The sequence below is a fragment of the Dromiciops gliroides genome, chromosome 2, assembly GCF_019393635.1.
Source record: "Dromiciops gliroides isolate mDroGli1 chromosome 2, mDroGli1.pri, whole genome shotgun sequence".
NCBI lineage: Eukaryota > Metazoa > Chordata > Mammalia > Microbiotheria > Microbiotheriidae > Dromiciops > Dromiciops gliroides.
Window position 1 is genome coordinate 561502523 of NC_057862.1, and position 64487 is coordinate 561567009.

At 39.4% G+C, this 64487-nt stretch overlaps 1 protein-coding gene across 1 annotated transcript; it reads right to left on the bottom strand.

Annotated features, from left to right (window-relative positions):
- Positions 1-35281: 35281 nt before the first annotated feature.
- Positions 35282-44116, bottom strand: BANF2 (BANF family member 2). Its single transcript, XM_043981379.1, has 2 exons — positions 43988-44116; positions 35282-35428 (listed from the first exon to the last, which is right to left on the bottom strand). Exons 1-2 carry the CDS (start codon positions 44114-44116, stop codon positions 35282-35284), a joined length of 276 nt encoding a protein of 91 aa, XP_043837314.1.
- Positions 44117-64487: the final 20371 nt, after the last annotated feature.

Here is a 64487-nt window from a genome sequence, read left to right on the forward strand (position 1 = left end):
GCTAGTAAGTGTCAAGTGTCTGAGGCTGGATTTGAACTCAGGTCCTCCTGAATCCAGTTATTTAAAAAATAACTTCCCAGACTTTTTTTTTTTATCATGGTTTTCACATAATCCAATATTTTTTAGTTTCTCCTTGATTTGTTTTTCCAGGTCAGTTGTTTTTGATATTATATTTCTGACATTTTCTTTATCAAAAATTTTTTCTCAATCATTATTAATTAGAGAAATGCAAATTAAAACAACTCTGAGGTACCACCTCACACCTATCAGATTGGCTACTATGACAAAAAAAGGGAAAATAATAAATGTTGGAGAAGGTATAGGAAAATTGGAACACTAAAGATGCATTGTTGATGGAGTTGTGAACTGATCTAACCATTCTGGAGAACAATTTGGAACTATGCCCAACAGTAGTAGTAGTAGGCCTCCACCAGTTGACGACCATGGATCAGTGCCTTGAAGAGGCACAAGCCACAGTGTGACTTCAAAGTCCAATATGGGAGCCGCAGCTCCTGAGTGACTTATAACTGGCAACTGCCACATCGTAGTATCCTCTCTAGGGCACTGGCCTGGGCAGATCAATATGGAAAACAAGCTGTTGCCCATGCAGCAGGTTTTCCCTCTCCACAACATTGGTGGATCCAAAGGAGAGGCAGAGCCAGTACAGTTTGGCACCAGTGCCGCCACAGGAGTTGCCAGAGGGATGTGATGTCCAACATCCAACTGCCTAAGGGACTCCAACTCCTGATTTTTCCTCGGGGTTAACTCCCTAAGCCTTTCCCATATATGGGTATAGCCACAAGGCAGCAGAGGTTTAAAATCAGGGTTTCCTTCCCCTAGGCGGCTTGCTTGCCAAGGCTAATGAGCCCCACCTGCTCAAAGCAACTGGTTTTAAGGTGCCAGAGACTTGACTTCACCCCTTCTCCTGTTAGTGGAAACAGTTCTGCCACGAGAAGGCCAGGAGTTGGGCTTCGGTTGTCAGAGGCTATTTGAGATGCAAGCTTTGGAGCATTTTATAGAGAGTGGGAGCTTATCCCCACTCCTACCCTGGCATGATAAACCTTTGGAACCACTATGCTCAGTGAGCTATAAAAATGTGCATACCCTCTGATCCAACAATACCACTACTACGTATGTTTCCCAAAGAGATCATAAAAAAGGGGAAAGGACCCATATATACAAAAATATAGTAGCTCTTTTTGTGGTGGCAAAGAATTGTAAATTTCTCGGTGGCCCCGCAAGTGCTGGAGCCTCCCGGGAGCAGCCGATGCACCCCGCCTGGCACCGGGACCCCGCAGGGTTCACGTCTCTGCCGTGTGAAGGAAGGTAATCATTTAAAATGGTGAGGTACTCTCTTGATCCAGAGGACCCCATGAAATCATGCAAGTTAAGGGGTTCAAATCTCCGGGTCCACTTCAAGAATACTGGTGAAACAGCCCAAGCTATCAAGGGCATGCTCATCTGAAAAGCTACCAAGTATTTGAGAGATGTCACATTGAAGAAACAACATGTTCCCTTCAGTCGATACAATGGTGGAGTTGGCAGGTGTGCCCAGGCTAAGCAGTGGGGTTGGACACAGGGTCGTTGGCCCAAAAAGAGTGCTGAGTTCTTGCTGCATATGCTTAAGAACGCAGAAAGTAATGCTGAACTGAAGCATTTGGATGTGGATTCTCTTGTCATTGAGCATATCCAGGTTAATAAGGCCCCCAAAATGCGATGGCGAACTTGCAGGGCTCATGGCCGAATCAACCCATACAGGAGTTTCCCTTGCCATATTGAGATGATACTGACTGAAAAGGAACAAATGATTGCTCAAAAGAAAAAGATATCGCAAAAGAAACTGAAGAAACAAAAGCTTATGGCACCGGAGTAAATGTGGCATTAATATGCAAAGAAAAGTGAAAAACCGTGTTTATCCTTTAAAAAAAAAAGAATTGTAAATTTGAGGGGATGCTCATCAATTGGGGAATGGCTGAACAAGTTGTGGTATATGAATGCGATGGAATACTTTTGTGCTATAAGAAATGATGAGCAGGATGATTTCAGAAAAACCTAGAAAGATTTACATAAACTGATGCTGAGTGAAGTGAGCAGAACCAGGAAAACATTATATATTTTAACAGCAATATTGTGCTATGATCGACTATGATAGACTTAGCACTTCTCAGCAATACAATGATCCAAGACAATTACAAAGGACTCATGAGGGAAAATGCTATCCACATTCAAGGAAAGAACTATAGAGTTTGAAGGAAGATTGAGGCATACTATTTTCACTTTTGTTTTTGTTTTTCTTGTATTTTTTCCCTTTTGTTCTGATTTTTCTTTCACAACATGACTAACATAGAAATATATTGAACATAATTGTACTGTATAGCTTATATCAGATTGCTTGCTGTCTTGGTTGGGGAAGGAGGATGGGAGAGAGGGAGGGAGAAAAATTTGGAACTCAAAATTTTTAAAAAATGAATGTTAAAAACTCTCTTTACATGTAACTGGGAAAAATAAAATACTATTAAGGGAAAAAAAATTTTAGTTCTGTTTTAACACTTCTTGTTCTCTTATTGGGTTGTTTTTTACTTGACTTATTCAACTTTTCAAGACATTCAGTTCTTGAGTAAGATTTTCCACTGCCTATTCTAAGGTATCAATTTTCCTTGCAATCTCTTCCTCCTTAGTTTTCCAATTCTTTATCTCTTATTTCATTTCCCCCCTAGATATTGCAATATATAGTCTCTTTGGCCAGGACATTTGTTTCTTTGAAATTTTACTTGGACGTGGGGTTGCTATTCTAATTGAAGATGTCTCTTATACCGAGGTATTTCTGCATGGTATTTAGCATTTTCCTTGATTTATTTATCTTATTCATGTGAGTTTCTAAGTTGAGCAGTCTATGCTTAGGTAGTTTCCCAACTGAATGGCAAAGGCAGACCCTTCTTGTCCGCCTTAGGGGATTCCAACGCTGCTCCTACACTGGACTCTGCCTGTTCTTGTCACGGGGTTCCTGAACCTCCTGTATTGTAGCACTGACTAGAGTTCTTCTCCATTGCTGCTGGGTGCAGGGGTTGTTCCTATGCTGGATTTACATTAGAGGCTTCAGGATCTGTTTTTAGGACTAGCTGGGTTCAGGGAACTTAGTGTTTCCCTGGAACTGTTCCTAATGCCCTGAGGCTGCTCTCTCAGGCTGGGCTTCTGTAGCCCTACTAGGCTGGACTTGGGTGCCCACTGGGTTCAGACAGAAAGCACTACAATTGACACTCTCTGAATGCTTAAAGTCACTATTGCCTGAGTGAACTAAATTGCCTTTAAGGTTACTTTTGGCTCTAAATCTATGACCCTGTCAAGAACAAATGATAACAGCAGTGTGGTCAGATGGAATTAGCACTGACTTGAGGCAGAAGACTTAGGTTCAAATCCTGCCTCTGATATTTACTACCTGTGTGATCTTGTTCAAATCACTGAACCTCCCTTGGCCTGTTTCCTTATCTGTAAAATGAAGGAGTAGCATTCAATGATCTCTGAAGTTCCTCTGAACTTCACATTTATAATACAAAAAGTAGAAAGGATCCCATAGAATCCTAAACCACTTTTCACCTGAGCTATTTGATCACCCCCATAAAGATAGACCATGCAGTTAGTTTTGCTCAGTTGATATGAAAAATTATCCATGCCAAAAGGTGGCAGTTATAGTTGATAAACCCCAGGGTTCATCCACTTAGTCTAGAGTGTGGTATGGTAAACTCCTCCATCCATTTCTCTCTCTCTCTCTCTCTCTCTCTCTCTCTCTCTCTCTCTCTCTCTCTGTCTCACACACACACATTCACTCACCTCTCTCTCACACACACTCTTACTCTCCCTCCTCCCGACTGAGTCAGCTAAACAAAGTAAGAACTTTATGTTTTTTCCACCTTGAACTGAGATACTGACTACTGTTTTAAGTGAGGCCTAAGTCAAAATGGTTTTGCTTTTACCATCCCCTCTTTACCAGAAGCAGCCTTGTTCCCTGAATGGACAATGAGAGCAAGGGAAGAATTTAAGAGAAATGGTCCCCAGGGATAGATAGCAAAGGTCTCATTTCTACCCCTGAAGAAGACCAAAGAAAGAAGGGCATCTTAGAGAGAAGACACATAAGGGTACAGAGAGAAAACTAAAGACGACAGGAGGTAAAGGGTAAGTGACAAATGACAAAACATGATCCCTTATCTGATCAGACTCCCAGGCTCAAGACCAAAAATGACTAGAAAAGTCAGCTGCCCTGCTTTTCAGTCTCCCTGGGGGTATTGCTGGAGGTTATGAGGTGCCTGCCTCACTCAGGCCCAGAGAATAACTTATGATTTCTAGATTATGATGGAAAGGAGCTAGGTCTCAGAGGGACTTTGCAGAAGTGAGAGGTCTTTCCAAACTTCTTGTTCAGTTCTTTCAGTTGTGTCTGACTTTGTGACTCCATTTGGAGTTTTCTTGGCAAAGATAGTGGAGTAGTTTGCCTTTCAGCTTATTTTACAGATGAGGAAACTGAGGCAAACAGGGTTAAGTGATTTATCCAGGGTCACACAGCTAGTATCTGAGGCTGTATTTAAACTCAGATCTTTTTGACTCCAGGCTTGGTGATTTATCCGCTCTGCCACCTTTCCAAAATTAGAAGTCAATATTGAAGGCCCCCAACTTCAAATCTTGAGTTCCTTTCAGTACCCTTGAACTGGTTATGTCCCATTCAACAGTCATTGGCAAAAACTGGCTCCCAAGCAAAGGATTTCAGGTAGTTTTTGGGGCCTGGACTATGTCCTCCTAGAGTCTGTAATCCTCTCAGAAACTAACCTTTGTTCTTTCCACCTGAAAATGGACTTATCTTCAAGAGTCAACTTCTTCCAGGATTTAAGATAGGGTAGAACAAACAGTACTTAAAGTAGCCAACTTTCCAGTTTGCTTTTGAGCTGGGCAAAGAAATGACTAGGGGCACAAACCCAGGGCCCAGGCAAGTCCTCCTGCAATCTCAAGGCAAGGTACAGGGGCAGGGGAGAGGAGAGGAGAGGAGAGAGGGTAACAAAATGTCTTCAGGGAGAGGAATCCCAACTGTTAATTAAAAGCAACTATAAACTCTAAAATGCAGAATTCCAGAAAATAAAAAAAAATTCTCTTAAATGAGCCATGTAAAGAAGTAGAATAAGACAATAGAATAGAGAAGAGAAGATCTCTTCAAGAAAATTGGAGATATCAAGAGAATGTTTCATGCAAAAATGGGCATGATAAAAGACAAAAAAAAGCATTAGGGATTTAACAGAAGTAAAAGAGATTAAGAAGAGGTGGCAAGAATATAGTGGAGACTTATACAAAAAAGATCTTAACATCACTGATAACTATGTGGTGTAGTTACTGGCCTAGAGCCATACATACTAAAGAGTGAAGTCAAGTGGGCTTTAGGAAGCATTACTAACAGTAAGATAGGTGGAAGTGACAGAATTCCATTTGAACCACTTAAAATCCTAAAATATGGTCTTGTGATAGTGCTGCACTGAATGTGCCAGCAAATTTGAAAGACACATTGAAAAATGTCCACCAGATTAGAAAATGTCATTTTATGTCCCAATGCCAAAGAATGTTCAAACTATTGAACATTTGTGCTCATTTTACACACCAGCAAGGTTACACTTAAGATTCTGCAAGCTGGGTTTCAGCAACATGTGAACTGAGAATTACCAGAAGAGCAGGCTGGTTTTCAAAGAGGCAGAGGAACTAGAGACCAAATTGCCAACATTCACTGAATTATTGAGAAAGCAAGAGTGTTCCTAGAAAAGTCATCTATTTCTGCTATATTGACTACACTAAAGCCTTTGACTGTGTGGATCACAATAAAAGCGACAAATCCTCAAAGAGATGGGAGGACCAGATCATGTTATTTGTCTCCTGAGGAACCTGTATGTGGCTCAAGAATCAGCATTTAGAAGCAAACATAGAACAATGGATTGGTTCAGGATTGGGAAAGGAGTACAATAAGGCTGTTATGTTGTCAACTGCCTTATTTAATTTATATGCATAGTACATAATGCGAAATGCCAGGATAGATGAGTCAAAAGCTAAAATCATGATTGCTGTGAGAAATATCAACAATCTCAGATAGGCAGACAACACCAGTGTGGTGGCAGAAAGTGAAGAAGAATTAAGAAACCTCTTGATGAGGGCAAAAGAAAAGAACCTAAAAGCTGGCCTGAAGCTTAACATTAAAAGAACTAAGATCATAGCATCTGATCCCATCACTTTCTGGCAAATAGAGGGAGAAGAAATAGAAATAGTGTCAGATTTTATATTCTTGGGTTTAAAGATCCCTGAAGCTGGTGACTGAAGCCATAAAATTTAAAAATATTTGCTCCTTGGAAGGAAAGCTATGGCAAATTTGTACAACATACAAAAAAGCAGAGATATAACCTTGGTGACAAAGGTCTGTATAGTCAAAGTTATGGTTTTTCCAGTATGGTGGTGAAAGCTAGACTATAAGGGAAGGTGAGTGTCATAGAATCAATGCATTAGGGGGCAGCTAGGTAGTGCAGTGTATAAAGCACTGGCCCTGGATTCAGAAGGACCTGAGTTCAAATCCAGCCTCAGACACTTGACACTTACCAGCTGTGTGACCCTGGGCAAGTCACTTAACCCTCATTGCCCCTGCAAAAAAGAAAAGAAAAAAAAAAAGAAACGTGGTACTGGAGAAGACTTTTGAGAGTCCCTTGGATAGTAAGGAGATCAAATCAGTCAAAGAAATTAATTCAAACTACTGAATTAATGGAAGGATAAATCCTGCAGCTGCAGCTTAAGTACTTTTGCCACATAATGAGAAGAAAGAACTTATTAGAAAAGACTCTGATTGGGCAGCTAGGCGGTACAGTAGGTAGAGCACCAGCCTTGGAGTCAAGAGGACCTGCATTCAAATCCAGCCCCAGACATTTACTAGCTGTGTGATCCTGGGCAAGTCATTTAATCTTGATTGCCTCCGAAAAAAAGAAAAAAGAAAGAAAAGACTGATGTTGGGAAAGATTGAAATCAAAAGAAGAAGGGGATGTCAGAGGAAAAGATATATAGCTAGTGTCATGGAAACAATGAACATGAACCTGGGCAGGCTCCAAGAGATAGTGGACAACAGAAGGGCCTGGTATCCTATGGTCCATTGGGTCATGAAGAGTTGGACACAACTGAATGACCAAACAAAAAATAAGCTCTAAGGCCATACCGACACTGACTTAAACTGTGATGCTTAGTTGGAGGGATGATATCAACTCTGGTTTATTTATTTATTTATTTATTTATTTTTGGGTGGGGCAATGATGGTTAAGTGACTTGCTCAGGGTCACACAGCTAGTAAGTGTCAAGTGTCTGAGGCCGGATTTGAACTCAGGTCCTCCTGAATCCAGGGTGGGTGCTTTAGCCACTGCACCACCTAGCTGCCCCTCAACCCTGGTTTATTTTTATATAAATCTTCCAAAGAGAAGTTAACAGCTTGTCTTCCTCTGTTCTTTTAAACATTTCTGGACCATCTCTTCATTATGTACCGTGCTGCCTTCACTCTGGCCATCATCCTGGTCTCCTCTCACTGAAATCTTGGTTAGACTCTGCCTCTGGGTCTCCCAGATTCAAAAAAGGATTACAGTATCACCTTATGTTACTGGGAGCCAGGCCTCCACACGAATTCCCAGTCATCCCCTTCCCATGCATCCTGTATTCTAGCCATCATCCTCGTCTCTCCCCTCTCTTCCCTCCTGGCATCTTGGATGCCGGTTACTTACTGCCTCCTTTGGTCTCCTGACTTTGATAGGTGATCTTTTTGCCTTATCTGTCCTGGAGCCTAGCTTCCATACCACTTCATAGACATCTCCACATCAGGCAATTGGGTTGACCATTCCCTCCTACTCTCTTCCACCTTCCCTATCTCTCCTTTAAGTATTGTCTTCTCCCATTGGGATAAAAGCTACTTTAGGGAAGGAACTATCCTACTTGCTTTAAAGAAATTAATTCATATCAATAATAATCATATAAAGAAATTAATTTCATATTCCTAGTATGTAGCTCTTTGGCTAGCACAGAAAAAATACACAATGTCTCAATCTATCTACCAGCATGGCATTTGGGCTCCTCATTTTTGCTTCATCATTGCCCCCATCACCTCCTTTTTTTCTAGTCACGTGTGCCCTTGATGATGATGATGCCTTTTCTGTTACTTTTCTTGCTCAAGCTGTCATTGTCAACGTGTCATGGCCTCCTTATACCCACCATGCATTTTTCTGTTACCTTCACTGTTAATGGCTCCTAATAATCTGATTCTCCTGACATGATCGTTTTCCATGATGGGAGAGGCACTTGGCCTATTGCAGTAGAAACCTCAATGGGCTTTAGGGGACAATGAGGGGACCAGTCTTCTTACACTTTCATCCTCTCCACATATTCTGTGTTCCAGTGACACTGGCCTCTTTGCTATTTCTCCCACATGAGGCTCCATTTCTCCATTTGGAATATTTTCACTGGCTATCCCCCATGTCCAGAATGTTTTCCCTCCTCATCTCCTCCTCCTAGTTCCTCTGGTTCCTTCAAGTCTCAAGTAAAGTCCCACCTTCTCAGTCAGTCAGTCAGTCAGTCAACAAACATCTAAGTGCCTACTATGTGCCAGGCACTCTGCTAAGTGTTGGGGATACAAAAAAAAGGTAAAAGAAGAGTCTCTGTTTTCAAGGAGCTCACAGTCCAATGGGGTAGTCAAAACAACTACATGCAAACAAGATTTTAGAGATGATAAACTGTAGATAGTCATCATAGGGAAGGCATTCATATTAAGGGGGTTTCTTCAAGAAGCCTTTCCCAGTTCTTAATCTTAGTGCCTTCCCTCTGAGACTGCTCCCAATTTATTCTATCTATATCTTGTTTGTACATAATTGACTGACTGACTCACTGAGTCCCAGTTATCAAACTTATTTGCTTTGTATTGTCTGGGATGTGTCACTTGACCCTACTGAGTCCATCTGAAAAATGGGAATATTTTTATTTACTCTTCATAGGGTTTTTTGTGAAGAGCAAATGCACATAAAGCATGTCAGTATATATATATATATATTCATATACATACATACATACATACACATACACATATTTGTCATTGAGTCATTTCAGTCATGTCTGACTTTTCATGACCCTACTTGGGGTTTTCTTGTCAAAGATCCTGGAATATTTTACAGATGAAGAAACAGAGGCAAACAGGATTAAATTACTTGCCCAGGGTCACACAGCTAGTAAGTGTCTGAGACTGGATTTGGACTCACGAAGATGAGTCTTCCTGATTCCAAGTCCAGTGTTGTGCCACATAGCTGCCCTCATATACATATATACATATTCATACATTTAATCCTCGCAACAACCCTGAGAGGTAGATACTACTATTATCCTCATCTTAAGCTGAGGCAAGATGAAGTTGTGACTTGCTCAGGTGTTAAAGCTAGTGTCTAAGGCCAGATTTGAACTCAAATCTTCCTAACTCCAGGCCCAATACTCTATTCAATGAGCTACCAGCTCTTATATTCCAGTTTACTTAACTTCCAGACTCTACTCTTCTTATCCTCAAAAGAAATAGAATCGGGGCAGCTAGGTGGCGCAGTGGATAAAGTACCGGCCCTGGATTCAGGAGTACCTGAGTTCAAATCTGGCCTCAGACACTTGACACTTACTAGCTGTGTGACCCTGGGCAAGTCACTTAACTCCCATTGCCCCACAAAAAAAAAAAAAAGAAAGAAAGAAATAGAATCACTATCCACATGCTGTCCTGATTATTTTAGGCTAAAGGAGGAAAAGTCTGCTGGAGGAGGTAGTACTTGAGCTAAATCTTGAAAGAAAGAAAGAAAGAAAGAGAGAGAGAGAGAGAGGGAGGGAGGGAGGGAGGAAGGAAGGAAGGAAGGAAGGAAGGAAGGAAGGAAGGAAGAAAGAAAGAAAGAAAGAAAGAAAGAAAGAAAGAAAGAAAGAAAGAAAGAAAGAAAGAAAGAAAGGCAAAGAAAGAAAGAAAGGCAAAGAAAGAAAGAAAGGCAAAGAAAGAAAGAAAGGCAAAGAAAGAAAGAAAGGCAAAGAAAGAAAGAGGGAGGGAGGAAGGAAGGAAGGAAAGAAGGAATTCTAAGATTTGATGGATGGGAGGGAAAGTATCCAAGACACAGGGAAGAGCTAATGCAAAAACACAGGCTGGAGATGGAACATCAGATGCAAGGAACAGAGTAATTCAGCATGGCTGGATTGTAGAGTTCATGGAAGAGAATAGATAGAATGGAAAAAAATAAACACTAGTAAAAGTAGTAAGATCCCAGATTGTGAAGAGCTTTAAATGCCAAACAGAGGACTTTATATTTGGTGCTGAATATAATAGGGAATCTATTTTATGTCTTCATTCAGATTTTGATTTTTAGGAAAGAAGGAATAGAGGAAGAGGTGGGATGACTAAATTTCTAGTGTTACTCTTGTTCTTTGTATTGAAAGAAAACTTACACTCATCAAGAACTTAGCTGATTATAGCAATGATAGCTCACATTTTAAAAATATTTATTTTCAATTATGTGTAATTTAAAAAAAATTTTAAATTTGCCTTTAAAAATTTTGAGTTCCAACTTCTCTCCCTCCCTCCCCCCCTCCCCCACTGAGAAGGCAAACAATTTGATATAGGTTATAGATGTGTAGTCATGAAAAACGTATTTCCACATTAGTCATGTTGTAAAATAAAACATAAACCAAAAAAGAAGAAAAAGAAAAAAAAAGTTGTTTTTTTTTTTAAGTATGCTTCAATCTGCATTCAGACTCCATCAGTTCTTCCTCTGGAAGTGGATAGCATTTTTCATCATGGGACTTTTTGCGATTGTCTTGAATTATTGTATTGAACAGAGTAGCTAAGTCTTTCACAGTTGATCATCTTTACAATATTGCTGTTACTGTGTACAATGTCCTCCTGGTTCTGCTCATTTCACCTTGCATCAGTTCATGTAAACCTTTCTGTTTTTCTGAAAGCATCCTGTTCATCATTTCTTTTAGCACAAAATTATTCTATTACAATCATATACCACAACTTGTTAGTCATTATCTAATTGATGGACTTCTCAAATTTCCAATTCTTTGCCACCACAAAAAGAACTGCTATAAATATTTGTGTACATGTAGGTCCTTTTCCTTTTATACTTTTTGTTTAATCTTTTTGGTATAAAGACCTAGTAGTGCTATTGCTGCATGAAAGGGTATACACAGTTTTATAGCCTTTGGGGCATAGTTCCAAATTGTTCTCCAGAGGGGTTGGATCAGTTCACAATTCCATAACAATGCATTAGTGTCCCACTTTTCTCACATTTGTCATTTCCTTTTTCTGTCATATTAGCCAATCCAATAGGTGTGAAGTAGTACTTCAGAGTTGTTTTGATTTGCATTTCTCTATTAACAGTGATTTAGCGTATTTTTTCATATGACCATAGATAGCATTGATTTCTTCATCTGAAAACTGCTTGTTCATATCTTTTGACCATGAATCAGTTGGGGCATGACTTGTATTCTTACAAATTTGACTGAGTCCTTGATATATTTGAGGAATAAAGCTTTTGTCAGAGAAACTTGCTGTCCCTCCCCACCCCCACCACCATTTTCTACTTTCCTTCTAATCTTAGCTGCATTGGTTTTGTTTGTGCAAAACCTTTTCAATTTCATGTAGTTAAAATGATTCACTTTCTATCCTTTAATGATCTCTGTCTTTTGTTTGGTCATAAATTCTTCTTTTATTTATAGATCTGGTGGGTAAACTATTTCATGCTCCCCCAATTTGCTGGTGGTATCACCCTTTATGTCTAGGTCACATTCTCATTTTGACTATATCTTGTTAAATCTTGTGTCAACCTGAAATATTAATGAAAGCCTTAATTATAACAAAATTAAGGTCTTTAATCAAGGCAGAGTTGTTGCAATTTGTGACACAGCCATAGTAAGTGCTAGGAGTACCCAAGGAATGGGTCTGGAAAAAGAGTTTACATAGGGTGCAAAAACAGCAAGAGTGAAGGGACTTCTTTTGGGAGAGTTGATTACCTCATAGGTTTCATCAGATAAGTTCTTCTATGTCATGGGAAAATAGGTGGTGGCGTCCTTATGCATTCCTCTTTAGCTTCCATTTGCTCAATCCTCATTTTTAAGCAATTATTTTCTTCAGAGAGCTTTTGTACCTCCTTTTCCATTTGGTAAATTTGGCTTTGCAAGCTGTTGACTTTTTTTTCATGATTTTCTTACATCACTCTCATTTCTCTTTCCATTTTCCCCTCTACTTCTCTTACTTTATCTCCAAAGTCCTTTTTGAGCACTTCTATGACTTGAGACTAATTCATATTTTTCTTGGAAACTAGATGGGGGTAAGGTCAGTTCTTAGTCAACTGTGTTTGTCAGGTTTGAATTTTGGTCTATACCTAGTTTCTGCCAAACTGCTTTCCAGTTTTCCCAACAGTTTTCACCAAATACTGAGTTCTTGTCCCAAAAGCTTGTGATGTGGAATGGAATTTGGGGTCAAATTGATCATGAGTCGTCCCAAAAGAATTACAAGACTCAGTGACTCAGTTTCCCAAATTTTATTGCAATACTGTGAGTGACCATAGGGAGAGAAGCAGAAAAGTGGAAAGGTATCTCTCGAATAGTGAAAGGAAAGACAGTTATATTTATAGTGTGGATAAATTGATTATCAATCTCATTATAATAATCTGTACTTTAGGGAGGTACAAGGGAGGGCCTGTCCTACTCATTATAATATTCTCTACCTTGGGGAGGTACAGGGGAGGGCCTGTCCTACTCATTATAATATTCTCTACCTTGGGGAGGTACAGGGGAGGGCTTATCCTAATTTGGAGTTCCTGGGGTCCTAAGCCAACCCCCAAGGCAGGTACCTTTTTCAGTGGAGGTGTGTTTTGGGGGGTTACAAGTCATAAGGTGAATCTGGGGACAAATTTGGCCTTTTCTGCTCTTGTCTCTTTCTGATTCCCATGCTTAGTTTCAAAACACCTTCGTTTTTCATTAAAATTTCTATAGGCTGTCATTTAGTCTAAGGTCATCATGGCCTCTCTCCCTCTGTTGCCTTTATGGGTACTGATTTCTGTGGGTACGAGAACTTAGCATCATGACTTGTAAGTTATCCATTAACTGGGGGCTGACTCCCTTTGAGAGCTAATATCTGAATTAGAGCTTGGGTTTTAGGTTTTTCTATTAACCCCTTTTTTGCCTCCTACATCATTTGGATCTTTGGGTTTATCCATCACCAATTTTTTCCTCATATCCAACGTCCCACAGTGTGGACAGGGGATGCTCTGTCCTCTGAAGGAGTAGGATTTCCTCCATATGCTCCACTCTCTAACCCTTTCCCCTACTTAGAGTTGGAGAGGTAAAATAAAGAATTGTGATCACACAACTAATTTCTGAGGTAGAGTTTTCTAAAGATATTGGAGTGGTGGTGGGTTGTTCTGTCTTGGAGGTTTTCAAGCACAGCTCTGGAAGCTGAAGATGATTCACTTGCCTGTGCAGATTCAACCAACCCTGGCAGGTAGGTGCTATTGTTTGGGGGGGACTTGTGACCTGGTTTGGGGAGCTAGTTCACCCAAAGAATTGGAGGTTCATCACAAATCTTGTAAAATAAAAATAGCTTTATTAGGAGAGGAATATGTGGCTGGGGTACAGATCACCTCGGTGGTCTTTTGTATCTTTACAAAACAAAAGGGAGGCAAAGGAATTACAAAGAACTGGGAGGGAAATGCAACAACAGGGAGGGGATTTTGGAATAATGGGACATCAGTAAGATCTGTATCTCCTATGTTATTTTGAAGACCTCTGCTATTGCTTATCAGCATACTGGGGTCATGTCCTGCCACACCTCATACCTGAGGTGGGAGGGAGAGCTGTTTTTCTTTGGCTTTAGTGGTTGGGATCTTTAGGTTTCTTGGGGTCCCACTGCATTCCCATAACACTATTTTATTATCCACATTTTACAGTTAGGGTACAGGGACCCTAGTGATGATCCCAGGGCAGAAAAGAGTGCTTCTGGTCACTCACAGATCAGAACACAAGATAGGAGAACAGTGACTACAATTCTCCCTCAGTCATGTCACCTTGGAAGAATGGAGGACTTGTAGACTCCCAGAACTAGCTGTGAAAAAGGACCTAGAAGGAATGGAAGTCTCTCTTAGAGAAGCATGGGGGGAAATGAGGTTAGAGATGTTTATTCTACCTCCTTTGAAGCCACACACAGCTATAGCTCCTCACCATATGTGGCCCCTCTCTCTACATGGTGCACCATACCCTTACATGTGGGTGCTCTGTTCATAGTAATATAATTTTTGGCTGCTTATATTTTGTATGATATTTGACGGTTTGGGGTCTCGATTTTTTTTTTCTAAAAACTTGGACAATTCACTTTTGTCCTGTGCTGCTTAACAGTATATGTTCTCTGCAACTCTGAGGTACCACCTGACACCTACCAGATTGGCTACTGTGAGATTTTAAATCTCACACTACTATGACAAAAAAGGAAAATAATAAATGCTGGAGAAGCTGTGGAAAAATTGGAACACTAATGCATTGTTGGTGGAGCTGTGAACTGATCCAACCATTCTGGAGAGCAATTTGGAACTATGCCCAATGGGCTATAAAAATGTGCATAGCCGGGGGCAGCTAGGTGGCAGTGGATAAAGCACTGGATTCAGGAGTACCTGAGTTCAAATCCAGCTTCAGACACTTGACACTTACTAGCCTCATTGCCCCGCAAAAAACCCAAAAAACCAAAACCAACCAAACAAAAAAATGTGCATAGCCTTTGATCCAACAATACCACTACTAGGTATGTTTCCCAAAGAGATCATAAAAAATGGGAAAGGACCCATATATACAAAAATATAGCAGCTCTTTTTGTGGTAGCAAAGAATTGTAAATTTGAAGGGATACCCATCAATTGGGGAATGGCTGAACAAGTTGTGGTATATGAGTGTGATGGAATACTTTTGTGCTATAAGAAATGATGAGCAGGATGATTTCAGGAAAAACCTAGAAAGATTTACATAAACTGATGTTGAGTGAAGTGAGCAGAACCAGGAGAACATTGTATACATTAACAGCAATATTGTGCTATGATCGACTATGATAGACTTAGCACTTCTCAGCAATACAATGATCCAAGACAATTACAAAGGACTCATTATGGAAAATGCTATCCAAATCCAGAAAAAAAAGAACTATGGAATCTAGATGCAGATTGAACCATACTATTTCTATCTTGTTTTTGTTTTTTGAGGCTTTTCCTTTTTGCTCTGATCCTTCTTTCACAGCATGACTAATGCAGAGATATGTTTAATGTGATTGTACATATATAACCTATATCAGATTGCTTGCTGTCTTGGGGAGGTGGGAGGAAGAAAAATTTGAAACTAGAAATCTTATAAAAAATAAATGTTGAAAACTATATTTGTAACTGGAAAATAATAAAATATTTTTATGGAAAACAAAACAAAAACAGTATATGTTCTCTGGACCAGCCCATTGTGTTTCAAATGATCTACTTAACTATACCTATAGACCCAAATACACTGGCTCTCATTGAATAGCCATTAATAGCCCACCCCAAGCCTCTATGGCTCATTGTTTAGGTTTTGATTATAACTAGCAACTGTTTTCTGTTCTGACAGGAAACTCTGAAGGTCTTCCTCTCCCAGATTGATATTTTATGATGTCAAATTAAGCCATCTTCTATCTCAATTCTTACCCAGCCCTGGGTCATTTAATGGGCTTTGCCTCAGACAAACTGTTGCCTGAGAAACTACCTTAATTTAGAAAGCCCAAGGTAGTCCACTGAATCCTGGGGCTATGTCCAGTCTTGAATTTTGTCTTGTCACTTGACAGGACATCACCTTTGGTCCTCTTCGATAAGAAGGATGAACAACAGGTTACCATGGTAATTTACTACTGAGTATTATGTACCTAGTCTATTCCACTGATTTACCACTCTTATTTTTTATCCAGTACCATATTGTTTTAATGATTACCACTTTGGAATATAGTATGAGAACTGATACGGCTAAGCCACCTTCCTTCACATTTTTTTCACTCATTCCTTTGATATTCTTGACCTTTTGTTCTTCCAGATGAATTTTTATTTTTTTTCTACCTCTATAAAATAATTTTTGGTAGTTTGATTGGTATGACACTGAATAAGAAAATTAATATAAGAAAAATAATTTAGGTAGAATTGTTGTTTTTATTATATTGGCTCAGTCTACCCATGAGCAATTAATATTTTTCCAATTGTTTAGATCTGACTTTGTGTGAAAAATGTTTTCTAATTGTGTTCATATAGTCCCCATGTTTCTCTTAGCAGGTAGACTCCCCAATATTTTATATTGTATATAGTTATTTTAAATGGAATTTTTCTATCTCTTGCTGGACTTTGTTGGTAGTATATAGAAATGCTGGTGAATTATGTGTATTTATTTTATATCCTGAAACTTTGCTGAAGTTGCTCATTGTTTCAAGTAGTTTTGTACTTGATTCTCTAGTATTCTCCAAGTATACTATCTGCAAAGAGCATCAATTTTGTTTCCTCATTGCCTATTCTAATTCCTTCAATTTCTCTTTCTTCTTTTATTGCTATAGCTAACATTTCTAGTACAATATTGAATATGTGATGTTTAAAATCTAATGTGTGTCCCCTAGTTTTTTTGGGGGGGAGGAAACTGGCTAAGATTACTGATAAATTCAGGAAGAGTTTAGGCTTTTAAAGTGTATTAGAAGTTAGTGAAGAGAGAGAGGGTGAGAACAGATCTCTTATAAAATGGAAAACCCTAGCCTTTTTCTCTGTCTGCCACCAAACTGAAGTCCCGAACAAAAAAGAGGAAGATCCAGCAAACGAGCTTAATCTTCTTACTTCCTATCTCCCTCCCTGAAAGGGGAGGTCCTTCAAGCTGATTTGTTGAGAGTAGTCTCCTGTTGATGTCTTAGTCCACAGTCTCTGAGAACAACACCCCACTCTGCACCAGCCAGGTGTGGTCTCGATTTTATCAAAGGTTCTCAGTCAGTTTCTCAGTCTGACCCAATTCAATCAATTCCAAATCAGTCTTCAGGTGGGGCCCCTGGGAATCTGCCAAATCCCATTATTTTATCACAAATAGTACAATATTTCTAGTACAATAGTGATAAAAATGGGCATCCTTGTTTCACCCCTGATTTTACTGGAAAGGCTTCTAGCTTATCCCTCATTGCAGATGATGCTTGCTGATGGTTTTAGGTAGATACTAATAATCATTTTAAGGAAAGGTCCATCTATGCCTATGCTTTTTAGTGTTTTTAGTAGGAATTACTGTGTTTTTCAAAGATTTTTCTGCATCTATTTAGGAACTCATATGATTTCTATTGGTTTTGTTATTGATATTGTTGCGGGATAAGGGACCCCAAACCCCAGGGAATCCTTGGACTTTCCCTGGGGGAGGGGCAGCTCTATCTACCACCTCAGGAATGGGTGTTGCTGAGCACAACCCTCATATTCTGATAACCAATACCAAGGTCTGCAACATGATATGCAGGATATGGATGGATGCTACATATCTTACTGACACCCCATTATTCAAAGATCCCCTCCCAGTTATCTTACCCTTACCTCCCTTTGTTTTGTAAACATACAAAAGACCAGGTCTCTCAAGTGGGACAGTTTTCCATAGTGATCTGGCCCTGGTCATGTATTCCTCTCTCCTAATAAATCTCTTTTTATTTTACGAGATTCATGATGAGTCTTCAATTCTTTGGGTAAACTAGCCCCTCAATCCAGGTCACAAGTCCCCCCAATGATATGGCCAATTATGCTGATAGTTTTCTTAATATTGAACCAGCCATACATTCCTGCTATAAATCTCACTTGGTCGTAGTGTATATATTTTTTGTGATATATTGCTATAGTCTTTTTGCTAGTATTTTATGTAAAATTTTTGCATCCATATTCATTAGGGAAATTGGTCCATAATTTTCTTTTTCTGTTTTTTGCTCTTCCTGATTTAGGTAACAGCACCATATTTGTATTGTAAAATAAATTTGGTAGGATTTCTTCCTTGCCTATTTTTCCATATAGTTTCTATAATATTGGCATTAATTGCTCTTTAAATGTTTGGTAGAATTCAATTGTGAATCCATCTGGTCATAAGGATTTTTTTATTAGGGAGTTCATTAATGGTTTGTTTAATTTCTTTTTCTAAGACAGTGTGATTTAAGTATTCGATTTCTTCCTCTGTTAATCTGGGCAATTTGTATTTTTAAACATTTATTGATTTCACTTAGGTTGTTAGATTTATTGTCATATAATTGGGTAAAATAGTTTCTAATTATTGCTTTAAATTCATTTTCATGGGTTGTGAATTTTTTGAAACTGATTTTCTTTCTTTTTAAAAATTGAATTAATGAGGGTGAAGCTAAGTAGCACAGTGGATAAAGCACCAACCCTGGATTCAGGAGGACCTGAGTTCAAATCTGGCCTCAGACACTAGACACTCATTAGCTGTGTGACCCTGGGCAAGTCATTTAACCCTAATTGTCCCACCAAAAAAATATTAAAAAATTAACCAGTGTTTTATCTATTTTATTATTTTTTCTCATAAAACCAGATCCTAGTTTTATTTACTAGTTTGATGGTTTTCTTACTTTCAATTTTATTAGTCTCCTTTATTTTCAGAATTTCTAATTCAGTGTTTAATTGGGGATTTTAATTTTGTTCTTTTTCTAGTGTTTTTAGTTATATGCTCAACTCATTGATCTGCTCTTTCTCTATTTTATTAATACAAATGTTTAGAGAGATACAAATTTTCCCCTGAGTACTGCTTTGGCCACATCCCATAAATTTTGGTATGTTGTATTACTGTTGTCATTCTTTTTTAATGTAATTATTGTTTCTATGAGTTGTTTTTTGATCCACTCATATTTTTAGATTAGATTATTTTGTTTCCAATGAATTTTTAATGTTTCCATGACCCTTTATTGCATGTAATTTTTATTGCATTATAAACTGAAAAGAATGCATTTAATATTTCTTCTTTTCTGCATTTGGTTGTGAGGTTTTATATCCTAATACATGGTCAATTTTTGTGTAGGTGCCATGCACTGCAGAGTGCTGTCATATCTAACTTTTCTAAAATTCTATTCATCCTCTTCTTTCTTGTTTATTTTTTGGTTAGATTTATCAAGTTCTGAGAGGGAAAAGTTGAGGTGCTCAACTAGTATAGTTTTACTGTCTATTTCCTCCTATAACTTATTTAACTTTTTTAAAAATTTGGATGCTATAGCATTTGGTACACATATGTTTATTATTGATATAACTTTATTGTCTATGGTATGTAGTTTCCTTGCTCGTTTCTTTTAATTAAATCTATTTTTGATTTTTCTTTGTCTGAGGTCATGATTGCTACCCCTGCTTTTTTTTTTTTTTTTTTTTTTTTTGCTTTAGCTGAAGCACAATATATTCTGCTCCAGCCCCTTACCTCCTTTACTCTATGTGTGTCTCTCTCTGCTTTGTGTGATTCTTGTAAATAACATATTGTGGGATTCTGGTTTTTAATCCATTCCGTTATTCACTTCCATTTTATGGGTGAGTTCATCCCATTCACATTTACAGTTATAATTATTAACTGTGTATTTCCTTCCATTCTGCTTTCCCCACATTTATCCTTGTCTTTCTCTTTCCTTTCACCCTGTTCCTCCTCAAAAGGATTTTGCTTCTTATCACCACCTCCCCCAAAGTTCCCCTCCCATTATCCCCTTCTCCTCCCACTTTCCTGTAGGGTAAGATAGATTTCTATACCCAAATTAGTGTGTATGTTATTTCCTCTTTGAACCAATTCTGATGACAGTAAGGTTCAAGTAAGGTTGCTTGCCATCCCCCACCCCCTTTTCCCCTTCACTGTAAAAATTCTTTTGTGTTTCTTTTAAGTGAGATAATTTACCCCATTCTACCTCTCTCTTCCTCCTTTCCCCAGTGTATCCCTCATTCTTCCCTCTTAATTTAATTTAGTTTTTTGGATATCATCCTATCATAGTCAACTCATGCCTGTTCTGTCTGTGTAGACTCCTTGTAACTGCTCTAAATATAATAAAGATGTAAGGAGTTACAAGTATTATCTTTCCATGTAGCAATGTTAACCATTTACCCTGGATTGAATCCCTTATCATTTCTTCTTCCTGTTTCTCTTTTTATGTTTTTCTTGAATCTTGTATTTGAAAGTCAAATTTTCTATTTAGCTCTGGTCTTTTCATCAGAAATGGTTGAAAGTCTTCTATTTCATTAAATATTAATTTCTTTTTCTCCTAAAGGATTATACTCAGTTTTGCTGGGTAGGTGATTCTTGGTTGTAATCTGATCACTTTTGCCCTCTGGAATATCATATCTCAAGACCTTCAGTCCTTTGATTTAGAAGCTGCTGAATCTTGTGTGATCCTAACTGTGGCTCCATGATATTTGAATTGTTTCTTTTTGGCTGCTTGCAATATTTTTCCTTTGACTTGGGAGCTCTGGAATTTGGCTATAGTATTCATGGGAGTTTTCATTTTGGGAATCTCTTTTAGGAGGTGGTCAATGGATTCTTTCAATTTTTATTTTACCCTCTGGTTCTAAGGTATCAGGGTAGTTTTTATTACTAATTTCTTGTCTAGGTTCTTCTTCTTTTTGATCATGGCTTTCAGGTAATCCAATAATTCTTAAATTATCTTTCCTTGGTCTGTTTTTCCAATGAAGTATTCCACATCTTCTTCTTTCTTTTCATTCTTTTGACTTTGTTTTATTGTTTCTTGATATCTCATGGAGTCATTTTTGTGCCTCCTTTATCATTTGGCCTATTGTGCTTTTCTTTTCTTTTCTTTTTTCTTTCTTTCTTTTTTTTTTGTGGGGCAATGAGGGTTAAGTGGCTTTCCTGGGGTCACACAGCTAGTAAGTGTCAAGTGTCAGGCTGTATTTGAACTCAGGTCCTCCTGAATCCAAAGCTGGTATTTTATCCACTGTGCCACCTAGTTTCCCCTATTGTATTTTTCAAGGTATTATTTTCTTCAGCATTTTTTATGCCTCCTTTCCCAAGCTATTAATTGTCTTTTGTGATTTTTCTCCCATCACTCATTTCTTTTCTTAATTTTTCCTCTACTTCTCTTATTTGATTTTAAAAATCCTTTTTGAGCTCTTCTGGGGGCTTGAGACCAATTCACATTTTTCTTTGAGGATTTGCATGTAGCTGCTTTGATATTGTTGCCCTCTTCTGAGTTTGTGTTTTAATCTTTCCCATCAACATAGTAACTTTCTACGGTCAGGTTCTTTTTTTTGTCATTGTTTGCTCATTTTCCCCAGCCTATTTCTTGACTTTTAATTTGACGTTAAAGTTGGGCTCTGCTTCAGGTATGAGGGTTGCACTGTTCCAAGCTTCAGGCTTTTTTGTGGTACTGCTTTCAGAACTAATTCTGGGAACCTATAAGTTGTCAGTTCTTCCAAGGTGGTATGATCTAAGAAGAGGTATGGTCACTGCTCTCCTGGCCTCTGGTCTGGTCTTGTGACCACAAGTGCTCTTTCCCCTCTGGAACTGTGACCAGGGTCCCTATTTCTGCTAGTGCTCCTCTTCACCCTGGGACTACAATCTGGAACCATGTATGGACAATGCAACAGAGTCCTGCTCTCAGTGCCAGCAAAGGGTCCCCTGTAACTCTTTTTCTGACCACCTATCCAACTACTTTAACAAGCTCTAGAAGTCTCTGTTGCCTATTCAGTTGTACCCAAGGTTGCTGGGAGTGGCCTGGGTTGGCATGGCCTGTGCTGGACTGTGTTCTACTCCCACCCCAGTGAAACAAACCTTTCTGCCAACCTTCTAAGTTAGCTTGGGCTGGAAAATTGTTTCATCCCATCTTTTTGTTGGTCTGCTGCTCTAGAATTCATTTTGAAGTGTTATTTCAAAGTTGTTTGAAGGGAAATTTGGGAGAGCCCAGGCAAGTTCCTGCCTTAAATTTGCCATGTTGGCTCTGCCTCAGTTGCTCATATTTATAGAGCATTTTAAAGTTTCTTCAAAGAAATTTCCTTTTTTTATTATGACCTTAACAAACAGGAATATTTCCATATACAAAGGTCAGGAAAAGAAGATTATATATATGAAACCATGGATTCATATTATGAGTACTTCAAGTATATATTAAATTTAACATGGTAGTATTAATACTGTCCTGCTTCTTTATGCCCCCTTATGAACTTTCTTCTCTTTCCTTCTGTATATTTTAAAAATATTTCATATACTTCATCTCATTTGATCCTCATAACAATTGAAGTATATGAGGAAACTGAGTCTCAGAAAGCTTAAGAAATTTGCTCAAGGTCAAGATTTTAACTCAGTCCTGTTTTTCTGACTTCAAGAATAGTATGTGGGCAGCTAGGTGGTACAGTGGATAAAGCACTGGCCCTGGATTCAGGAGGACCTGAGTTCAAATCCAGCCTCAGACACTTGACACTAGCTATGTGACCCTGGGTAAGTCACTTAACCCTTATTGCCCTGTCCCCCCCCCCCAAAAAAAAAAGAATAGTACTCTGTTCACCATGGTACACTGCTGTTTATTTATATCAAAATGAAAGATACAGCCATAATAAATGTATCCTTCTGTCTTTTTGTCCTGATTGGAAAGCATGCTGCAAAATACATTAAGTCCAATAAAGACTGATCAGTTCTGCCAAAGCTGTATATTGGCTTCATGGTCTCCTGAGCATTAGGGTATATACTGTGTTACCCTCATAAGTAAACCAAATGAGTCTGCAATCCTATATACACATGAAGACACCAATTAAAAGCCCCTGTCACCTTGAGACAATTTCTTTGGTGCAATTGCTTTGCATAGAGGCTACACCCAGTAAGAACACACATATACACAAATAGGTTTTTAGAAACATGTATAAAAAGTGCCACAGTCTGCTTTCTTATAAAAGTTTCTAGACTCAGAACATCTCAGGCTACCCAGCACTAGAAAACTCTTATCTTGTTTTCACACACCCAACAGTTTTATTCATTATCCATTCCAGTTATTTCTGGCTACATATCCATTTACCACTACCTTTGGCCTCCACTCCCAATGGAGAAAGTGGCCAAGTCTTACTAGATTTGTCACTTTCTGGTTTGAGTATTTCAAGAGACATACTCCTAGCTCCTGAAAACGATACAACACACTATTTGAGTTAAATGATTACAAGACTAAGAGGGAGGCTAATGTATAAACTGAGCACTGGTTACATTTCAGAAATTGTCCCTATTTTTCTCACAGTCCCCTAAGCCCTTATTTTTGAGGTAGCCTGAGAAAAACCACTCATTATAGATATCTCTTTAAAAAATTTTTTTTTCATTATAAATGTCTTTATCAAAATGGGCTACTAGAGAGACCCTAGATGCCATTTCTATGACCCTCTTTAATTATAGGTCTGGAAGAAAGCTGCTAGGCCAGTACCCTCAGACCTAGGATCTGAGACCCAGAGATATGAAGAGATTTTCCCAAGGTTACACATTCAATTAGTGGGAAAGACAAGACTGTCAACATGTTCAAAACGGAATTCATTATCTTTCCTTCAAAACCCCTCCCCTTTCCAAATTTCTTTATTATTGTCAGAGGTAGTGCCATCCTCCCAATCAGCTAGGCTCAAAACCTAGGTGTCAACCTTGACTCTTCATTCTCTCTCTCACCCTGCCCCCACTCCCAATAGCTAATCTCTTGCCAGTCTATTGATTTTGCCTTTGTAACATCGTTCAAATATACCTCTTTTTCTCCTCTGACATAGCCATCACCTGGTATGGGCCCTTATCACCTCATACCTAAACTACTTCAGTAGCCTACTGTTTGATCTGACCTAAAACTCTCCCCACTCTAGTCTATCTACCCCTCAGCTTTCAAAGTGATCTTTTTCAAGTGTAGGTCTGACCATGTTCCTTCCCCCACACTGAGTAAATTCCAGTGGCCTTCAATAAGGGGAAGAACGATAAAACTTGAAATGTTCTAGAAGTGATGGTAAGAGTTATCCAGTCTCTGGTAGCCTAAGGTGGTTTGTACCTGGATTTTTTTTCTTAAAGAGCAGACTTTGGCAGGCAAGCCAAAAACCTTATTCTGTGTTCATTACTGCAGGCCTTACATGTTAAACAACACTATTTAAAGTCTAACTTTGAAATCTGCTTCTGAACCTCTTCCCAGAAGTTAGAAGTTTAAATTCTCCCACTTTAGGGTGGTCTTTGGTGTGGTAGAGCAAAAAGCATATGAAACTAGGAGACCTAGGTTCTAATCAATCAATAACAGTTATTAAATACCAATAATGTGCCAGGACACTGTGCTAAGTCCTGGGGACACAAAGTAAAGTAAAAGAAAGTTCCTTCCCTTGAACAGCTCATAATCTAATGGGGGAGACAACAGTGGGAAACAAGAATTTACCAATAAGCTATAGATCAGGTAAATTGGAAGTTGTAGTTGTTGACTGTTTTTCAGTCAACTATGACCTCCAGAATCAAATCAAGTCACCTCCAGGGTCAAGTGCCACTTTATTATACAGGAGTCTTTCCTTGGTTCCCCCATTTGCTAGTGCCTTTCCTTACAAGATTCTTATATTTACTTTGTATTTTGAAGGTAACTATGTATGTATATGTTTTAAGATTAACATGTTGGCAGATAATTTATGAATAAATGGGAGATAGAAAGCAGTGTGAGGTACAAAACTGATCATTTTGATTACATTTAATTAAAAGGTTTTTGTATAAGTAAAAATAATGTAGCCAAGATCAGAGGGAAAGCAGAAAATTGGAGAAAAACTTTTATAGACAGATTTTCAGTTAAAGGTCTCATATCTCAAATAAATCTATAAGAATATGAGTCATTCCCCAATCGATAAATGGTCAAAGGATATGAACAGGCAGTTTTCCAATGAAGAAATCAAAACAATTTATAGCCATAAGAAAAAATGCTCTAAATCATTATTGACTGGGAAATACAAATTAAAAGACTCTTTAGATACTATTTTATATCTACCATATTGGCTAAAATGATTGAAAAGGAAAGCTACAAATGTTAGAGGGGATGTGGAAAAATTGAGACACTAATTTACTATTGGTGGAACTGTGAACTGATCTTACCATTTTGGAGAACAATCTGGAATTATGCCCAAAGAGTTATTAAATTGCCTATACCCTTGACGCAGCAATACCACTACTAGGACTGTTTCTCAAGATAATTAGGAAAAAAGGAAAAGAACCTATATGTTCTAAAATATTTATAGCAGCTCTCTTTGTGGTGACAAAGAACTGGAAATTGCGGGGATGCCTGTCAATTGGGGAAATAACTGAATAAATTGTGGTATATGATTGTGATGGAAAACTACCATGCTATAAGAAATGATGAGCTCTACAGTCCTGAAAAAACATGGCTAGTCTTGCACAAAATAATGAAGAGTGTATACAGTATGCAGCTGTATACAGTAACAACAATATTGTTTTAAGAACAAGTTTGAGTGATTAAGTAATTTTGACTATTAAAAATATCCAAATTAACTACAAAGATCCTATGAAAGAAGGGGTTGTATCTTCCATGTACTGATGTACATACATGTTGTGCCTCCTGTTTGAACAAAAGGACTTTGAAAGCAGTGACCTCAGTTTGATATTCAAAGTGCTTCTTCTCTACTCCATATTTCCTGTCTTCTTACACCCCTCTCACCTTCCCCCTCTTTTTTTTTTTCTGGGGCAATGAGGGTTAAGTGACTTGCCCAGGGTCACACAGCTAGTAAGTGTCAAGTGTCTGAGGCTGGATTTGAACTGAGGTTCTCTTGAATCCAGGGCTGGTGTTTTATCCACTGCACCACCTAGGTGCCCCCTCACCTTCCCCCCTCTTACCCTTCCATCCACTGACTTTGGCCTCCTTGTCATTCCTCCACCAGATATTTTCACTGGGTATCTCCCACTCCTGGTATGTTCTCCCTCCTCATCTCTACCCTGTCTTCCTTGGCTTCTCTTATGTTCCACTTAAAATCTCATCTACTACAGGAAACCTTTTTTAATCCCCCTTAGTTCTAGTGCCTTCCCTCCCTCCCTCTGTTTATTACTTCCCATTTGGGGGCAGCCAGGTGGTGCAGTGGATAGAGCACTGGCTCTGGAGTCAAGAGGACCTGAGTTCAAATCTCACATCAGACACTTACTAGCTGTGTGACCCTGGGCAAGTCATTTAATCCCAATTTTCTTAAATATCTGGGGCTATCTCCAGTATGTGGTGTTTCTTGCCACTGGACTGGATCCAGATGTCTCTTGAGGAGAGAGTGAGGTTGGTGACCTTGCACAGCCTTCCCTCATTTCAATTCAATTCAGTGGAAGTTATGACATCAACCTGATGTCATGCCCCTTTTTAAGACTGAAAAGCAGTCAACAACTACAACTTCCAATTTACCTGATCTATAGCTTATTGGTAAATTCCTGTTTCCCACTGTTGTCTCCCCCATTAGATTATGAGCTGTTCAAGGGCAGGAACTTTCTTTTACTTTACTTTGTGTCCCCAGGACTTAGCACAGTGTCCCAGCACATTATTGGTATTTAATAACTGTTATTGATTGATTAGAACCTAGGTCTCCTAGTTTCATATGCTTTTTGCTCTACCACACCAAAGACCACCCTAAAGTGGGAGAATTTAAACTTCCAGCTTCTGGGAAGAGGTTCAGAAGCAGATTTCAAAGTTAGACTTTAAATAGTGTTGTTTAACATGTAAGGCCTGCAACAATGAACACAGAATAAGGTTTTTGGCTTGCCTGCCAAAGTCTGCTCTTTAAGAAAAAAAATCCAGGTACAAACCACCTTAGGCTACCAGAGACTGGATAACTCTTACCATCACTTCTAGAACATTTCAAGTTTTATCGTTCTTCCCTTTATTGAAGGCCAAGCTTCCCAGGTCTCTGTCAAACTCATTCTCCACTGTCTTCCACTAATTGTATTCTCTCACCCCTTCTTAGCCCAGTTTTTTTAACTCAAGAGCTTTAAGACCACAAAGCATGGTGTTCCCAATCATTATTAGCTTAGGCCATAATGTTACCTCTAAGAAACAAAGATTATTGACTTTTTTCCTCTTATTTTTCTTACACATTACGCACTTTTCCTTTAGTAATACTGGCTTCTTTGCTATTCCTCAGACAATGATGCTTCCATCTCTCTTCTCTGTATACTTGCTATGCTCCATGCCTAGAGCACCCATCCTCTTCAACTCTGCCTTTTGGAAATTTCTAATGCGTTTCAAGATTCAGCTCAAGTGATACCTTATTATTGCGAAGCTTAAAAAGAGGCTTTCCTTGGTTCCCCCCATTTACTAGGGCCTTTCCTTCAAAGATTATCTTATATTTACTTTGTATGTATCTTGGAGATACCTATATATGTATATGTTATCTCCCTTGTTAAGATGTTCAGGTCCTGGGGGCAGCTGGGTGGCACAGTGGATAAAGCACCGGCCCTGGATTCAGGAGGACCTGAGTTCAAATCTGGCCTCAGACACTTGACACTAGCTGTGTGAACCTGGGCAAGTCACTTAACCCCTATTGCCCTGCAAAAAAAAAAAAAAAAAGATGTCAGGTCCTAGAAAGTAGGGATCTTTCTATGACTATTGCTAGATGGACAGACTCTTGCCCAAGTTTTATCAGCAATCTTCTCCCCTACCCCTAATTCACTGATTGTTAAAGCTGGAAGGGACCTTGGAGGTCAATTCAACCCTTTTATTTTATAGATGAGGAAACAGAGAGAAGTGAAGCAACTTGTCCAAACTCAAACAGCTGGTAGATCTCAGATTTGACAGTAAATCTCTTTCAAAGCATTCTTGCCTCACTCAGGATCTTCTTCATGGTTCTAGTTGTTGGGGATGGGGAGAATATATTTGTCCTTCCGTTCTTGCCATAGCTTTACAATAAATATCCATATGAATTAATAGCAATTGGTTAATTTATACTAGGGCAGTAATCAGTCCCAATTTATATTAGGAGAAATATCACACAGCAATGGGGGCTTGAGCCAAAAGCATTAGGGAACCCATAACCTCTTACGGTTATTCCTTGACCCTGAGGGGGAGATCTAGCCAGCCATAGTTTGCTGGTGCTGCCTGCTACTACTGTAGGTTGGGAAAGTAAGTCTTTTTTTTGTTTGGTTGGTTTTTGGTTTTTTTGGTGAGGCAATTGGGGTTAAGTGACTTGCCCGGGGTCACACAGCTAGTAAGTGTTAAGTGTCGGAGGTTGGATTTGAACTCAGGTCCTCCTGAATCCAGGGCTGCTGCTCGATCCACTGCACCACCTAGCTGCCCTGGGAAAGTAAGTCTTCTAATGGCTACTCTCTAACCTCTAGATATCCAGCTGCCAGGATAGGTAAGTCGGATAACCTTCCTGACAAATATTTCTATTCCTATTTGAGCTTCCAGTTTGGCTGTTTCCATTGGTCAATACCTGTCCTTCTGTAAAATGCCTCAGCAATGCCCAGGAATTTGGGGAAACTTGTATGAATTAATGCAGACCAAAGAAATAAGCAGAGCCTGGAGAACAATTTGGACATCGGAAGACAATTTGGAAAGACATTGTAACTTTCATCAATGCTGTGAACAGCTATGACTTTAGAGGACTGCCTTGGAAGCCTGTGTTCTGCTTTTTGGCAGATAGATGGAAGAGTGTAGTCACAGAATAAGGTATCCATTGTCAGACATGGCCACTGGACTGGTTTTTTTTGTTTTTGTTTTTGTTTTTTTTGCTTAACTTTACTTCTTTGTTACAAGCAAGGGGGTCTATGTGAAAGGATGATTAAAGTAAGTGACTGTATGGGGGTGAGGGGAGAAGAGCATCCATAAAACATTTATTTCTTTAAAAACTACCTAGTGGGGCAGCTAGGTGGTACAGTGGATAAAGCACTGGCCCTGGATTCAGGAGGACCTGAGTTCAAATCCAGCCTCAGACACTTGACACTTACTAGCTATGTGACCCTGGGCAAGTCAATTAACCCTCATTGCCCCGCAAAAAACAAACAAAAAAACTACTTAGTATAATATAAACTATATAAATTGCTATAGAGTCAAAAGGTTCATGGATATATTTTTCTTTCTTTTTTTTTGTGGGGTGGGGTGGGGCAATGAGGGTTAAGCGACTTGCCCAGGTTCACACAGCTAGTAAGTGTCAAGCATCTAGGCTGAATTTGAACTCAGGTCCTCCTGAATCTAGGGCTGGTGCTTTTTCCACTGTGCCACCTAGCTGCCCCCTCATGGATATATTTTTCAAAGAGGTAAGCAAATGGGCTTTGGATCCAGGATTCATGTTTTAAATTTAATAATAAAAATAAGAGCATTTATATAGGGCTCCAAGGTTTGCAAGACACTTTACCTGTTATGTCCTTTGATCTTCACAATAACCTTGTGAGAGGACTATTATTATCCCCATTTTACATATAAGGAAACTGAGGCTAAGAAGTTAAGTGACCTGCCCGGAGTCACAGAGTAAGTCGCTGAGGCAGGATTCAGAATGGTATCTTTCTGAGTCCAAGTCCAGGGCCCTATGCCTGTCATTTTTTAGCTGACTAATCTATGGGGGTAGTTCATTTTGTTAAGCTTTCAAGGAAAGAAAATAAAGAGGGAAAAAAGGGCAAGGTGTCATAGGACACTGGTTCCCAGCCCCATGTTACAACTCCAATTAGAATCAGCAGCAATCTGCAGGAGATTTTAAAGGATCTTTAGGAAAGGCTCAAAGGTACAATTAATTTAAGTAATTTGCCTCCCTGTGCTTCAGTTTCTTCATATGTAAAATGAGGAGGTTAGATTCAATGTCCTCTAAAATCCCTTCTTAAATCTGGAAAGACTTGTATGAACTGATGCAAAGTGAAATGAGCAGAACAAGGAAAACATTGTACACAGTATCAGTAACACTGTATAATGATCAACTATGAATGAGTCAGCTCTTCTCAGCAACACAATAATCCAAGACAAGTACAAAGGACCCATGAAGGAAAATGCTATCCATACCCAGATAAAGAACTGATGGACCCTAAATGCAGATTGATTCATATTTTTTTCACTTACTATATTCTTTTTCATGGTCTTTTTCTCACTTTTGATCTGTTTCTTCTTTCACAACTATTACTAATATGGAAATATATTTTACACGATAGCACATGTATAACCTATATCAAATTGACTACCATTTTTAGAAGAGGGGAGGGAAGAGAAGGAGGGACAAAAATTTAGAATTCAAAATATTGTAAAAATGAATGCTAAAGCTCTTTTTGTGGTGGCTAAGAATTGTAACTCAAAAGAATGCTTATCAATTGGGGAATGGATGGTATATGATTTTGATGGAATATTATTGTGCTATAAGAAATGACAAGCAGGATGATTTCAGAAAGGCCTGGAAAGACTTATATGAACTGATATATAGTGAAGTGAGCAGAACCAGGAGAACACTGTGCACAGTGACAACGATATTGCTTGATGAAAAACTATGAATCACATAACTATTCTCAGCAATGCAATGATCCAAGATAACCCCAAAGGACTAATGATGAAGCATACTATCCACCTCCATAGAAAGAACTGATAGTGATTGAACATAGACTGAATCATGCTATTTTTCACTTATTTCTTTGATTTTTTTCCCTTTTATTTGTTTTCTTGTACAAAATGACTAATATGGTAATGTTTTACATAATTGCACATGTATAACCTATATCTGCTTACTGTCTCAGGGAGGGGGGATAGGAGAGAGAGAAAGAGGGATAGAATTTAGAACTCAAAACTTTAAATAAAACTGTTTATTATTGAAAAAAGACCAAAAAAGAATGCTAAAATTGTCTTGACATGTAACTGGGGGGAAAATGAAATACTATTTAAAAGAAATAAAGACCCTTCTTGTTCTAAGTCTATGATTCTATGATCCTATGAAATAAGGGGCTGAGTATGCCTGCCCAGGTACTTCCTGGGCAAATTATAAGTTAAGTAAAAACCCTAGTGATGTCTCTTTTGTCTGTTCCACCTATCTCTTTATCCCAGCCATCTACCCCAGCCCCTTTTTTGGAGCAATTATGTGGCATCTAAAGACAAAAAAGTTACCAGGTGAGTCTTCTTCCCTGCTCATCATTATAAGTCACTGGGCTTTGGACTTACTTTTAAATTACCTAAATGATGTAATTCTAGTCTTCAGAAGCAGGAAAAACAGTGTACTTCTATAAGTTTGGTTAAATTCACAAGGAAAACACAAAATACAGTGACAAATCTAAGTGAGTTGAACTCCGAGACTAGGCTGTGAAGGCCTGTGTTATCCTAAGTACTACTTAAAAGTGTCTTAAGAGCTGTGTGTGTTTGTATGGATATCATTCTGTAAGACTTGAATTCAAAAACTCAAGTTAAGGAATTTGATTCTCACCTCCCTTCCTCCAGGTTTCTCTATTATAGATGCAACTAGGGTAGGGTAACCAGGACTTTGCCTCCAAGGTGGCAAAAGAACTTGTAGTCCTCCAGCAAAAGAAAGAGCAAAGCTTAGCATCTAGTTAGCAAGAATCATGTTAAAATAGAAAGCTAGAAGGCGGTCTGTTTACAGAAATAATTTTCAAATGAGATAATATATAAGCATTTCACAAACCTTCAAGGGCTATATAAATTCTAGCTATTTTGTTGTTGTTGTTGTTCCTTTTCCATCCCCCTCCCCCACCTTATAACCAAATTCCAGGTGAATACCTCCCCAGATTTACCCTGCCCTGCTTCTCCACACCAATGTGGCTTCCTCAAGCAACAGCTTCATGATTGCCATAGTCTCTGAGCTACAAGAAATGATGAAGATGATGAATACAGAGCAGCATAAGATTTACATGAACTGAGGCAAAGTGAAGTACGCAGAACCAAGAGACATTATACATAATGATTAAAACAATGTGAACAGAATGACTACAAAACAGTTGGAAATAAATGTTGCAGTTCTCAAGAGAAGAATTGCAAAGTATTCACTACCACATGAATGCTGCAGATTTTTAATAATAAGAGAAATGCAAGCCAAAACAACCCTGAGGTTTTGTCTCATACCCTGCAAATTGACAAAGGTGACAAAAAATAGCGATAGTCAATGTTAGAGGGGTTGTGGTATAATAAAGATACTCATATATTGTTTGTGGAGCTGTGATGACCATTTCAGTATAAATGGTACAGTATTCCAAAAACAATTTGGCATTATGCAGATGAAGTGACTAAAATGTCCATACCCTTTGAACCAAAGACTCCATTACTGGGCTTATACCCCAAGGAAACTATTGATCAAAAAAGAAAGTCTCCTTATATACCAAAATATTTACAATAGCGCTTTTTGTGATGGTGATATTCATCGCCTATAGATTTAGGAATGGCTCAATAAATTGTGATATGTGAATGTAATAGAATATTACCAGGGTATGAAAAATTATGTATGTGATGAAGGCAGAGAAACATGAAAAGATTTATATGAACTGATAAAGAGTTAAGTAAGCAGAGCCAAGAAAACAATATACACAATGTCTACAACAGTGTAAATAAAACAAACACACATACACACACACACAACCAGAGGTGAATATTGCAAAATTATAAAGTGTAACTCAAATGAAGAGCTAGAATATCCCCAATTCCCACCTTCATGGAAGTAGGAGGTCCATAGGTATTACATATTGTACATGTTTTTAGACTTTTTCGATGTATTGATCAGATGTGCTAGAGTTTTTCCTCTCCATCCCCCCCCCCTCTTTTTTTGTCTTTAAAGAATACTATTTGTTATATGGGACAGCTCTCTGGGAAGAAGAGGAGGAGGAGGAGGAAAAAAAGGAAAATATGATAATGTAAAAACAGAAAACATCAATAAAAGCTTTATTTTTTGTTTTTTTAAAGAAAATAAATGTTGCAAAAATACAAAGAACAAACTTGGTGCCAAAGAAGGGATATGAGAGGACATCTCTCCTCATTCCTTTGCAGAGGTAGAGGGTTAATGGATGTGGAACATAGTGTCAGATTTTTTTAATGCGTTGATCTGTTTTGCTGATTCTTTTTTGTATTCTTCCTATTTTTCTTTTTTAAAAATTAATTTATTATAAAAGAGAACTTTCTGGGAAAGAGGGAATGTAGGGGCAAAATTAGATGATAAGACAAAAGATATCTCTAAAATCTATTTTTTTTTTTAAAAAGGCAATGGCCAGATGACACTTCCTAGGGTTATCTTGTACAAAACCATCTTGAGGAAAGCCAGGGGACTAGGATTTCCTTGTGTCATAAGAAGGATGAGCCAAAGATGTCTCCACTGTTCTAACTGGTTGACTGGAAGTGCTATCACACACACACACACACACACACACACACACACACACACAAAGATGTTATGAGATGATTCTGATTGGGGAGGAAGACGATGGATTCTGTTTTGGACAAGTAATGTTTGAGGTAGTGGCATCCACGTGGGCGATATCCAGCAGGCACTTGGAAAGTGGTCTCATAGCTCAAGGAGGGCTGTGTGTTTTGGTGAAAAGTGTGTTGGATTTGAATGAGAGGCCCAACATTCAACTTTCACCTTTTCCATTTACTGCTTTATGACCTTGGGGAAGTCACTTAAGTTCTTTGGACCTCAGTTTCCTCATCTGTGAAAGGTTGAGGTTGGACTATAAGATGCCTAAGGGCCCTTCTAGTTCTAAATCTACAACCTTCATATCAGGCCTTCCCAGGCAATCCATGGGCTTCAGTTCTCCTGGAGTGACCCCAACCCACCTCCCTCCACCTACAAAGACCCAAAGCAGGTGTTACCTCTTCCGTGAAGCTTTCCCTGACCTCTACTTGTCCTCAACTTGCCTTTAATTTCTTATGACATTCTGTCTAGACCTTGCATTTATCACATTCTCACTCAATCATATCTACATGACTCTTCTTCCCTGTCCTCATTAGATTGTATACTTCTTGCTCTGTGTCTATCTTTCCATTTTCATGTCCTGCACAGATTTTTGTGAAGAGAGCTTCCAGTGAAGAATTCCTACTGCTAAAAACAGATTAGCAACTGTTCTGTAATTTATAGTTTTAAGAGAGTTGCCCAGGGTCATACACCTAGTTTGTTTCATAGAAGGGACCCAAACCCAGGTCTTCTAGACTCCCAATGCAACCCCCAACCATTCTATGCTATTTCTCCCCTTATGCATATAGCAGGTGCCTAAGGATTTTCGGAAGTGTGAGAAAGTGAAGCTATTTTTTCATTTGGCCATATTCTGAGTCTAGAATAGTGTGATGTACACTTCAGATTTTAATAAATTATGAGTTCAGTTCTCTCTCTGTGCCCAAGCTATCATTAAAAAAAAGTATGAGTATTCCATGAGCCTTCTCATGTTGAAAAGGGGAATTGTCCTTATCTCTTTTATTTTCTTTACTAGTTACTGGCCACGGTGAACTAAACCCATGTATGTTATAAAAGAGACATGTCTAAGACCAAGTGGGTGGTGATGGTAATTATTGGCAGAAGGCAGAGGAGAGCAGGAGGACAAAACTAAAGGAATAGAATTACAATTGTCTAGAGCTGGTTCCGGGCCAGATTGTGACAATGCTAAAGTTTGTTCCTTAATGCCCCCTTCTTCACCCTTCCTACCACTCACCCCTCCAGTATCTTTCCTGCTTACAACATCTCTGGTAGGCATCAGTGTCTTGGAGGGCAAGCTATAAACCCGCATGTAAAATTCTGGCATTTAATGAGGTCATGACTTTCAGGGGTAATCACTGCATAGAAAACAAAACGACTCGAGGTTAAGGAATTCCCTAGATGGTAGAATTTCAGGTAATCAATGGGGGGGTCATATTTGGAGTGTAGAAGAGTTTTCTCCCAACCTTCTGGTCATACCAGGTCATCTACATCTAAGATGGGCCTTTAAGGAGAATGGGGCTTTTGAGATGCCAGGTGTATACAGCACATTGTTGGCTGTTTGGCTCATCTCACCTCAGCCCTATGGAGGCTTGGGACCAATGTAACAGAAGTACAGTCCCCAATCAGGCTGAGAAGAGAAAGAAAATCTTGGAGGACATACAGATCCATAATCAGAAGTTGTTCCCATTCACTCTCAAAGTATCTTTGGGTAAGGAATGATCTTGGTTTCCTAGTCTGGAAAGGGAGCCTACCCCAGGCAAAACAAAACAAAACAAAAAAGGTCTGAGACTTGGGTTTTAAGCACATTGAGATAAGTTTAATCCCATGGTCCAAAGTTACCAAGAAAGAGATGTTGGGTCTTAATCTTTAGAGGAAGGTGATACACCACTCCCGAAGGCATCTGGAGATCATCTGGGCTTCTCGTTGAGTGGCACCACATGCCAGCATGAGCCACATCTGGAAGTCTTCTTCTTTCTTGTGCATGAGGAGGAATTGACCCAACAGTACGTATGCCTGAGAGGAGGCAGCAGAGGGATGAGACAAGGCAAGAAGGAGAGAGTTTGACAGGGTCATTATGGGAAGGAGAGTCAGCTTGGCATAGTAGATAGAGAGGACAGGTCTCAGAATTAGAAAGAGCTAAGTCCCAGCTCTGAGAAATACTGTGTGACTTTGGGGAAATCATTGAACCACTCAGTGCCCCAGGCTACATCTTAAGACCATGGTTTTCAGAGTGGATGCCAATCTCATTGATAGAAAATTGCCTTCACTCAGCTTTTTCTATTCCAATAAAATCACAGGTCTCATGCAAAAAAAACCAGACAAGGGGCAGCTAGGTGGCGCAGTGGATAGAGCACCGGCTCTGGAGTCAGTCTGGAGTTCAAATCCGGCCTCAGGCACTTAACACTTACTAGCTGTGTGACCCTGGGCAAGTCACTTAACCCCAATTGCCTCGCTAAAAAAAAAATTTTAAAAAAGGAAAAAAAAAAAACCCAGACAAAAAAGCATAAAAATTACTATTCTCTTTCTTCCCCAGAACATGAGACCACAGTTGTAAGTAGAAGCCAGCAAGGTACAGTATGATTAAATACTGATACGGTTTATGAGGGGGATTATGCTCTCTGCTTCTCTGGAGGTGTTAAGAACTGGTTAGAAGTCATTTCTCAGGGCATGGCTACCACTGTGTCTTAGGGTGACTTCTGGATGTGTCTCTCAGGCATGGGATGAGAGGTTTCTAAAAACAAACACAGGTAATTAGATGCCATAAGAGTATCCTATTTGACTGGAAACACTATATAGCAGAAGACTGAGACTGAGACTAAGAAAAGACCTGGGTTCTAGAGCTACCAATTCCACTAAGAAAAATCACTAACATTTACATAGTTTTTTTAAGGTTTGCAAAGCACTTTTAAAATGTTATCTTGGGGGGCAGCTAGGTGGCAAGTGGATAAAAAGCACCAGCCCTGGATTCAGGAGGACCTGAGTTCAAATCCAGTCTCAGACACTTGACACTTACTAGCTATGTGACCCTGGGCAAGTTACTTAACCCTCATTGCCCTGCAAAAAAAAAAGTTATTTCATGTGATCCTCACAATAATCCTATAGAGCAAGGTACAATTATTAGTACCATTTTCAGTAGAGGAAACTGAGGCAGACAGAGGTTACATGACTTGCCCAAGTAAGTGACTAAGGCAAGATTCAAACTCAGGTCCTCTTGACTCCCAAGTCCAACACTCTATTCACTTTGCCACTCAGCTGATAATAACTAGTTGTATGACTTCAGACATATCATTGTACCTACATGTACCTCTGTTTCTTCATTATCTATAAGTGGAGACCAATATAATCTGTCCTCCCCTCACCCCCTTATCTCTCTAGTTTCATGAGGATCAATTGAGTGTACATGAAATCATTTTGGAGAGCATAAGGTCCTATTAAGGTAAAATATATTATTATTTTTTATACATGTACAATCACATTAAACATATTTCTGCATTAGTCATGCTGTGAAGAAGAATCAGAGCAAAAGGGAAAAACCTCAAAAAAGGAAAACAAAAATAGTAGAAATAGTATGGTTCAATCTGCATCTAGATTCCATAGTTCTTTTTTTTTTCTTCTGGATTTGGAGAGCATTTTCTATCATGAGTCCTTTGGAACCATCTTAGACCATTGTATTGCTGAGAAGAGTCAAGTCTATCACAGTGGATCAACACACAATGTTGTTGATACTGTGTACAATGTTCTCCTGGTTCTGCTCATCTCACTCAGCATCAGTTCACGTAAGTCCTTCCAGGTTTCTCTGAAATCTGCCTGCTCATAGTTTCTTCACATTGATTGTTTAAAACTTTGTGTTCTTAGTTTTCTTCCTCCCTTCTCACCCCTCCCTATGGAATCATGCAATTCAATATAAGACAGACATGTGCACTTATGCCAAACATTTTCACATCAGTCAAGTTGTGAAAGAAAATAGACAATAACTTTAGAGAGAGGAACTAACAAATAAAATTACATTTCAATCTGTATTCAAATACCATCAGTTCTTCCTCTACTGATGGTTTGCATTTTTCATAATTCCTTGTAATAGCATCCTGCTCATCATTTCTTTCACAGTTACTATTGCTAACTGTATTACCCTCCATCCTATTCCCTTCCCTTGATATTTACTCTATTTGCTATCTTCTTTCACCCTATTCCCTCCTCAAAAGAGTTTTGCTTTTTACTGCCCCCTCCCTCAATATGCCCTCCCTTCCTTCACCTCTCCCCTCCTTTTCCCCTTCCCCTCCCCACCTTCTCTCAGGGCAAAATATATTACTATACCCACTTGAGTGTTTATGTTATTCCCTCTTTGAGCCAATTCTGATGAAAGTAAGGCTCATTCACTCCTCCACTCCTTCCCCATCTTCCCCTCCACTCCATAAGCTTTTTCTATATATTATTATTTTTGACCTCTCTTTTCTCATTTTCTACATCCTGGAGTGAATTGAGCTTTTCTAGTCAAGTGAGAAAGGGTATTTGAAGCTACTTCTCTCCCTCTATAAAGATTCTCTAATGAACTAAAAGCAAATATAAAATTAAAATTTGACAAATGAAGTATTGCTGTCTTAGGTTGTCTGCTGCTGACTTAGGACCCAGGGATTGTGGTTTCCTCTAAAGAATACATTATCATATTTTAGGTGTCCTCCCTGCCACCCCTAAAAATCATGTACCATTTGTTTTTTTTAAATCTTCTAACAAATCATATATTCAATTCCTATCTGCTGCAAAATTTGTTTAAGGATACATATTATGAAAATGCTACATATTATATTCAGTCACATTTTTGAAGTAGAGTACATTTCATATGATGTTGCATGGCATAATTGCAAAAGTATGTATGGTTATGTGGTTTTAAAATTATCTTATCAATGTCTACCATATTTTCTATGGTAGACTTTATTGAGACACTTTGTCAAAACTCATGTAGTTCCTTGCCTCCCATTCATCCCAACGGTTATTAATCTTATCTGGTCCTTAAAAGTCTTCTACTCAAATAGCTAATGCTGCAAATGCCTGGTGGTGCAGACAATGCATTTCATGCCTTCATTCTATAGCTAGGGAAGGAAACTAAGGTCCAGTCCTATGAAATCTCCAACGCTCGGCTGCTATAATCAGCTGGACATTAGATGCTGAAGCCTCAACCAGATTACTCTAGGGAAAGCCAGGGAATGCTTGGTATGTGAGACAAGAGGAAAACTTTCCAGGAATGTCACAGGAAAAAGGAATTCATCTTGCAAGCTCTGTAACCAATCTACAATCTGATGCTTTCTTTTCTTTCTTTCTTTCTCTTTCTTTCTTTCCTTCCTTCTTTCTTTCTTCCTCTCTTTCTTTCTTTTTTTTTTTTTTGGTTTCAGTCTACATAGCCAATCAGGAAGGCTAAAGGGAAAAGTTAACTTTTATTCTCTAAAGGGTTTAAGGAAGATGAAGTCTTGGCTGTACATAGACTCCCTCCATTTCTGATCCTGCAACCAAGAGATGAATAAGCAAGTCTTTCTCTCTATGGGATGGGAAGGCCAAATCCAGCCACAGGACGTTTGAGGTTTTGTATGTATGCCTTTCAAAGGAGTTACCAAATGCTTGCTTTCAACATAGCTCCTTGGCAGGACTGGTTCAACTTACACAAAATAAGCCAGACTATGGCTCAAGATCCCAGGAAGATTTTCTAGGTTATACCTCCCCTCCAATTCCCAGAGAATTTCAGGGAGGATTGGTCACTCCAGAGACCTCTATGGACAAATTCCCCATGAATTGGGAGGCATTAATTGAAGATTGTTAGAGCTATATACACTATAGTGGGGTTCAGAAGAAATATTAGGGCATAGTTTCTGCCCTCAAGAAGCTTACAGTTTATTTGGGGAGTTCAGACAGGTATAAGGATGGCTGCAAAATAATGAGATAGATTTCCATTGATAAAATATGAAAATCACAAGAAAAAATAATTCTACAAGTGTCTGGTGGTTCAGGCAATGGTTTGCCCCTTCAGTCTGTAACTGAAGAAACTCAGGCTTAGTACTCTATCTTCTTATTGGTTAATTTGATTATATCAACAATGTGTTTTTTGGCCCTATGTGAAAGACCTTACCTTCTAGAAATTTACATTCTTCTGCTTTCACTGGGTCATTGCCCCAAAGCAGATTCTGCAATTGTTCCTTACTACCTACAGAATAAAGTCCAAACTCCGTACCTTGGCATTCAAGGCCCTCTACTACTCTGGACTTAACTTACTTTTTCAGCCTTATCTCCCACTTCTGTCCCTTCATAAGTCTCTCCCTTCCTTTCAGACTCATTGGTTTGCTCCTTTCCCCCTAAACCCATTGTATATTCTTCCCCCTACCTTCTCCTCTCCATTTAGCCCACTCTTATCCAAGTTCTGTAAAGTTTTCTAAAATCATTCCAGTTCATGGTGACCTCTCCCTCTTTTGACCTTACGTGGCACTTATTGTCTGCATCATTTAGTGCTGGGATCATTGATTATCTTTCCATGTTTGACTTGGGGAGTTTGCCTCACAACTTTGTCATCATAATCTATATATTTCCTTTTTCCCCAGCTAGACTGAAGGTTTCTTTTGGGAAGAAGCCATTTTGAAATACATCTTCAGCAGGTTGTAGCTCAGTGTCCCACGTAGTAAGTGTTTAACAAGTATATGCTGAGGGGGCAGCTAGGTGGCACGGTGGATAAAGCACTGGCCTTGGATTCAGGAGGACCTGAGTTCAAATCCAGCCTCAGACACTTGACACTTAACTAGCTATGCGACTCTGGGCAAGTCACTTAACCCTCATTGCCCTGAAAAAAAAAACAACAACAAAACCCAAGTATATGCTAAGAAATTTATTCTAAAGAGTTAAGATGATAGAAAGAGGTTCTTATGGTTGAACCTATAATCTATAGAGTGGCTTGAAAGTTGCTTAAGTGGCTTGAAAGTGAATCTAACATTTCCCCAAATTTGAACTGCTAGGCAGCTAGGGGATAGAGCACTGGGCCTAGAATCAGCAAGACTCGTCTTCCTAAGTTCAAATCAGTCCTCAGATGCTTACTAACTACGTGACCCTGGGCAAGTCACTTAACTCTGCCTCAGTTTCTCATCCATAAAATGAGCTGGAGGGGGCAGCTAGGTGGTGCAGTGAATAAAGCACCGGCCCTGGATTCAGGAGCACCTGAGTTCAAATCCAGCCTCAGACACTTGACACTTACTAGCTGTGTGATCCTGGGCAAGTCACTTAACCCCCATAGCCCTGCCAAAAAAAAAAAAAAAATGAACTGGAGAAGGAAATGCCAAACCACTCCAGTATCTTTGCCAAGAAAACTCCAAAATGTGGTCACAGAAACTCAGATACAATTGAAATGACTGAACAATAACAAATCTGAACTAGTAGGAGAACTTTAAGATCTCAGTGTTGTTAAAAAGGACATCAGAAGGGGGCAGCTAGACGGTGCAGTGGATAAAGCACCGGCCCTGGATTCAGGAGTACCTGAGTTCAAATTCGGCCTCAGACACTTGACACTTACTAGCTGTGTGACCCTGGGCAAGTCACTTAACCCCAATTGCCTCACCAAAAAAAAAAAAAAAAAAAAAGGACATCAGAGGTCATTTAGTCTTTAGAGGTCTCTGAAGAAGAATCCTCTCCCTACATCCCCAACAAGAGGTCATTCTGTTTTTGCTTGAAGACCTCAGGAGGGTAGCCCGTTCATTATTAGATACCTTTAATAATCAAGAAATGTTTTTCTTACCTAAAGCTTAAAGTTTCCTAGTCTTTACCTGTGGTTTCCATCCATTGCTCCTAATTCTGTCCTCTAGGGAAGGAGCAGAACAAGTCTCGGCCTTCTTGTATATTATCCATCCCCAAACACTTGAAGGCAGTTATCACTGTGCCACCTTTCTAGGCTTAACTGTGGCTGCTTTTTGCAGATGCTATTAACAGTGGTTCTGAACCCAAATATTCATGCTGAGACGATGGTAACAACATGTCAGCTTTCCCCAAGACCATTCAAGGAGCAGAGGAGAGAAAATTCTCTCTCTTCTGCCTATCTCCTAAATTCTTTTTAATAGAAAAAACAGATTTTAAGAATATCTTGAAGGACCCAAGCTGCTTCATGTTGATGTATTGCTAGGATATAGACATAGACACAGATACAGACACATATACATAGACATAGACATACATACACATATATACGCATACTTGTATGTATGTATATATACATAAAGAAAGTAGAGATCTAGTAGGATAAAATGTTTTACTTCAAAGTTAAAAAATATGCTTTAGTTGATGTAGCCCTTTTAGTATTAAAGTGGGCTTGTGAGGGGGTAGCTAAGTAGCACAGTGGATAAAGCACCAGCCCTGGATTCAGGAAGACCTGAGTTCAAATCTGACTTAAGACACTTGACACCTACTAGCTGTGTGACCTTGGACAAGTCACTTAACCCTTGTTGCTCCACACAAAAAAATTTTTTAAATGCAAGCTGTTTCTCTTTTTTTTAAAAAAGTGGGCTTATGATAAGGACTGCTTCCCCTGGAGCCTGGGGTCTCATGCCCATCTGCAAAGCAATTTCTTTCTATGGCTTCAGTAATGGTCCAAGGCTTCTGTAGGTAGGGGTGGAGGTTGGGGGAGAAAAGATACAACTGTAACATGTCCACAGATGAAATAAATATTTGCCTGTGTGGTGTAATTTACAGGTCTACGAAGGCCCAGCTAAATAATATCTCCCATTCTGGTGCCTGAAATTCTACTTTTCTTATTCTTTCACTTTAAGAATGATATTCTGTCAAGCCTCTGTAAGATAGCTACTCACATCACTGAAAGGATGGAAAAGGAGGAAGAAACAGGAGGATGGATTCATGCCAAAGCAAAACTTTACCTGCTTCATAATTTTGCTTAAGGTTAGAGAAAGAATCATTATTAACTTCAAATCAGGCACACTAAAGGGCTGTGGATATACTAAATAACAGAGATTAAATTCATTTTCAGTGACTTACAACTTGGCTCATGGTAATTTTGTGTTGTAGCCCTTGTTCGTCCCAAGAACTCTATGACCTATTATTTGCTTTTATAAATACTAATTTTTTTGGGGGGGGAGTGAGGCAATTGGGGTTAAGTGACTTGCCTAGGGTCACACAGCTAGCTAGTAAGTGTTTAGTGTCTGAGGCCAGATTTGAACTCAGGTCCTCTTGACTCCAGGGCCGGTACTCTTTCTACTGCACCACCTAGCTGCCCCTATACTAATTTTCTTTTTAAGAGTTTTAGGTACAACTTGAAAGAACTGGCCATGCTAAGGACTTCTTGGAACCAAACACTTTATTTTTGTTTCATTTTCCAATCTACCAATTTCCCCCTATTCTTACCTTGAATGTCTTTCCCTCCCCCTTTCCCCCAAAAGATACTATTAAAATGCTACATGACATCTTTTTTTTACTTTCTTCAATAATTGAGTTGTCTATGGTTTCACTGTTGTAGTTACTCCCTCTATTGATAGATTGCTACCCCTTGAGTTATTGGGGGCAAGCAAATTGATTGCCTGGTGGCCAGCCTTCTAAGTGATAAGAACCAACTAATTTATCTGGCTGGTCTCAGATGTTAGACACCCAGTCCATTGTTCTTCCATTCTTAAATCCTCCCGAGCTTAGTAGGATCCTCCAAATCTTGTACTATACTGTTATAGCCTCTGAGAATGCTGGGTCATCTCTATACCATAGTAAGGCATGAGGGTAGGACTTGAATGGAAGATATTTTATAAAGGGAATGGAAATCAACTTTGTTTTGATATTTTCATGATATCTCACCTTGAAATAATAAAAAAAACTATCCTGAGGGAATGGCAATAGCCAGTTTGTGATGGCTACTTGCCCAGAGTCTTGGCAAACCCCTGATAGTGCTATTTGGATGTTACTCTCTTTAGTTAAGTCCTTTTAGTTAAGGACCAGAAGAGTAAAACAAACGAATAGACAGCCTTTAGGTTAGATATGTAGGGGCCAGGGTTGTTTAATTATGTTTGCCTTAAGGTATTTGAATACTAAATGCATCTCCCTTAACGTTTACATATTGATTTCTCCTTTAGAATGTGAGCTTCTGGAGGGTAAGGTGTATTTTTTTTTCTTTTCTTTATATCTCTAGCATTTTGCATAGTGCCAGACACATAGTAAGTACTTAATAAATGTTTGTTGATTAACTAATACAAACCCAGGCTGAAATGCCTTTAGTCAAGCCATTATTTAAACAGACCCTTAGAGATACCACAACAAATCAATAAACTAGACTAGAAGCAAGGTTTCCCTGCTAAACAATTTCTAATGTATACAACAAAGGCTGCCATTAAGAGAGTGTGGATAGGGGCAGCTAAGTGGCGCAGTGGATAGAGCACCGGCCCTGGATTCAGGAGGACCTGAGTTCAAATCCGGCCTCAGACCCTTGACACTTACTAGCTGTGTGACCCTGGGCAAGTCACTTAACCCCAATTGCCTCCCCAAAAAGAAAAAAAAAAAGAGTGTGGATAGAGAGAAGCGGAATGAGTGAAGAGGGGTTAGAGAAAGAGAGACAATTACCTTATCAAAACCACGGTCTATTAATTTGACAGCGAGGTCTTTATCAACTCCATCCACAAAGGCAACACATTTCTCTCCTATAGGCTCACCGAGAAAGGTCTTTAACTTGTCTGATAGGTAGTCGGTCATTCTCTGTAACATTAGAAGGAAGGGGGGAAAGGAGCAAAGCCATGAGCAAGCCTCCACAGCACTACTAAAAATTGCTGTTCTAGGGCAGCTAGATGGCACAGTGGTAAAGTGCTGGCCCTGGATTCAGGAGGACCTGAGTTCAAATCCGGCCTCAGACACTTAACACTTACTAGCTGTGTGACCCTGGGCAAGTCACTTAACCCCAATTGCCTCACTAAAAAAAAAACCAAAAAACAAAAAAAGATGTCAAAAATTGCTGTTCTAGAATTTAGTAAAATAGCAAACAGGTTGTCATATCCATGGACACTGAAAATGAATAAAAGGAAGGGAATACAGTTATCTCTTCCACATCGTGACTTTGTCCATTACAGCTTCAATATCTTGTGGGCCAGAATAAGAAATTAAATGGGAATTTAGTGGAAGTTTTGCAGAAGCCACAGATGATACAAAAGGCCAGCAGACCACACTGGAAAAGTTTAGAAACTCAAAAATGTATAAAATAAATGTATAGTGGGGGCGGCTAGGTGGTGCAATGGATAAAGCACCAGCCCTAGATTCAGGAGGACCTGAGTTCAAATCCAGCCTCAGACACTTGACACTAGCTGTGTGACCCTGGGCAAGTCACTTAACCCTTATTGCCCCACCCCCCAAAAAAAGTATAGTATTGTATAATATCAACCTATTTTATTTTTTAATACCATAATAATTCAGACTTCTTCTGTGCCCCTTACCCCCATGATGTGGAAGGTAGGACTATAGTTACTACATGATCATGGTTCCAGTTTCTTCATAATTCTTCCCATCCCATAGATGAGACACAGTGAGCCTGGAGTCCATGAACTTGTTGTTGTTTTTTAATACTATAAATAACTATATTTTAATATAATTGGTTTCCTTTGTAATCCTACAGATTTGATTTTGTACTGTTGAAAACATTATTCTGAGAAAAGTTAGTCTGGTGAGTGCCAAAGGGGTCTATGACACAAGGTTAAGAATCTATGGCTTTAGGGGGCAGCTAGGTGGCACAGTGGATAAAGCACTGGCCCTGGATTCAGGAGGACCTGAGTTCAAATCTGTACTCAGACACTTGACACTAGCTGTGTGATCCTGGGCAAGTCACTTAACCATCACTGCCCCGAAGGAAAAAAAAAAGGAATATATGGCTTTAGAGGAATACCCCAATGCTTCTCAGTTAGCACCATCCCTTCCCCTCTTTGCCTCTTACTTTCAAATTCCTTTCTTTTCAGTGTTCCTGTAATTCACCATCACCCACACACATAACCTGTCTCTTCTCTCCTACCCCTAAATCTCTACCTAAAAGTCCTCAATTTAAGGTGAGTTTCCATAGTATTTCTCATAGAAAAGGCACCACTGAAGGAATGCACAAAAACCCATTAGGAAGAGGAGGATTTTTCTCAAATAATTGACTTTAGAAGGTAGGACTAAAAGAAGAGACATCTTCTGGCCAGACTGGCCACTAAGGTGTTATAAATTCTTATGGATGCAATCATCATAAGGCAGCATAGCTTATGTAATGAAGATAAATTGTGTATCCCTAGCAAAAACATATTTCCAAGTTGAGTCCATTTCACATCTCTTTAGCTCCCATATGTGAGTATCTATAATTGTATCCTTGACATCATTTTACCTAAATGAAGAAAAACATCAGCATTGGGTTTCCAGTGTGTATTGTTACTTAGATAGACATCAACAAAGATACACATACACACACTCATAAACACTCAAAATATTTTTTTGGAAATGAGAGGTATGTGTGTATGTGCATGAGTGTATGTGTGTAAAAATAGTTTTGTGTGTTGTTGAAATATGTGACTGCCTACATAACACGAGTGTAGGCCATTAAAAGGTTTACATGGCCAAGAAAACCAGTGCCTACCCATCTTCCTCAGTGTCTGAAATGCCCACCATTAGAAAGTATTCTTTAGGTGAGGAGATTCTGTCTCCAGAAGGAATCTTGCTAAAATAGAACCATGAACCGGTATGAGTAACACACTGACATTAGCACTCATGAGGACATTATACTGTAGCATGGAATAGGGCCTTAAGGGGTAAAGGCATAGGATGGACACATTTCGATATCAGGAAAGGTACCAAACATAGGATTTTGCTGGGAAGAGCATGTAGTGGGCCAAGTGGGCCAAGAAGGCCAAGAGGCAGCATGAAGGGCCCTGGATTCTGGGGAGCAGATGATTGATGATTGATGAGGGGAAATGGGAAACCACCAAAATGTCCTTCTTCCCTCATAATTTTCATAGATTTCCAGAATTTGGGGGAGGGCTGTCAATGAACATCTAGTCCAACCTATATCTGAAAGAAATCCTCACTGTGCTTGAAGACATCTAACAAGGAGAAATTCATTGGCTCCCATGGCCTCTCCAATAGATTACCCAGGGATCTATTCTTGGCCTTGTGCCATATGAAATTTTCATGTTTGCTTTGGATAAAGGCATAAATGACCTACTTATCAAGTTCGCAGATGACAGAGTTTGGAGGGATAGCTAACACACTGCATGGCAAAGCCAGGATCCAAAAAGACCTTGACAGACCAGAGCATTGGACTGAATCTAATAAACCAAAATTCAGCAGGGATGAGGGTAGAGTCTTAAATTCAGATGCAACAAATCAACTTCACCAGTATGAGCATGGTTAGATTGCAGTTTGAAAAAGATTTGGAAATTTTGTGGATTGAAAGGGATGCCCATCAATTGGGGAATGGCTAAACAAGCTGCTGTATATGATGGTGATGGAATGTTATTGTGCTATACGAAATGGCAAGTAGAATTATTTCACAAAGTCCTGGAAAGCAATATTGTTTGATGAAGAACTATGGATGACTTAGCCATTCTCAGTAATGCAATGATCCAAGACAATTCTAAAGGAATAATGATGAAGTATATTATCCACCTCCAAAGAAATAACTGATATTGATTGAACACAGACTGAAGCATGCTATTTTTAACTTTTTTTCATTTCTTTATTTTATTCAAATTTTCTTATACAAAATGACTTAATATGGTAGTGTTTTACATAATTGCACTTGTATAACCTATATCTGATTGCTTACCACCTCAGGGAGGGGAAAGAGGAGGGAAAGACAGAATTTGGAACTCAAAACTTGAAATAAAAATATTTATTATTAAAAAAAAGAAAGTTCAGCATGCATCAGCTGGGTGATGTGGGAGTCAAAAATGTTAATTCAACCATAGTCACTGTCAGAGAGGCAAAGCTTCCCACAATAAAGAGGTGATAGATAACCTTACTGTACTCTGCCCTGGTCAGACCACATCTAAAGTATCATGGGATATTCTGTACTCCACAGTTTAAGAAGGATATGGATAAAAGAAGGATGTTCCAAAGAGGACAACCAGGATGAGGAAGGGCATTGAACCAGTATTACATGGAGGATTGATTGAAGAAACAGAGACCGTTTAGTCAATAGAAGACTCAGAGGGGACATGATTCTCATTGTCAAGTGTCTGAGAAATAGTTACACATCAACCAGACCTTCCTAAAATACAGGCTTGAACACATCATCATCCCTACTCCATCAACTCTGGTAGATCTGTTATTCCTCTGGCATTAAGAGCTCTTCACCACTTTGATTCATCCTCCCTTTTTAGATTTATTACACGTTACTCCCGTCCATGAACTCTAGGGTTCAGCTAAACCAGATTCTGACATCCTACTTTTCAACTCCATGCTTTTCCATTGGCCACTCCCCATGCCTGGAATGCATCTACTTTTGCCTCTTGGAATTCCTGGCTGCTTCTGAGACTGAGCTCAAGCACTACTTTCTACTCTAGGGACTTTCTTGATACCCCTTCTCTCCCTCTGCCAGCTGTTAGTACCTCCTCTGCCAAAATTACTTTGAGTTGGTTTTATACATGGTGTGGAGTGTGGCACTTGACCTCTCTCTTCTCTACCCCCTGAGCTGGCTCATTCGACCAACCTGTATTCATGCTGGTGAATCAGAGATTCCTAGAGGGGGTTACCATGCTGCTACCCTGCTGGGGGTAGCCCTGGTAGGTGGAATACTCCCCCACTCCTCACAACTGCAGCTTCCAAGTCCCTCCCTCAAATTTGCTTCCATTTGACAAATTGTCCAAGATGACATCATTAACCCTTAATTAGAAATATCTACTAAAGAGAAGACAAAGTTAGAATAGTTCCAAACATAACACTCCATAAACCTGGGTCCTACTCTCTTATCAATGCACACAGCATCCAGCAAGGACATATATTTACAAAACCATGACATGGAGGCACATGAGTAGGGACCACATATGTCTGGGGCAAGTAACAGCTCTAGACCATATGCCGTCATGCTTTGGTCTTCCTCAGAGATGGTCTGCACCACAATTCACTACTGCTCAGTCACCACCTCAACTTCTTTGCTCTCTTATTTGGCAGGGTTGTTTCTCCGCTGGTCACTACACTTAAGCAATTCCTCTTCTGGCCTGCCAAGGCAATGTTAATCTCTTCCAGCCACAGCAGAAAACCTAACCCTGGGAACTGCAGAGTTTTTCCAAGTTTGCTCCCATGGATGAGCTCCGACACAATATTATAATCTTTCAGCAAAAGTTCCCTTAAGCCAGAAATCTCTAGAGTCTATTTCAGGTCCACTCCCTTAACTTGATTGTAATGGGTTTCTACCAGGAAAGTAGTAGCTGGCACTGTGGGGAAAGGGAAAGGTACAGCATTTTAACGTCTTCTTAGCCTTTTTCCCCATGAAGTAACACCGCCCCTGCCACCCCAAATCAACTTCCCCAAACTGCAAAGCCTTTCCTTCAATATGCAATTTCCAAGCAGCAAAGATCTTAAAGTAACCCAGGTCTCAGATATCTTCTTAGAGTGAGGTCTAAGGATTCTTCTCAGACCAACTTAGTCATTTGTTATTGTCTTATTGGAGACCTGGCATCAATCAATCTATTGCTTCAGAGCAGGGTCTCTTGGGTGAAATGACTCATCTTTATCTCATAGTGAAAAACACATTTCTATCAGCCAAGACACAAAGAGGTAATATAGTTATCCCATAGTCACAATATAGCTCTAGGTATCACTGCCTCTCAGCTTTCAGTCTTAGAGTTCTTCTGCTAGTTATTTATAAATTGGACTCTGAGAAACAAGATACTTCAACCATCTTTACTTGAATACTGTCTTTTCTCTGTAGGGCTGTGGGGTTTGGGTTTTGTTTTTGGTGTTTTGTTTTGTTTTTTAGTGTTTGATATATAACTGTCTTATTCGTTTATACCTCTTTCAATTAATAAGATTGTCCCAATTAGAAAAGAGAATTACCTTTCATATTCATACTTATCTATGTGCAAATTTTCTCTTGCTAGAATATGGGGTCCTTGAGGTCAGGAATGGTTTCAGTTTTGACTTTGACATTTCCAGCAACTAGATTAGCACCTGCATAGCTTAATATATGCTTGCCAGTGATTGGTTGGTTTGTGTGAAGGAGGATAGATTCATTCTGTTCAGCCACAGAGAGCAGAAACAGGAGCAATGGGTAGAATTTGATGGGGACAAATTTAGGCTTGATGTCAGGAAAATCTCACCAACAATGAATGATATCCAGAAATGGAAAGTGCTATCCCGACAGGCTGAATAAATACTTGTGTATATTATAGCGAACATTTCTTTCAATTTGTTCAGACTATGTGATAGCCAAGGCCCCTTCCCGGTCTCTGATTATGTAATTCTGTACTCCCTTTCACACAGCTCTACTTGTGAGAACGTTTTTTCTTGATATCAAACTGAAATTTGCTTTCTACTGTTTGTTCCTGGTTCTGCCCTTTGAGGCCAAAACAGAATAAGCCTAATTCCTCTTCCATATAACAGCCTTTCAAATATCTGAAGATGGTTATCAAGTTCCTCCTGAGTCTTCCCTTCTCCAAATGAAACCTACTCAGTTCCTTAAACTGATTCTTATATGACATAGATTGAAAGCCTTTCACCTGGTTACCCTCTTTTGAACACTCTCCAGTGTATCAACATCTAACATCTTTTCTTTATTTGTGGTGACTAGAATTGAACACAATAATTCAGATGTGGTCTGACTATAGCAGAGGACAGTGGGACAATCACCTCCCTATTCCTGGAAACTGTGTCCCTGTGCCCTTTTAATGCAGCCCAAGATTGCATTAGCATTTTTTTTGTATCACATTATATTGCTGGGGACAGCTAGATGGCACAGTGGATAGAGCACTGGCCCTGGATTCAGGAGGACCTGAGTTCAAATCCCGCCTTAGCCACTTAACACTTACTGGCTGTGTGACCCTAGGCAAGTCACTTAACCGTCATTGCCCCACCAAAAAACCAAAACAAACCAAAAAAAACCATTATATTGCTGACTCATACTGAACATATAGTTCACTAAAACCCCCAAATCTTTTTCAAACTACTGCCTGATTATTAATTGTACTGGTAAAGCTGATTTTTTTTTTGTACATAAGGGTAAGGCTTTGTATTTATTCTTATTGAATCTCATCTTATTAGACTCAATCCACATACCTCTAACCTAGAGAAATCTTTTGGCTAGATATTATTCTAGTAATGCCATTGTAAGCTAACTGTCTTCTGACCTCATCATTAGGCTAGTTGCTGGGTGTACTGAAACTGCTCTCTCCAGAGTTAATTACTAATGATCTCTCTTAATTATCAAATCTAATGCTTTCACCACCCCCCCCAACAATCCTTTCATGTGGAATCTTTCATGATACCACAGGAATTTGACATTAACACCCCCTCCTAGTCACTCCTCTCCTCCCTCAGTTTTTACAACATTGTTTTCTTCTGTTTCTCCTCCCACCTGTCTAGCAACACTTCAGTCTCCTTTGCTGGATCATTTTCTATGCACAATTTTACCTCAGGGCTTTGTCCTGGGTACTTTTTTTCTTGTCTCCAGTCTCATAAACTCTCATGGATTCAGTCATTATTTCTATGCAGATAACTCTTAGATTTATATATCCAGGGGGGCAGCTAGGTGGCGCAGTGGATAAAGCACCGGCCCTGGATTCAGAAGTACCTGAGTTCAAATCCGGCCTCAGACACTTGACACTAACTGTGTGACCCTGAGCAAGTCACTTAACCCTCATTGCCCTGAAAAAAAAAAAAAAAGATTGATATATCCAGCCCTAGTCTCTCTCCTGAACATATTGTATGTCTCTGATTGTCTATTGGCCATTTCAAACTAAACATATCCCATAAGCATCTCAAAATCAGTATGTCCAAAACTGAACTCATTATACCTTCCCCTCAATCTTTCCTTCTTCTGAGCTTTCCTATTTCTAATGAGGTAGGGTATCACCAGCCTTCTAATTACCCAGGATCACAACATTGGAATCATCCTTAACTCTTCACTTTCCCTTACTTCTCATGTCCAACCAGTTGTCAAGACTTGTCCACTCATCCTCTAAATCTCTTGCAGTGATCTCCTCTCCCCTCACACAAATCAGCTTCTCTGAATGTTTTCTTGTCCATAAAATAGAGATTATAATACATATTCCACCTACTTCAGAGGGTTTAAAGGAAAATGTGTTGCAAAGCTAAACTGCCACAAAAATATTATTTTTAAGTATGAGAAAGTACTTTGAAAAATGTCATTCATTATGCAATTATGAGCTCTTTTTATGTTCCATTGAAGGTCCTGAGGAGTCAGGAAAATCTAGGTTTTGAGGCCTGCCTCTTTTTCCATACAGGCCATGTGATCACGGATAATTTGTTTTACTTGCAAGAGAGTTTCAGGAAATGCTCTAAGACCAAGTGGCTAAGAAGACGCCATATGCATTAGTAGGAAAAGTTCCTCACTAGGAATTCCTTACAAATCCTGAAAAAAAAATTGGTAAGAACATAGCATATAGACAACCCTCAGTAAATAATTGAACTGGGGCAGCTAGATGGCGCAGTGGATAGAGCACCAGCCCTGGATTCAGGAGGACCTGAGTTCAAATCCGGCCTCAGACACTTAACACTTACTAGCTGTGTGACCCTGGGCAAGTCACTTAACCCCAATTGCCTCACTAAAAAAATAAAAAAATAAAATAATTGAACTGGTAAAAAAAAAATACAAACAACAACACTGGTAATATTTCCTAGTGTATCTGTCTTATAGATAGATTTGGCTTTAAGTACCACTTCTTACACTTAATAGTTTTTTTTTTGTTGTTTGTTTGTTTTAGGCAATTGGGGTTAAGTGACTTGTCCAGGGTCACACAGCTAGTAAGTGTTAAGTGTCTGAGGTCAGATTTGAATCCAGGGCCAGTGCTCTATCCACTGCGCCACCTAGCCGCCCCTACACTTAATAGTTGTATGGACATGGATAAGTCACTTACATGTCCCCAGCCTCAATTTCCTTATCTGCAAAATGGGGATGATAATAATCTTAGTACTTAATTAACAAGATTGTTGTGAAGCTGAATAGAAATTATGTCTGTATAAGCCTTTTTTAAATCTTAAAGCTCTATGTGAGCTGTTACATTGATGTTTATTAGGGGGTTTTGTAATCCCTCTGTGATAGCTCTGAAAGGCCTTGATGCTGCTCCAAAGCTGCCTCACCACTAGGTTGCTCCACCTAGACCAGGCAGTGTCTCCATTTTATTTCTCTTTTATAAAGGGCTATTTACTTCAAGTATATAGCAAGAATAAAAGCATAAACATTCCCCCTAACTGACTCTGGGGCACACTCTCCTCCCTCATCACATCTCAGTCTCTGGAGAGAGCAGGTTCAAACTTAGCTTAGTTCCTTCATAACATTGGTCCCACCCAAGTTCATATCCCAAAGGAGGCATCTCTAAGGTCACTCCTAGCTTCTCAAGGTATTGTGAGTTGCCTGTAAAATCAAGATTTGGGGATGCCAAGATACTGTGATAGCATCCCCATTCTTTGAATTTACCTGAATTCTTACTTCTCTGTCCTACATTCTCCCTTTAGAGCTCTACTCTCTAAGGGAATTAGAATTAATCTAACAAACCAATCTATGTTAATACATTAATGTCATCCTAGATAAGGGAAGGGAATAGGAATTTATTAGGTGCCTACTGCGTGCCAGGCACAGTGCTTAACCAATATTATCTCATTTGATCCTCACAACAACCCTATGAGTCAGGTGCTATTATTATTCCCAGTTTATAATCTAGGAAACTGAGGCAGGTAAAGGTTGAATGATTTGCCCCAGGTCACACAGGTAGTATGTGTCTGAAGCCAGATTTGAACCCTTCTTCACTCCAGGTCTAGAGCTCTATCTATTGTGTCACTGATCTGTCTGAGGATAAAATTATTTGTATTTTGACAGTGACCTTGCAAGGATATACCCTAACCAAACAACAAGAACAGCTAGTATTTATAGAGAGTTTTAAGGTCTGCAAAGTGCTACAGATAGATCTCCCTTTACATAAGTGGACCATTCTGCAAACCTCTACGAAAAGTGATTTATAATGAGATTTGTCCCTACCTACCCACTTCACTTAGCCTATATAACAAAGGCTTATACAAAATAGTACCTTTATGTAAATCATAAGATGTACTAAAATGCAGACATATTAAATACAGTAGCATGAAAACAAATAGAATTATGGAATGAAAGGTAAAGGTATTCCCAGTACTCTAAGGGACATCTATGTGACTCAGTAGATAGAGTGCCAAGTTTGAAGTTAGAAAACCTCAACTTCCTGGTTTCAAATCTGGCCTTGGATACTTACTAGCTGTGTGACCTTGGGCAAGTCACTTAACCCTATTTGTCTCAGTTTCCTCATCTGTATAATGAACTGGAGAAGGAAAATGGCAGAAGGAAATGGCAAACAAGGCCGGTGTCTTTGCCAAGAAAACCACAAATGGGGTCACAGAGTCAGTCAGATGCTACTGAACAACAACAAAAATGCACAGTACTGTATAGTAGAGTTAACGTAGGTGTGCAGTATGCTGGCCCTTCCGCACACACTGCAGCTTTATCCCTGGAGTTTGGCTGTTTGTATGAAGCTAAATTGAGAGAAGTGTAGACAGTGGCTCTCTTTCTTTCTTTGTATATCTGACTATAACAAGCAACAATATCCTCAACTAAGCTTTGAACTTTTAAAAATCTTGAAGCATTGGTATCCATCTTTTCAATTCAAGAAAAAAAATGCTCAGATGATAAAAAGCTTCGACCAACTGTTTCTTATGAACCTTTTTGGCTAGACCTTGGTTCCAAAGCTTCTCTTTCTTCTGCAATCTTTACAACTAGCAGCTCAATCAACTCATTTGACAATTCTCTATGAGACTCAATCACCTCCTCCATATCACTCTCACTTTTTAGAAATTCAGATTCTTTTCAGAATTCTTTACCAAAAGTCGAATTTGAATAATGTAAATTTATATAAAGTGAGAACTGTCTATATGATCTCATTTGATCCTCCCAACAACCCTATGAGGTAGCTGTTATTACATGGTAGATGAATGGGGAGATGATTTGAAGGGCCAATGAATTAGTTTTCACTGTCTCTCCAGTCTCATCATTAGGTGGAAGTGGCAACCTATCACACCCACACTCTCCTTTTTTTTTTTTTGTACTTTTCTGTACTGCTGCATGGGCAGTAGGAGGTCTAAGACACTAAACCAAATTGGATAAATGAACTAATTCCAGCTTCACATTCAGATCATCTGACTCAGCAGAAGTAAGGTCCAGCCCACACTGCAAGGGGCTCCAAAATGAACAGAAGCCATCTCAGAGTTCATTTTGTTATGATTTCCCTTGGCCTCCTTCAGATGACCCATTTTATTCTTCCCTTACTATTTGATTAAAGCAAAGAAAGCACTAAGCATGGCATTAAAGATTAAGCAAGGAGATCATGTACAACAGAGGAATTAATTGTGGGGAAAACAAGCCACTCAGTAGCTGATTTGGAGGAAAACAGTGGTTTGGCCATTGGCATGTCTGAGTTCATCTGGAAAGGATGAGCAGTGAAAGCTGGGACTCACACAGGCTAAGAACTTAATTAAGGAGCCCACCAAGCAGTGCAGATTAAGGAAACAAAAAACCAGCAGTCTACTGCTACCAGACTAAAATATTTAACACAGACTGCTCTCCACCTTCCCCGTTCCCTGCTCCTCCCCCACTTTCCCCAACATCCAGGAAAGGGAACTTAAATTTCTAGGTCATTTTTTCCTTTGCTTCCTTGATCTCCTGAGGAGGAAGTGCAAAACTGGGGGCTCCACCAAGGCCGGTGAGGCTCTTCTGGACGTCTGCCAAAGAAGGATGTTTTTGTTGTGAAGGTGTAATGGGATAGTTCCTTCATTCATTCTTTCATTCAACAAACATTGTTTTCTGTTTATTGGATAGAGAGAGTTCAGTTTCAGTTTTTCTTTTCAGGGTCAGAATATGCAATATAAACTTCCTAGTTTTCTTGCTGATTCACAGCTCAATGAATTCTCATTGCCTGGAGCAGCTAAATAGTTCCTCCCTTCTGATTGACTGTCTGCAGGAAAAGTGTGTGTGTGTGTGTGTGTGTGTGTGTGTGTGTGTGTGTGTGTGTGTGTGTGTGTGTTAGGGGGTGGGACAGGGAGTGCAAGCTATGGCCCAGGTGCAGGTACCAGCCCATATGCAGAACCCACTGAGGGGGCTCGTTCCTCCCCACTTCAGGAAATAGTAGAAGTCTTTCAAAACCATTAGGACGGCTGGCTGGCTTTAGAGAAACATGATCAACAACAGCCCAAGTAAGTGGTGGTTCAATTGTCATCCCTATAATTTTGTTCTGCTGTATCTGAGCCAAGTTCCCAAAGCTTTTATGTCTAATGGGTGACAACTGACATTCCATCTTTCACCTCGGGCCATTTGCCTGGAATTCCTTTATTCTTCATTTCTCTCTTCTTTAAGTACAGGCAAAAATCCCATCTTCTATGGGAAGGCTTTCCCAATTTCTCTTAATTCCTTGTGTTGATTATTTCCCATTTATCCTGTATATAGACTTATTTACATGTTGTCTCCCCCATTAGATTAAGAGCTTCTTAAGAAAAGGGACTATAGAATCCGCCCTGGATTCAAGAGGACCTGAGTTCAAATCTGGCCTCAGACACTTGACACTTACTAGCTATGTGACCCTGGGCAAGTCACTTAACCCCAATTGCCTCACTAAAGAAAGAAAGAAAGGAAGAAAGAAAGAAAGAAAGAAAGAAAGAAAGAAAGAAAGAAAGAAAGAAAGAAAGAAAGAAAGAAAGAAAGAAAGAAAGAAAGAAAGAAAGAGAGAGAGAAAGAAAAAGGACTATCTTTTGCCTTTCTATCCCCAGCACAGTGCCTATTGTATACACAATACAATAAACATTTATTAAACACCTATTATAAGCCCGGCACTGTTAAGAACTGGCATATAGGAGACTAGCCCCATGCCCTGAACATAATAGGTGTTTAATAAATGTTTATTGATTGATTTATATGGTACTTTAAAGTTTTCAAAGAGCTTTACATACATTATCTCATTTAAGCCTCACAGCCATGCTTTAAATTGGGTATTACATTGAGTTAGTCACTTAACTTCCTTGGGCCTTAGTTTCCTCAACTATAAAACTATGTATCTGGACTAGATGAACTCTTGAGCCTTTTCCAGTTCTAGATCTAGGATCCTATGTTCCCAATTTTTGTAGATAAGAAAACCGAGGCTCAGAGAGAGCTCAAGAAACTTTTCCATGGACACACAACTGTTAGATGTCACAGTGAGATTTGAACACGTTTCTTCCTGTCTCCAAGTGCAGCATTTTATCCCCTCTCTATAGTATGTTATCCCCTCTCTATAGTATGTGTGCCCCTCATGACATAGTGGATTAGAGTACAAGACTTGGAACTATAAAGACCTGGATTCGAATATGCCTGGTGTAGTTACTTGCCCTCTCAGCCTCAGTTTCCTCATCTGTAAAATGAGGCTTTTAGTAGCTGCTATGTCAGGGTTGTGGTGAAAGTCAAATAAGATAAAGTACTAACAAATTATATAAACCTTAAAGTACTATATCAGCTTAGTCAGGCAATAAACATTCATTAAGTACCTACCAAGTGTTAAACACTGGGAATGCAGATATAAATAAAAACAAAAACAGTCCCTGCCCTCAGGAAGCATACAATCTAATGGGCAAAGATTAAACACAAAAGGAAGCTGAAAATTTTGTTGGGGGAAGAAAGAACCTGGCTGGGTGGGGCTAGAAGTGCAGCCTTACTCCCAGGTCTTATCTCACTACTGATCAGCATGGGAGGTTTGATCTGCTCTGTTTCTGACTTGGTTCCTCCCTAGGCACCCTGATGGCTGCTCCCCTCTCCCTGGAAGTGACCACATTGATGCAAACATCGGATGATTAGCTTTACCCACCACAGCTCAGAACTCAGCTCAGATCAGTCAGCCCCTGCCTTACAGGTAGCAGGGATTATAGGCATTTGCCAAAAAGCCGCTTAATAGCTTCTTTCAAACTGTCTGCTTTTCTAATAACCTTTACCGATTTTCTGCATTACAGCAGAAATTCTAATTCTAATTCTACCCATTCTAATAGAAGTCCATCTTTAAGCAAACAAGCCAATGCTCATATATGGGAAAAAAACTTTATGCAGGAGGAAAGATGATTAACTACTACCTGACCTAAGCAGAGCTGCAGCTGACACTCAGTGAGACTTCCATTGGGTGTCCACATCTATTTTTCATCGAAGTCTTCTGACCTCAAGTCCAACCCTCTTTCCTCATTCTCTTGTTTTTTTCTTCCAGTTTCTCATTAATTCAAAAATTCATAGTTTTACAGTTAGAATGGAAGATCAAACCCTTAGGGCACCTAGGGGGTACAGTGGATAAAGTTCTGACTGCTCCTCCTGGGTTCAAATCAGGCCTCAGATACTTGCTAGCTGTATGATGCTGGGCAACTCACTTAATCCTGTTTGCCTCAGTTTCCTTATCTGTAAAATGAGCTGGAGAAGCAAATGGCAAACCCCTCCAGTATCTTTGCCAAGAAAACCTCAAATGGGGTCACAGAGAGTCAGACGTGACTGCAAATGATTGAACAACAACATAAAAAAGCTTAGACTACAGATCAATCTCTTTTAGCCCAAGTCTCTTATAAATTGGTTCACTTTCAACCTTGAACCTGGTCTCCTAGAAAAATATCCTCTCCAAAAAAGCTGACATTCCTCCTTTTTCCCCCCTAGCTCCTCACTCCTTGTTCAGGAGGCTCTTGCCTTAAATATTGGTTAGGATTTTTCAAGTTGGCCCAGTTATAAGCATCGTATTTCTAATTTCCTTCAGAGTTGCTCTTATTATTAATGACTGCTTACACGACATTTTATTTAGAACTTCGCAATTTACAAAACACTTTTTCACAACAACCTTGTGGGGTAGGTAGAACCAATATCCCCACATATGCCTGCAGGTGAGAAAGCTAAAGCCAAGAGACTTGCCCCTTGTTACACAGCTAGTGAATGGAGTAGCCAGAACATGGCTTTGGATTGGACCCTTAACTTCCAGGGCAGGATTCTTTCTACTACATGAAAAACAACATGATATAACATAGAAAGAACTGAATTCAGAGTCAAGAAAGACCTGAGGCTCAAGAGGTCTTGACCAAGGGTCATATAGACACTCAATAACTCTGACCTGGCTGAAAGACTAAACCTCTTGGAGCCTCAGTTTCTTTATCTGTAAAATGGGGATAATAACTCTGACCTCTTGCTATCCAATGAGATCCCTGGTAAAGCCCTTCAAAAATCCTAAAGCACAGTGTAACATCAGCTCCAGTTATTCTGGTTGAGCCACTCCCTTCCTTTCCCATTCCTTTGTGTGGATGGACCACCTCAGGTTTATCTCTTTGTCCCAATACCTAAAATTCCTAGAATTTTAGAATTAGGAAAGACTTTCCAAACCACTCATTTTACCAGTGAAGAAACCTCTGAAATTCAGGCAGGTGGTCTGGCCAAGATCACACTGTAGGTTAGTGCTTGAGATGGGAACCAGCATGCAGAGCATGCTTCTTGCTTCTTCCAGCTCCTTCTACCTCTCTTTCCCCAGCCCTATCCCCAATTTTTCCTATGTAGATTTTGTTTATACACAATTATTTGTACGTTGTTCCCCCATTAGACCGTGAGCTCCTTGAGAGCAGGGATTGTGTTTTAAAAAGCCTTTCTTTGTACCCCTTAGCATAGTGCCAGGCACATAGTAGGCACTAAATAAAATACTAGTTGACTGAATTACTGAACTCAATTATAAGGGTCATATTCATACTTACAAGAAGCTACAAACATTACAATGAAGGAAAAGTAGCGTGAAGAGTGTTATCAAGGAAATATAAGTGAAGAAAATGGGGTTGCCATGTGTTGAGAGCAAGAGGTAGCTGAAGGATAACCTGTGTCCTCCACTGGTATCCTCACAATGTCAAGATAAAAGCAGGGACTTATGGAAGGGAAGGGAATAAACATTTATATTAAACCTACTATGTGCTAAATGCTTTACAAGTATGATCTCATTTGATGCTCAGCAATAGGTGCTATTATTATCTCCATTTTACAGTTGAAGAAACTAAGGCAGAGATTAAGTGACTTGCCCATTATCACACATCTAGCAAGTATATGAGGCCAGATTTAATAATTGGGTCTTCTTGAGTCCAGGCCCAATTCTTTATCTACTACATCACCTGCTGCTGCCTCTAAGGAAAAGGACATATTCAGTACACGAATAGGATAACAATCATGAATGGATTGTGAGCTGCATTGTTGGAGGAAATATCTAAAGGCATGAGATAATAAACACAAATGAGTATATCTGAGTAAGATTTTATTAGATTCAGTCTCATCCTTCCACTCTGTCAATATCTTCTTAAATCATTATTTTGTCATCCATTATATAAACTTTCTTAGCATGCACCATAGACACAGCTGATAAGTATCCATCTTCTGACATCTGTTGTCTTCCAATGCATTGATAAAAATGTTGAACAAAACATGTCCCAAGACAGAGACTTGCAGGCAGTCTACTAGAGATATCACTCCAGATTGACTGGATATGTTCATCAACATTATTTAAGTGATCAAATGAGGTAATATTTATAAAGTGCTTAGCACAGTGCCAGGAGTATAGTATGTGCTTTTTCCATTTCAGTTCAAACAATGATTAAGGGGCAGCTAGGTGACGTAGTGGATAGAGCACCGGCCCTGGATTCAGGAGGACCTGAGTTCAAATCCGGCCTCAGACACTTTACACACTTACTAGCTGTGTGACCCTGGGCAGGTCACTTAACCCCAATTGCCTCACCAAAAACAAACAAACAAACAAAACCAACAATGATTAAGTGCCTATTTTGTGCCAGGCACTGTGCTGAGTGATGGGCACAAATAAGAAAGGCTGTCTCAGCCCTCAAGGAACTTACAATCTAATGGGGAGGAGACAATAAACAAAAAGAAGCTGAGGAGGGAAGTATGATGTTCCCTAGAGTCAAAACCAAGCAGATCTGCTGATGGAAAATGGAGAGTGACCTGGAACGTTCTGAGCCTTCTATAAAGGTAGGCTTTGGAAGGAGTTTACTGCTCCACCCTCCAGCCCTCCAATCAGAGGGGAGAAGCAACTCAGGGAATGGAGGAGTATAAAATCTGAGTCAATCATCATGGTAATGAGATTTCAGGTAATGAGCTTATTTGGAGGGAGGGGTGGAAGGGAAGTAAGTAAAGCCACTGATGGAAAATGAAATGTTTAACAAATATTTGTTCCTTTCCCCCCTCTTCCCTTTCCAAATAGATTTTGGTACATTAATCAACTTTGAGCCCAGTTATGGGTTTAGATTTTTATGATCATAGAGAGCACTGGTGCAACATACTTTGCCCAGTAAGACAGCATGATACAGAAAAAAATAATACTGGATTTGGAGTCAGAGAACTATCTATTCGTTCTTCCTATGCAATCTCTCTGGGTCTCATTTCCTCATCTGTAAAATGAAGGGTCTATATGGTTCCCTTCTAGTCCTAAGCCTGATCCTTTGAAATTACATGATTTGCCAGAGTTCATACAGTTCATATGTCCATCTTGGCTGCAAAGATATTGGAAAAATTTTGAAGGAAGAAATCCACCTTACTGAAATTCACCCATGCTATACTCATGGCATTTCCTTCTTCTGTTAGTTTAGTAATTCTGTCAAAAAAAAAAAAAGAAGAAGAAGAAGAGCAAGGTCTTTTCAATTGCCTGCCTGAGGGATTGACTGATTAAGCTTTGGAGCGATTGTATTTCATAGGTAAAACCCCAGGTAGTTTGATCAGATGGATAATTTTTCATAAGCCCAGGGATATAGTCAAATTTTGTCTGCTTGATTGGTCTTTCCCTTAGTGTCCCCAGGAGAAGCATCTTCAAGAACAGGTAATAACAGTGAGTGAGTCTGGGCACAAAAATTTTAACAGAAATGACTCACAGAATTATCTTCTTACTTTCCACAGGCTAGAGAGCTGGTTCTTGTTTGGAATAGGCTGGGTTCAAGATTGATCAGGGTGTGCCTGAAACTAGGAGCAGGGGCAAAATGGGGCCAACAGGTGTTAGGATCATACACTTTAAAAAAAAGTCTGATACCTTTTCTTTTAGCCAGTCATTTCTGGAAATGCTCCCCTCCTTCCAAGAACTGAGCCTTTTTCACGTAAAAGTTAAGTAAAAACACCCTATTATGTGGTGATCACTTGGACAACCTTTATCACATTCTTCCCTAGCAAGCCCTGCTGCAGTTATGTTTCATTATCTGTCTGCTAAGAACATTATCATTTTTATAGTTACTCAGAATTTGGCTTCTTTTTCATTTTTAAATGTTTCATTTACATTATTTTAATCATTGTAAAAATGATACTGTTCTCCTGGTTTAGTTGATTTTGTTTTGCATCAGTTCATATAAATCCTTGCATGTTTATCTGAATTCCTCATATACTACTTTATAGTAATATTCCATTACAATCACGCCGCATTCCTCAATTGGTGAATACCCACTTTACTTCCAGTTCTCAGCTGCAAAAAAAAAAAAATGCTGGAATGAATATTTGACATATACTGGGAAAAAGGCAAAATGAAGGGAGTGGGTTGGAACAGATCTTGCTGTGTCTCCTGCATGAATGGAAGGAGGAGAAGAGAATAGATGGAACAAGAACTTATGCAACCTCAGTGAGGGGAAGACCCTTCCAAAGGAAGAATAATTGAAAGTTTTTCTATAAGAGTAACTACCCATCAAGAGACAGTATATCAATTCAATTGGGATAAACTCAAGGGGCATATTTGCTGCAATTCTAAATTCCTTGAAGTGAGAAATTTGATGTAAAGTTCAGACCAAAAGAGAAATTAGACTTATTTGGAAATGTCTGGGGCGGGGGGGGGGGGGAGCATTTGTGGCAATTCCCCAGAGTTGTCCTAGGTTAAAGATTCCATTCATTCTCTGCCAGAGTGAATCAGTGGATACTGGAGGCATTGTACCTTAGTTAAAAAGACTTAGTGAGGTATGAACAGTCCAAGTTAAAAAAAAAAAAGTGTTAGGTCTGTTTGAAGTTTGGGCTGGAGAATATTGATGAAACAGACCTGTGGCCAGGAGAATCTGGGGTCAAACAGATTTCAAGTTGTTTTTAGGAACAGAGAAGAATTGTTGCTGAGCTGGGAGACAGTCAAAGTCGTAGTAAGATGTGGTTCAAGAAACCACAAGAGAGTGAGGGAATGCTTAGGCAAGAACTGTGTCCCAGCTTGGAGGGTAAAGAAGGGCTTTCTGAAAGGCAGGAATTGTGTGTAACCTGGTCAGGAAGCACAGACTGCTCAAGACCACACCTGGATTAAGGGGATATAGGCATAGCTGGGCCAGTTTTGAGGGACCTGAATAACAAACAAAGAGATGAAAGAACTGAGCTTGGTAACACTTGCCCTAATGAATACTGGGAAGCTAACTGGAGTGGTCAGAGAGGGCCAAGTACCAAAATATAATTAGAAGGAGATGATAGAAAGGAAGAGAAACAAGATGGAATTAATATTTTACATCTTGTAGAATGTAAGCTCCTTGAAGTCAGGTGCTGCTTTGTTTTTAAGTCTTTGCATTCCCAGTGCCTAACAACACAGTGCCTGGCACAGAGTAGGCAAGAGACAAAATGTTTTCTTGCTGAAATGACCTCTAAGGTTCCATCCAGCTCAAAGTCTATAAATATCTGAAACCTATGTAACTTTTCCTTCAGAACACTTTACTTATAATGTGTTGTAGTCAGTTATGAGGCGCAGGAACTGAGGGGCAACAGAGAGGGCAGTTTTCCGATGTCCTCATTGCAGCAGGAGCTGCGGCACACTGTGGCCTGTGGCTCTTCAAGGCGCTGATCCATGGTCATCCGAGACTGGTGGAAGCCTACTACTACTAGTCAGTTCACAACTACCATGTTACCTCTCCATAACCCTTCAGGTGATCCTTAATTTCCATTCTTAGGAGATTATAATATTTTATGACTTGTATTCATGAAATATCACTAGAAGCATATTAGTACTAAAAAGGTTGAGCCTTTGTTTCAGTAAGGAGTGGAGGGTAATTAAAAGAGCTTTGAAATTTCCCCAAAGCTATCCAGTGCTTTCTCTACGTTTTTATCCCTGCCCCCACACTCCAGACCCAGCTCACTGTCCACTTGCAATATCCATCCAAGATACATGCACTAGTGATTAAACTTAATGGGTTATTCATCCAACTGCATATCACTATCTGAACAAAAGACATTCTTCATCCACTCAGTTTTTCCTGTGTAGCTAGTTTTAATCCAACTCTTTTGAAAGGTTACACGGTTTCATTGAGGAGTCTACAACATTCCAGGCTTGATGCAATGAATAAGAAGATTGAACAAGATGCCCTTTCTGAGCCTTCTAGATCTGGCAGACATCTTATTGAAAGAGAACTCTTCAGGAAGCTTTCTATACTGTTAAATGATTTTTTTTATAATAGTTAAACAATAAGCACGGTAGGATCTTGTATTCTCTACACATTTTAGTATATTGGGTGGTTAAAATGTTGTCTAAAGAGTATTATTTATGAAAGCCAGCTGATTCCATTCTCTTCTTAACTTCAAATAGAATGTTAACCATCCATAAATTATTCTTTAAAAAAAATGTATAGGGCAGCTAGGTGGCACAGTGGATAGATCACCAGCCCTGGAGTCAGGAGTACCTGAGTTCAAATCCGGCCTCAGACACTTAACACTTACTAGCTGTGTGACCCTGGGCAAGTCACTTAACCCCAATTGCCTCACTAAAAAAAAAAAATGTATAGCTCAGGGGCAGCTAGGTGGCCCAGTGGATAAAGCACTGGCCCTGGATTCAGGAGGATCTGAATTCAAATCTGGCCTCAGACATTTGACACATATTGGCTCTGTGCCCCTGGGCAAGTC

Excerpts from the sequence above, each read along its gene's own strand:
- BANF2 (XM_043981379.1), bottom strand. The coding sequence starts at position 44,116 with ATGACCGACTACCTATCAGACAAGTTAAAGACCTTTCTCGGTGAGCCT. Across the intron at positions 35,429-43,987 it reads TAGACCGTGGTTTTGATAAG|GCATACGTACTGTTGGGTCA; the intron begins GTAATTGTCTCT and ends GCCTCCTCTCAG.